Below are 70133 nucleotides of genomic sequence, written 5' to 3'. Positions count from 1 at the left end.
GCCTAAACATTTTGAAAGAAGAGTTTTAATGATTTTTTTATAATAAAAAAATAGATTAAGGAAGACACACCTCCTACAACTTACAAGTTTAGAGACAACCACCATTCTCATTAAGAATTTACATTGAAATTTAGGTGTAATTTATCTATTTCATAATTGTGAACTTAAGCCCAAGTCACGGCGGATATGAGCGGAAGGTTCAACCATATGTGTCAGCCACAATTGTATGTTAGTTAAATTTCATTTTTCTTTCATTTTTCAAAAGTGTAACTTTTTCTTTTATGTTACAGATGTATGTATAAATTTTAGTATATAATGACAAAATAAATTTTCATTTTCATTCTATTGTATTGCAGGTTAACACCTAATGTGCACTTCTTCACATAAAAAAATATTTTCATCTTCATACCGATGACAATATTGCATATAGGATGGGTGCAAAGAGAAATAAGTTTTGTAATGAAATTAATAAGATTCATCTAGAAGTCTATAAATTAGACTTATTTATGCTTATAAAATACTTCAAAGAATTTAGTGAAGGCTAATTTGTGAAAGAAATTCTGGCTTATTCTCAAGGACATGGTTGTAAGTTGCAACATTTTTGTATAGTATCCCCTAGACAGAAATGGTGACAATAAACTTGATAATGATAAGACATAATTTCTTCCACCTAACATCATTTTATAATAGAGACAAATCAGCAATAATATTGATTCTAGTCAAAGAAACTTCTACTAATTGCTAATCAATCCTTTATGAAGTCTTTTTCTCCAAAACAACCCTTCAACAACCTTATATTTGCATATATTACCAAGAGACCAAAATAAAAAAAATAAAAATAAAGCTTCCTGAATTTTCACTCCAAGTACCACGTCCTCAACTACACCCTACATAGAGAGAGTGTGTCATTTTCCATATAGAAGTTAATTTTATGTCATATTCCAAACTCCAAAAACTATATGCTAAAAAGCTTCATGTTGAGGCAAAGCCAAGCATAGACACACACCAAACAAACCTTAAGTTACATATATGTAATATTTTCATCTTCTATTCTTTTTTCCCTCCTTCAAAATCAAGGCAATTAATACACAAAACTTGAACCAAACAACATCTCCTCCTTCTTAGTCCAATGTCTCTTTCTCTTTAACAACCCTTCAAAAAATAAAATATATTAAAATACCTCAAACACCATTTTGACATGCCTGACCCAAATGCTAAGCAAGGTTAGGTGAAAGATAGCAACCTTGAAATAACATATATCAAAACCTTCCTTTTACAGCATAACCTTGACATGAGTTCTTGCAGTTTTAATTCCTCTATTTGTTGATCATACAGTGCTTGAATTGTGTGAAATGAAATAAAGAAGAGGAAGAATTCAAGAACCTGTTTGTTTTTCCATTTGGTTTTTTTTATATTATATTGTCCTGTCTTATATTGTGTATGTCTATTTTGGATTGGAACAATAAAATGCAGCTGCATATATCTCCAAGTTTGAGGCATGTTACTGTCCTTCCAGGCAAAGGACTTAAAGAGTTTATCAAAGTGAAAGTTGCGTCGAGGCGCCTTTCTTATAGGATGCTCTTCTATTCACTTTTGTTCTTCACTTTTCTTCTGAGGTTTGTGTTTGTTTTAACAGCTGTGGATGGCATTGATGGACAAAACAAGTGCTCTACCATAGGTACTCTCCCTCTTTTCTCTCTCACACACGCACACTTGCGCGCACACACATAGTCAGGTCGCCTTTAGTCACAATATCTCGCTTTCATCGCAGTTAGACTGTCAGAATAGTCTAATGATTCATATTTTAAACTCGGTAAATTAGATTTAAAAATTACGCATAATATGAATTCTCAAGTCACATTATGAATCATGAGATGATTACGCAGTTAGAAAGAAGGTTAGAATAGTTGAATAAATATTAGATGATTCATATTTTAAACTCGGTAAATTGAATTTTGAGACAATTCAAAATATGAATCATTTGATCTTCAATCAATGGTTCTGATTAAATAACTATAGTAATTATGTCACATTTTGGCCCTAAGGAATCTATTTCCTACATAGACAGAGTCACAAGCATGAACACATGTGTGAAGGTGGATAAGGCTTAAGTTTTCTATATATCAAAGCATGTTATTTTTTGCAAAGGCTTTGAACTTCTAATGATTTAAATAACTATTTTTGCTGCATCCAACCTCTAACAAATCAATAAAAATGTTACCAGCTTTTGATTTTAAAATCTTATCTGATACTCAGTTTGTTTATCTAATCAGAAAATGTACTACTATTTTTTTATGATTATCCTTCATCCTGCTACTGCAAGGTCCAGGTGAATCTGTAATAACAGACACATCAAACAATAATACAAATATCTAATAAAGATTCTTTATGTTATCACTTTTGTCAGAACTGTACTTTATGTATCTTGTACAATTAGAATAGTTACTGTTGGAGCAAGCTTGACCATAGAATAAAACTTTCCATTATAAAATAGATAAGGTTTTACAGCACAAATTCATAAGACCTTGCATATAATAAATTATATGCAAGTCATTTTGACAATCCAAAACTTGTCTGTATTTTTATACGGTTGACAATTTAATAATAATTTTTCATCTCTCCTATAATGGAACTAAGACTTAATTTAGATCTATTTTCATATGGTATCGCAAACGTCGTCACATTTTGGTTGTTCAAATATCACTCATATTGTTATATCGGTTTATATATGACATTTTGATTAACTTCTAATTATATTTGCAGGTTGTCTAGGAAAAAAATTAGGGCCAAGGATTTTGGGTAGACGACCTGAATCAACTGTAATCTCTTAACTCTTCTGATAAGCTGAAAAATATTACCATTTTATTAAAAAATTTAATTATTTTACTTTGATTTTCTATTGGTGGCTGAAAATGACATGACTTTTTCATAGGTCCCAGAAGTGATATACCAAACTTTAGATGAACCAATTGGCAGTGATGAACTAAAGGGAAGGTTTGATATTCCACAAACTTTAGAAGAGTTCATGGTTAAAATGAAGGAAGGTGGATATGATGCCAAAACATTTGCAGTTAAACTTAGAGAAATGGTACAAAAATGTCCTCTTCTTTTCCCCTGCGGTCACTGTTTGCACGCATTAACGCAATCAGCACATTTGTGACCGTTGGATTGAAATTGGACAGTTCTCAATCCAACGGTCACCGATGTACTGACTGCTTGAATTCGTGTTATTGGTGACTGCATGGAATCCAAATTTGAAATAATTTTAATGATTTTCTTACACTTTTTCAAGTTGAAGTCTCAAATAATGATAAATGAACTGTTATTAGGTAACCCTTATGGAACAAAGGACTAGGTTGGCCAAAATCCAAGAGTATCTATATCGCCATGTAGCATCAAGCAGCATACCGAAACAACTTCATTGTCTTGACTTGAGATTAGCACATGAGCATACCAACAACGCAGCAGCACGCCTTCAGCTACCGTCTGCGGAACTAGTTCCTGCCCTTGTTGACAATTCCTATTACCATTTTGTTTTAGCCTCAGATAATGTGCTTGCTGCCTCGGTTGTTGCAACATCACTCGTTCGTAACTGTCTACGACCTAACAAGGTTGTTATACACATAATTACAGACCGAAAGACTTATTATCCCATGCAGGCTTGGTTCTCATTGCATCCTTTATCACCTGCTGTGATTGAGGTCAAGGCATTGCACCATTTTGATTGGTTTTCAAAGGGGAAGGTGCCTGTTTTAGAAGCAATGGAGAAAGATCAGAAGGTGCGGTCGCAGTTTAGGGGAGGTTCATCGGCTATAGTTGCGAATACATCTGAGAAGCCAAATGTTATTGCAGCAAAACTACAGGCACTTAGTCCCAAGTATAATTCAGTGATGAACCACATTCGGATACATCTACCCGAGGTAAAAGGGATAGCTAGCATAGCAAGTAAATCATTTTTGTTTTTTGATAGCTTATAACCAAATAAATGTTTTTGTGCCTGTGATGCTTATAACAATGACAATTTTTCATAACAGCTGTTTCCAAGTCTTAACAAGGTGGTCTTCCTCGACGATGACATTGTGATACAAACTGATCTTACACCTCTGTGGGACATTGACATGAATGGAAAAGTGAATGGAGCAGTGGAAACATGCAATGGAGAAGACAAGTTTGTGATGTCAAAAAGGTTGAAAAGTTATTTGAACTTTTCTCACCCTCTAATATCTAAAAATTTCAATCCCAACGAATGTGCTTGGGCCTACGGCATGAACATTTTTGATTTGGAGGCTTGGAGGAGGACCAATATAAGCAATACATATCATCATTGGGTTGCGCAGGTATGTTTGTATTACATTCTAAGGAAAATGGAATATGCATTGTGAGTATAATTTGATACTGACAGTGCATCTCCAAAGCCTTTTGTTTGAAAGAGCTTGGTTGTGCGACTCGAGCCTGTGAGGTCCAGTCACATGGCAGCAACTTCAATTGTTGCGCCAAGGCTCCCCTTCTACCATAATACAATAAAGACAAATGATAAAGAAAAGAGTCAAACAACATTTTCTATACTTCAAATATGTATTATAAATTTATAATTGAGTTTTCATAAAAGTGATAGCTATAGCATTGATATTTTCATTTTGATTTATGCAGAATATTAAATCAGACCTGAGTTTGTGGCAGCTAGGGACATTACCTCCTGGATTGATAGCATTTCATGGTCATGTCCACGTTATAGATCCTTTCTGGCATATGCTTGGATTGGGATATCAGGAAAATACAAATGTTGATGATGTTGAGAATGCTGGTGTCATCCATTTCAATGGCAGGGCAAAGCCATGGCTAGACATAGCTTTTCCAGAACTAAGATCATTGTGGACGAAATATGTCGACTTCTCAGATAAGTTCATTAAAAGCTGCAACATTAGAGCATGATAGGGAAAAGGCCATGACTTCTCAACTACGAGTTACAAAAATGGTATTTGTAATCGAAGGGAAAAAGAAAATGAGATAGTTCTTCTTCCACTCATTAGGCCTTCCATGATAACACAGACAACAATGATATGGCATCATGGTCCTTTCTTTGCTTTAAAATTTTACTTTTGACTCACTTTCTTCTGTTGAAATTCTCATATTCTTTTTCTCTTAAATCAATATTGTAAGTATGAGTATTTGTAGATTATATATGTATGTATGTATTAATACATCACAGCTTTTTTGTAAAAAAACCTGCGTCCTCAAGGTTTCACAATTAGCTTTTATAAAATGATGAAATAAAAGAGAGACCAAAGGACCATTTCATTGAATTTTGTTTCTGTTTTATCTTGCAATTACATGGCATCAAATGTTATATAATTACATAGATATTAATTATACTTATCACTGTATTGTAGAATATATAGTCCTTGAAAGTAATTTGATTTCTCATTCAAAATTGGTCAGAGAACAACTTCATACAATGGTCATAAACTCATAGCATTGCCCTACATTCATTGTGACATATACACAGACATGTTAATACCTTGAAGATCAGTTCATCAGTTGAATCAGTTCCAATTACTTTTTGCCTGTCACATTCGACACCAATCCCTTGATGAACTTCGCAGACTTCGTTATCGGCGAATTAACAGCCATCAAATTATACAAAACAATCTCAACTTCGCCAATAGTTGGCCTAACCTTGAATGAAGAAACCACCTTCATTTCCTCACCTTCTTCAACAAGAACATTCCATTTCTCTGCACTCACAACCCCATCTCTCACACACTTAAAAATCACTCCTTTTCTTTTGCTCAATATCCCTCTCACCTCCAATCCCATAAAAGAATAAACCACTTCAAAAGAACTCACAAAACCACTTAGATCACCAAAGTTTTTCTCTTCCTCAAATGCCCATTTTGGATTCAACATTACCACTGGCTTTGGATTAAAAGCATCACTCACCATTTTCACCACTGACAATTTAGAACTCTCTGGCACCAAAAACACTGCCACATCAGAAGAATTCAAGATTCTTGGGTCAGTTTTATCAACTGAAACAATGTCAATGTGTTCAACTTGGTTCCTTGAATGAGACTCAAAAGCAACAATTGCAGCTTTTTTTAAGCTAGGATTAGGCCAAATGATTAAGATCTTAATTGGAGAACCTTTTCTTTTGATTGGTATGTCCCCAAAAATATCAAGAGCCAGTTTACAAACTGAATCCGGCGAGTCATCGATGACCGGGATTTCAACCCGAAATCTTGGTTGTTTCAGTTTCTTGATTTTGCCTATTAGTTTAGGGTTATTGAGAGGCTTCTCTAAGGTTGTTGAAAGGGATGTTTTGGCTTGAAGTATGGCATCTTCCTTTGAGATGGGTGGGTTAGGGGAAGGGAGTGAGGACTGGATGGATGTGGATGTAGCTTTGAGGGGAACAGTAGGGTTTTGAGGGATGCATGATATATGGTAGTGTTTGCATTGATAATGAGTATGAAATGGTATTGATGTAAATTTGGTATTGGAATGTGCATGTATGCATGATGATGGATTGGAAATTTTGGTAGATTGTGAATGAATTGTGTGAAGATAGAATGATGATGCCATTTAAGGTTTTAAACAGAGGAGCAATGTGTGTGTGATAGTTTTGATATGAAACAGTTGTCCCAATGTTCTATCAAGATAAGATATCAAGATGTGCTGCTTGTTCACAGCCTCACATTAGTTGAACCAGTTGTGGAGAATACTGTCATTGAAAAAGCAGAATAAACAAAGATATAATGAAGAACAAAAATATGAAATAATAAACAATTACATGTTACTTACTGTCACTTAAAAAACATTTATTTTAAAAAAATTATGAAATGCAAAATAAATACATATTACTATCCTATTAAATTACTACTACCAAGTTCTTCCACTGATCAGATATCTTTATTAATCTGTATTTAATTAGAATTTAACTCATTTAAAATGAAAAGTTCACTTTAAACTTATAAGGATAAAATAAGTAACATCAATACTTGATAAATAAATCAATAATTATCATTTTTTTAATGTATAAGTTACTTATCAACATTTGATAATGAAGTAACCTTAACTGGACAAATAAATCAGTGATTGAAATTACTTAACTTCACTCTCTACATGAATTGTCCACTTTAGAGAAACCAATCCATCTCGTCAAAACATACATAAAGAAACTTTCATTAGGATGATTTTAGTCAATATTTTTCAACTGATAAAAAGAATGTTTTTTACAAACTTAAAACAATAGCAGTTTGCAAGAATGCATTCTTTAGTTTTTGTGAACTAAACCAAAGTAACATGTTACTGTACTTCAACCAGCAACAAATATTAAAGCCGGAAGAAGACAGCCAAACAAGCTTATTAACTTTTACATGCAAATGACAACATTACTTCATAATAGTATTAGACTTTCACAATATCAAATACAGTTAGAATACATAGTAAATAACTAAAAGGAAAGAGTGTATGGGTAAAGGAATACAACTTTTAGGCCATAATGGAATCCCAAAAAATTGTACGGTTGCCAATTTAGGCAACTGGTGGACGGAGTACATGATCTTGTGAGGTATCCACGGCGGCTGGTGGCATGAATTGCCACATGGCAACTCCTGGATAACTCATGAAAGGCATTAACTTGTTTGGGGCTTGGCCTTGATGAGCAAATGCAGCAGGGATTGCAGGAGGGTGTGTCAAGAAACTGGGTTGGGTGTTCATTGATTTCACCTGCTGCTCCAACTTCTCCTTCTCAGCCTTAAGCCTCTGCTTCTCATCACGAAGTTCATTCTTCTCAACCTGCATAGTAGATAGAATTCAATATTCAGTGTTATATAAGGTCAATCAGATATTGAAGTCACTGATATGACAAAGTACTACAGTTAAAAGTATAAAAATGAAGGGAAATGAAATGATTTAGAATATGGACCTTCTATCTCTCAAAGAAAATTGCTCTAAATCAATTGAGGCCTTACCTTTAACTCTTTAATCTTCTCTTGAAGACCTGAATTTGAGTCTTTCAACTTTTGGGCTTCACCCCGCAACTGTGTCACCATTCGGACAGCATCAATCAGAATTGCTGCCTTGTCTGTTTTAGGTGGCCTTCCAGGCTCCAAGATGGAGCCTAATTCAACAAACCTATCAATGTCAATCATATTAGTTGCATACCCCAAATACACAGTCTACACCCACCGAGTAAAAGAGGAGAGGAATAATAAAAGGCAAGATAGTGGGGATTACTTGTCGTTCAGCCTATCCCTCCGCAACTTCTCTCGACATGCCTTAGAGCTGGAAGGAGCACATGAATCCGATCTACCTCTGCAACAAGAAAAAATACAAAAATATGGGATAACTTTTTCTTATAGTATACAAGCAATAGGATTTGACAGGGAATTTTTTTATTGATGCCACTGAACGGAGCCTGCTATCGCTAATTATCTTCACTTTAGAAACCATGTTAAATTGCCAATTTGACTCAATTATATTACCTCAAAGCTGTAAGTTAGTTGACGCTAAGTCGCTACACTACTCATGTCGATCATGTGTTGATTTTATTAACATTGACTAATTTGTTTAATGAGAAATGAAAGGTAAAACAAAATAGTTACCTCTTCTTCGAACCAGGTTCTTTGATACCATCAGAATCCACTAGAGAGCTATCATCCATTTCAATACTAGGAGCAGAGAGATAACACAGAAGCATAACTTAGTAAATTAATACTATGGGATGGGAGATATGTATTTATAGAAGAAAAAAATTCTAATTCTCAAACCAAAACCTAAAATCCAAGGTAAAGGAATTGCCACAGTAATTGGGGTCTCTACAACTACATCATCGCTGTTGTAATTAAACTACGATTGCATCAGTCACAATTAGTTCCTAGTTTTCCATAATACAAGGGATGCAGGTTGTCAATTTGCACGAGCAGCTTAAGGCATCTATGTAGCAATGACACTTCAAATTGAAAGTGTGTCCAGTGTTCAACGCATATCAATTCCCAACACCGACACAACACTCACACATGTGTCATTTAATTATTCAATTTTCTCAAATTGTTTACTAGTGTCAGTACCGTGTCTTGTGTTCGTGTATGTGTCGGTGCTTCATCAACAGCTATTGAAACAAGGCAGCACAGACAATCAAACCCACCAACGTATCCAGAACAGAAGATTCAAGAACATCATCATTAACCAATTCAAAAATTACACTTGTCTACTACAAATCCACCATAACCATAAGTACACAAAACATAACAAATAACTGAAGACCAAATGAAAACCACAACAATTTATAAAAACTACAATTTTACAACAAAATTTTACAAACCCAAGTTTAAAAATTCAAACTTTACAAAAAGCACAACAATTATCCACAAATTTGAAAAAAGGGGCAAAAACTTGAAACCCTAAATTAAGAAAAGGGGCAAAATCAGATACCCGCCATTGGAGAGTTGAGGTGGGGGCCACGTGAAGGCGAAGGAGCCATCGACAGAAACAGGAATTTCATCAATCAAAGGGTAATCGAAAAGCCAATTGGTGTTTTCCGGGGAAACCATAGTTGGGTTGAATTTTCCCGGAAAATTGTGAATTTTCCCGGCGGTGAAGAAATGAGATTTTCTTTTTCTTTTTCTTTTATTTTCTTTTAATTTTCCATTTTTTTTTTTATCAAATGAAGTGAGAGAGTGATGATTGAAGAAGGACTTGTTTGTTTGGTTGAAAAAAATGAAAACCACGTTTGAGGGTAGAGAAAAAAAGAGCGGTTTTTGAAGATTTTTTTAATAATTTCTTTTTATGGTAATAAAATGGGAATCTAATGCTTATGCGTTTGAGAGTGAGTGATGTGACAAGATACGAAGAAAATGGGAAATTTTTGTTACATAAACAATTCCAAGTGCTCTTTAGATTCTTTTTCAAGTAAACGTTACCTGGGCTTTGGACTTAAAATTACAAATCAAATATGAGGATTTATAACTAAATCAAATTTGAGAGCTTATTAGATATAATTATTTTTTAGACTTAATATTGACTAATAAAAGATAATAAATGAATACATGAAATGTTCTATATATAGTAGTGAATCATAGGATCAAAGATTGAATACTCATATGATGATAGCATCAAGGACTGAAGAGTGAAGATTTATTTCATAAGAAAAATGAGTTTGAGATACCGTTGCTATAATGTCAATTTTGCCCTTCATTTTTGTTGAAATACCGTTGCTTCCAAAAAAGGGATCCGTAAGAAATCGAACCGAGTATCACATGACAACACTTCACAACTTTTATCATTAGATCACTCCTGCTTTTTTTAAAATAAATGTATCAAACAAATTGATGATGACTGATGATTTCTTCATGAAATTTAAATTATTGATGTCATTTATTATAAAAAAAATAAAAACCAACATCTGTGTTCTCGCATGGTCAAATATATGTTGTAATTTCAAGAATTATCTCAAGAAAAGGCTTGAACATAGTGTAAACTAATGAGATGGTGAAGATATTTAATTTAACTTCTTATGTTTCTAATGAAATATTTATTTATTTTAACACAAATTAAACCGTAAGACCCGTGCGTTGCACGAGTCGGCTGACTAGTGTGTGTGCGCCCGCGCACACTACAAGTATATGAGATGCTCTATATATAAAGCTAATAGAAAATCAAATGAGTCTGAAAATGAATTTATGTACAAATATATCTCTCATTTTACAAGTTAGTTTTATAAAAATTGTGTTAAAGAGTTTCACATTGAATAAAAGATAGTATTAGCATGTGTTTATAAGTGAGAACAAACGGCTTAGACTTAAGCTTAGTAAAAAAATCTAAGATTGTTGTATATGTACACTATATGTTGAATTGATAACTTTTTCTAATAAACCTTCTCTCAAAAAAAAAAAACTTTTTCTAATAAACCTCTTTTACTTATACAAATTAATATTAACTTACATCATGTTTAAAATGCAGTGAAAGGATATTAAAAAGCGTTTTCATTATATATTATACTTTTATTCATTGCTACCTTAAGTGAAATAATTGGGATGAGTGATTATAGCATGTTTGTGGGATAAGGATGTGAGGGAACAACAGTTGAGTCAGTTTTATTCAAATTTGTTATCCAATCTTTTAATTAAATTTCATCAATTTAAATTGGGCCAAAAACTTTTTTTTCCAAAGAAAAACGAAGTCGATGCATGACTTCAATCAAATAGGTCATCGGATCATACAGTATCAAATATTTTAAAATTTTCAAAAAGAAGTATATAATTATATAAATATTTTATTTGATGAAAAATATTTCATTTTGATGAATTATTTATTACTCTTGATGTTCTTTTTAAATGCCATAGTTGACAACTTTACACATGATAAAGTACAACTTTGACCACTAATATTTTAAATTGTGTATTATCAAAAATTATAAAAAAAATGATATTTTGATAATTTTTTTTGAGATTAATTGAACATTTTATACATTAAATCTGTGTTTATATATTAATAAAAAAATATGGTAAAAATAGGTCATAATGTATGATGATCAATATATAACACTTATATTTTGGAAGGAGGAAAAACAAAGTCATGCACAACCATCCATGAACATCTAAAATACGTGTGAACTTGTATTAGGTAAAGGAAGTTTGGAAATTAATTAATTAGCAAAATTTGGCAAGGGTTAAAACGTGCAGAACTAGTTTTTGAAACATTATTTTCTTTTCCGCGTAGTGGCAGCTAAAATGTCAACATCTCCACCACTATCTAGGTGGAGCTTTGCTTGGTCAAAATCAAAGAAACTTGTTTCACATGTTCGATATCCCCACAGGCAATGTTTGTGCAAAAATATCAGAACACGTTGAACAATCAAACAACATATATAAAAAAGCTTCTTTTGATGCAAGAAGAAGTGTTCACAGCTGAATTCAAAAAAACAACAATCAAACTTTATCCCACTGTACGAAATCTACAAAACGATTTCATAATGTTTTATCATACATTATGTATCTATATGTAGCTGTGTGATTTTGACCCCTGTAATAATATTTTAACTGTTAAATATTGTGATTATGCGATTTTGACCCATATGTAATGATATTTTTAGCCCTTGAATGTTGTGATTGTGTGATTTTGTCCCCAACAATTATTCTGAGCAATTTTAACCGCTAAGATTTTTCTCCTTTATCATTTTGAGTGTCCCATTCAATTTACACCATTTGGTACATATGTGGCCAAGTTAAATGATGTGGCAATGACATACTGCCCAATAAAAAAGAGTGTCATCTTCGTCAATTTTCAATTCAATTTCTGCCAACTCTAAAACACATCGTCAACATCTCACTTTGAAAATGCATGAAATTCATTCCATTGGAGATGAGAATCTTATCAACATTGGCGGAGATAAAACGATGAGATCCCACCAAAACCAGAATCATCATAATATGTCTCTGAAATGTCTTCATTGAGACTCCTACGGTACAAAAGTTTGCAACTACCTCCCTTAAAAAAAGTTTGCAATTACGAAAATTACAATCTCTATGTCTTGTCATTTCTCTAAAATTGTTGTCACTACTTAAACAAAGGTGGTGTCGTCAACAAGTCATAGCTCAACTGAAGAAAAAAAAAAGTGTCAAAATTGTTAGACCGATGTTCGAACTCGAACACTTCCGCTTATGTGAATTTACAATGTCTTTGTTGTTTAGTCTATCTACCCAAAAAAATGGTGTCCTTCGTATCGTCCCCATCGGTGACGACTCTTTCAAATCAAAACAATCCAACAAATCAAAGGTGGCATCATCTTTTTTTTTTGAAGAAGAAAGGTGGCATCATCTTAATTCATTGAATGATACATTGAAATTACAACACTGCCTCCACCAGAGCACAAGAATGATTCTCACTCCAACCGTGAAAGCTCCGCAGTTATAAAGGAGATGTCAGAGACTCCGATATCAAAAGATACATTGAAATTAATTGTGTTTTCCATTAATCTATTTTGAAAAATGCACAAGTTGATAGCTTCCACAGATTTCTTTTTTCTTTCTCTATTTAATTCCCTCTACTTATTGTTAATTTATGATAGAAATATACATGATTAGATTATTATTGGAACCCATTAATGTGATCCACATATTAATATGATTCTCACTATTCTTTCACATGTAGATGATAAATAGACATTAGATGATAAATAGACATTAGATGATGAAACAAACCCGAACTCCAAAACAACTTCATGAAATGGAAAAGAAAAAAAAATCCAAGGATGTTTCTTGGTCAAATTGCAAGGAAGGGGTTTTAGGGATTTCTAAATGAGATTAGTTTTTATACACTGTTAGTGATTGTACCTGATCAGAAGGTGGCCGCCGGCGCTTTCTTTAATGCGGTGGTTCACAGTGGTGAGAATACTTCAGTGAGTGTTGGACCGAATGGGGGGGGGGGGGGGGGGGGGGGGGGTGTACCAGCAGACACTCCGACGCAGTAGAGGTTCAGAATGGAGGTTTGAGAGTGAAAGAGATTCTCCGTTGCAGGCTACGGGGAGCCTCCTATTTATGGAGGTGGGTGAATGCAGAGTTGTTGTAATGGCACGCGTGTGTCCGGCGGTTACGAAATCGTAAGAAGTGTAACCATCGGAGAGATATTCGCGGGAACGTGGGAAAAGAGACGTAACTGTTCGTTTGAACAGGTCTGAGTTGCTCTGAGCACCCCCTCGTGGGGAAGGGGTGTGTTGCGAGTAAATTAGCAAATGCAGCATTTGGGCTTGGTTTGTTAATTGGGCCTAAGTGATTAAGCCCATGTCTTTGACCGGTCGAGAATAGTTAGGTTTAAAATTTTTTACACCGTCAACCAATCAAGTCATCTTTTAGATGACTTTTAAGTTACATTTGACTAAAGTCAAATGATTATCATGATTGAACGATTATGATTTATTGGCAATTTTATAAACATTACGATTATGATTATGCGTCCAATGGTGTAAAATTGAAGGTGATACCGTAAAATTAGAAATGGGTTAAACTTTGGGGGTTAAAACTTAAAATCACTCAAATAACACTATAGGACCAAAATTGCATTATCACAACATTTGGAGGGACAAAAGTGCAATTAAATTTATATTCTAATAATATCATAAAAGTGGAATTGAACAGAACAATTCAATCAATTGAATCGAGAATCGGCTTCGTCATCTATGGTTTAAATATCTGAACGATTTAATTGTAACTTCATCCATGTTTAAACGTTTTAAAACAATTGAAGTTGAATCATGACTTAAAAATCTCATAAGTTCGACGCTCAATCCGATTTTTTTTTGTGATGGCCGGGGTTTGAACCCTGAACCTTGCGTATATTATGCATTAGTCCTTACCAACTGAGTTAAGTTCACGAGTACTCAATCCGATTTTAAAAACATTGCATGTTATTGAGAACCAATAATTAATGTAACAAAAAAACCAATAATTAATGTGAAAGCTGATTGATTTTAGGGAATATAATATACTCCTGCGTCTTATTTTAATAGTCGTATTAAAGTTGTGTAAAGTTGTGTACGTGTTTAAGTTGTGTTGATTTTCCTTCAAAAAAAAAAGTTGAGTTGATTTTATTGGTAAAATTAGTGTCATTTACTAAAACATATTTCTTAATTGTAGTTAGTGGAGTAGTTAAGTTGGATGAAATTCAATAAATAAAGATATATTATTAAAAAATAATAATAAAAGTTGTATTTGTATTTTAAAGTATCAATTATTTTAAGACTTCAAAAAATAGTGACAATTAGAATAAGACGTATGGAATATCTTATCAAAAAAACATATTGAAAGTACACGTTTAACTTTGATTTTATGAAATGAACCTCTCGAAAAAACTTTGATTTTATGAAATTAAATCAGCCAGAGAGGCAAGCTGTTTGTTAGGCATTTATAGTTTTGAAAAACGTGATCAGACTAACGATATTTTTTTAAGGGCAGACTAACGATATTATGAGAGCAATCCTAAAGATAAGTTTTTGAAAGAAACCCTAAAGATAAGTTATATATAGACGTGAATAGACTTGGTTTCAAACAAAATATATTTGTGAATAGACTTGATTAAAATAGACTAACGATATTGTTACAGCAGTCATTGTCCTTGTGAGTTTAACTAAGTTAGTATGGACAATACATAAAATATACAAAATCCGAAGTTTGAATCCCGGCCATCACCAAAAAAAGAATAGTCCTTCAAAAAAAAAATACTTCTTTTGAGTAATTAAAAAAATATTGTTTTTTTTAGGGAAAAACATATATATGGTCAAAACATATGGAATTTTTTTATTCCTACTACATCTATAAAAAAAAAAAAAAAAAATTACTGGCACAAAGACGGGCATGTGTTCTTTTCAGTTGCACATTGTATATAAAAAAGTGAATAAAATGTTTTTAACAATTAAGATTGTTTCTAGGGACCAATACATGATTCAGCCAATCCCCTAAAAAAATACATGATTCAATCGACTATTTTCTGTTGTTAACAATATCAATATATCAAATATTTTTTAAGAGTTTAATTTATATGCAATGTAATTATAAAACAACTTCATATACAATCAAATAACACCATGATATCACATATGATTATTTAGTTTTTATAATATCTCCACAAATATTTACACAAAGAAATGCACATACAAACAAATTTACATCAATAGTACAAACAAATTAAATTCATCTCTCCATCTATATACACTAACATCATACAGTACATAAGTAGTTTTTTTTTTTTTTTAAGGAACATCATACATAAATATAATAGTTATAACCCACCAAATAAAAACATGATATAGTTCCCTAAAAAAAAACTTGATAAAGTTATAAAAGATAGGGAGTATTAAATGAGAAATACTGGATGACAAAGAAATCAAAATAAATACACACTAAAATACACATTCCCAAACACACACAACAACCAGTAGGTCCAAAACAATAGTTCTAGGCTATAGTTACAACTTTAGTAAACTCCTTGTTCATTTCATTGTTTCCATAATAGATCTTTAGGAAGGAGTTGATTGAATAAAATGATCAAACCTTTTCCTTATTTCATCAGGATTTGCACCCACAATTTTGTCCACAAGAGTTCCTCCATTCAAAAAAAGAAAGGTAGGTATGGCTTTAATTTCCATCTTGGAGGCAATTTCCTGAATGTAGCCACATATATATTAATGTACACAATAATAGAAAAAGTGGTTCAAACATACAATTTTCAATTCTTCTTTCAGTTAAAAATATCTTGATCGTATAATTAATTTATGATTTATGATATAGGTAAAGTTGCTTTATATTATTTTCCCTAACGTTATAATAAGGTTCACTTCTTCTTTTGACATTCTGTTAAAAAAATGTCTAATTAACATTATGAAATTTATTTAAAGAATCAACTCGTAAGAAAAATCCAAAAATGAATAATTTATTATAATAAATTTTTTTGGTACAATATAATTAAATAATTTAAAAGATGAAGAAGCAATTTTACCGATAATTTATTATCCTACAAAATACCAATAGTTGGAAGCATGAACTCATTTAATTTGGAGTAAAAAATAAAAGGTGATAATAGATCTAGAAACTGAAATTGCAGGTTTGTTCACAATGCATATATAAGACAAAAAAAATAAATAAACATAATCTCAAAAAGAGTTTAATTGCATATACTATAAAGAAAAATTCCATTGTTAAAAGTTAAGCACATATGAATTTCTTTATTCAAGATCAGATTAGAGATAAGCTTAAGTAATATTCTACTAGCATATAGTATAAGCAAACAAGGAGCATATGATACATAGTGGTGTTTGGAATCCGAATACAAACACTTTAGATGGATTTGTATGGACACTTTTTTCTTGATTTCCTTTAGATACCATTTGCATGTCTTAGCAAATGGAAAATCATAGAAATAGTACAAAATCAAACATAGTTAATTTTAACAAATAAATGTGAGTTTGTGTGTGAATAAAATTACCTTAACCTCATCCACATCCAATGTGAGAAAGAGAACATCTTGATAGTTTGATGCCAATTCTTGAAAGAAAGGATTCATTTGTATAGAAGGAACACACCAAAAAGCAGAGAAATGAACCACAACCTGCAGTATTTTAGACCAATTTTAGTAATATTTAAAAGCAGCTAATGTAAGTGCGCGTTTGAATTGACAATAAATTCAGCAGATATAAGTTTAGCAGAATCATAGAGTGCCACTGTGATTTTGACAAAACTTATCGTCTAGAGATTAGAGTTGCAACAAAACTACGATGTCATCGTGATTTTGTCAAACTCACTGTAATTTTAATATGCGGTATGCTAAATGATTTTTCATAAAGGAAAGGAGACTTACTGGGTAACTTTGATTGGTAGCATAAGAGATGTAATGTTCCCATGATTTTTTTGAGTCTATTTTGATAACCTTAGAATTTTTGAGATATTTTTGGCCCTCCATTTCTTTCTTTTGTTGTTGTCGCATCTTCAAAAGGGTGCTAATCCTATAATATATATAAATAGATAAAAAGTCTATGAGGAAATATGATTAGCTATGTGAGCAAGATTGCACGAGAAAAATGTTAATTTTCTTTATTATTGATTAAGATGTTTTTTGAAGATTGATGTATACATGAACAACAAAATGCAACTGGGGCCTCTGCTTTAGCCAATTCAATTCAACGATAATAATAACGTGATTCATGCAATGAATTAAAAAATAATTTAAAGCCAACTTTCATTGTTTTACGAAAACTTATATGAATAAATAACAAAATTAACAATATTTCCACATTAATGAAAATGGTATTCGTTGCTAGTTGTCACTTGTCAGTTTATCTCATGTGATATTCAATGATTTTTTTTTTTTTTATTCTTATGAGATATTCAATGATTTTTTTTTATTTTTATTGGACTAGTCAGTGGCGGATCTTGACTTAAATATTTGGGGGTGCCAAACTTCTATGAAATATATATTAAATGGTTTCAACCAATAACAATAATTAACAACTAGCCTAGTGGTATGACTTGTTTGAAAGTATCAATTGTTTGAAATCTCTCTTATGTTTGAAAGTAGCAGGAGAATGTGGGTTCAAATCCCAGTTTGAAAGTAGCAGGAGTTTGTAAAAGTAAAAGATAAATATGTGATGAAAAAGAAGCCATGCAAGTGTCGAACCTGCGACCTTTACAACATTGTGGCACCCCTCAGCCACTGCAGCGGATAGAATTTGTTAGTCAAATTACATCTAATATACTATATAAGCAAAATCTGGGGGATGCCGTGGCCCCCGCCGGCCACTGAAGAGATCCGCCACTGGGACTAGTGGCTAACACATACTCAAATAAACCCGACATTTCACATAAAGTATCTTTACAACCAAACTACTAAGCTAAAACAACAAGGAATGAGTTTGGTTTTAAGCGTAGTAGTGTTAACAACATCTAATATTAGTCGTTTTGGTCTATGATTACATGTAGTTAAAAATTTGTAGCATAACTGAATTTGTCGATGATTAATTTTTGTCGAAGAACTTCATTGACCACCTTTAGAAGGATACTCCCTCCCAACCAAGTTTTATCATCCTCAAGACTCTAGAGACCTTATTTAATGGTCTGAGTCAAAATTGATTTAAAGAATTGATTTAAAAAACTGCAGAAGAGTTGGAGGAATTAAACAAGCTCTTAGTTAATTTACATTCTCTATCTCGTATTAATACTTGTATTTGTTGGCAGCAATCTCAGTTAAACTGGCTTCGAAAAGGTGATGCAAATTCCAAATTCTTTCATGGTATCATGTCAATCCATCAGCGAACAAATGCCATCTCTATAATTCTTGTTGATGGCACCGATGTTGAAGTTCTCCACACCAGGTCTATCTACTGAAGGAGCTTTAAAATGTTTAAAAGTGAATGAGAGTGTAGATTTTAACATAATAGGGAAGAGTGATGTAATTCAACATTCTCTAGGGTTGTAAATTTCTATAACAAGTTTTGCATAAGAGAGTATTGTATATTTTAACATATAAGATGTGAGAGTAGTGTAACTTAAATACCTCTCAAGGGATTATATACTATAATTTACTCAACAAATAATAACCCCTTGACTTATTCAAAAAAAAAAAAGACACCTTGATTATTGAATTTATATAGTTAGGAAAGAAAAAAAAACACCTTGATTATTGAATTTAAATGTCTAAGAATGTGCATTTAGCTTCTTAGTTTTCATTTGGACCAATAGCCCTCTACTGTACCAAAAAAAATAATAATCATAGAACAAAATTGAATGCATACAGTTTATAAATTATGCAAGTTAAGGCAATAAAAAGCGAGTAGACGAACAAATGAGTGTCAGGTGAACGCTAATAAATAAAATTTGTGGGTGTATATGAGATCAATCGACACCATGGTGTTAAAGTTTAGTTTAACATTTTAATCTAAAGATCTAAAACAATCATTAAAATAATTATTGTGATAAAATATTACCTAATTTGTGTCACAATTTTTCCTTAAATAGCTGATTTTGCACTCTAGGTTCATCATCTAAATAGAATAAATCATTTATTCCTTAAACATAATAAATCCTGTCTCATAACAATGAATTTTTCCGGGTATCTTTTTGTTTGGCAAAAGGAATAATACATCAATTAGTTTTTCATCTACCAATTCAAAAAGTACATTTTTTTCTACTCTAAATTTTGTCATCATTTTTAAACGATCAACGGTCATGAACTCGTTAAACCATATTATTTTATTTCATCTTTATGTAATTTATTGAAGAGTGTATATCGACGAGTTTGTTTTGAATGTATTATAATTGTTAATTTAATACTTAAATTAACAATCACAATATATTCAAAACAAAGAACCTCATAAATACGCTTTCAGATAAATTGTATAGGTATGAAAAAAAAAAAACAAAATTTAAAAAGCTCGTAAACCGCTGAATGTACAAAAGTGGTTGCAAATTTAAAGTAACAAATTAGTACAGTAAATGGATCAAAAGTTGAAAACAAGACATCGTGCAAAGTTGATTTGTAGCAGACACAATGTTCCTTTTTAATAACACAATTTTTTTATTAGACTTTTCTCTATATGTTTATGGATGAATTTGTTAATAGTTTATCTTTCATTGTCAATGGATTGGTATTCACTAATAATAGTATGTCGATCGGTTGAGTTTCAAACAAATGAGATAATACCCATTGGTGTTGTAAGAGGGGATTTATTCTTTTTCAGTTATAAAAGATTTACTCTGAGAATGGAAAACTAGCTAGAATGCAAAATCAGCCAATAAAGAAAAGATTGTGAGACAAGTTAGAAAATATTTTATCACCGATAATTATTTTAGTGATTGTTTTAGACCTTTATATTAAAAAATACGAAGGATTGAGATTTTGTGTCAAACTAAATTTTGACATTGTAGTGTCAATCGATCTTATTTCTGTATCTATAACAATAGTTAGAGAGATATGATTTTATATTCATTTTTCATTCTTTCAATTTTATTCTCGTTATTTTTTTTTTAAATCCTTTATTATACAATTGTGTTTTTGAAGATATATATAATTTGGAACTAAAGTATATACAAGACAATAGACATATATACTCCCTCCATTTCGAGAAACAAAGAGAGTTCCAAAGAGAAAGGAGGGGTGACCGTGAGATGAGAGGCCGGAGGAGGGAGGGAGAGATAGATGCACCAGAGAGGAATTTCGTCCTCATGGCAGCGGCGAAGGTGGTGGTCGCCGGAAGAAAGAAAGAGTTGCTCTCCCTTCCTAGTTCTCTATTTTTCAATCCTATTTATTGACAAAATCCCCTTGCTCTTATTGCATTGGATGCCTATGTGTTGTTAACTCATGATGCAAAAGAAACCAAAAACGGTTTTGCAAGTACTCTTCACCTATTTTGTTGAACCAAACTCTTGGCAACTGAAAGTCACTTTAGCTTTGGACTCAAAAATAGAACATTTTGGTTTACTTTTTGTACTTTTGGATTTTAATTATTTTGAAATACATTCTTTTTTATTTTGAAGATTTTATTATAATCAAATAGGCTATAATGAGGAAAAAGAACGACCAATATGAAGAAGATCAATTTTAAAAATTTTAATTTTCTATTTTGATAACACATGGTATGTATAAATAAACTGTGAGGTTTATTTATTTCAAAAATTACGAATTTGCCGGATAGAAAAGTTGTTGTAGGATACATATGTGTGTCATGTCTAATTGCATTGAGGATTTTGAAATCTTGAAGACTTTTGGTACTATGATAATTAATGACATAGTGTGTCTTTTTTTTTTTTGTTACAAGGATAAAAGAAACAATAAAAGAAAAAAGAAAAAACTACTCTCTCAAAAAATAGGTTTCAGTCGCGTCCGCCTTCAGAGGGTTCAAGAGACCTTCTGGAGGAGAATGATGAAGAGAAAGATCAATACTAAGCTTATGTATTGAGAGATTACTTGACATAGTTTTTAGTTAAAACGTAGTTTATAACTGTCATTGTGCATGCTTTTGCAAGCCAAATTTCGCTTTAGACAAACCAAACGGATTTTGTTTATGTTTTTTTCTCAGTTGTTATAGATGGTAATTTCTTTATAGGCCTCATAAATCGCTCAACTTATCAAAACGTATCTTTCAATAGGGTTTATTTTGTTTATAGAACCAGAAACTATTTTCTCAGATGCATTTTCACTGAATTTTGAGCAATTCAGGAGGCCTATGAAACAATTTTTAAGAACCCACCCAAAAGAAATACTCTAAGCCCACTATGTAAATTAAGTCCACATACACTATTGACCCAAGAAAAAAAAACACACACATCAAAACTAAAATTACAAAACCACCCTTAATAATGATATCCTTTCTAGTGGCACTCAGTGGACACCATAGCACTAGCACTTCCCAAATGGATATGTCACAAAAAATTTATTTCCAAAAATTTAATGAATTATCTATTTAAATTTCTCAAAATCTCACTCATTTGAGTAGCTTCTTCACCATTATGGCTCCTCTAACAAATTTGCATGGAGTCTCCAAAACTTTAACTCCAATTACATGCCTTGTTCCAATTGCACAAAGAACCTTTAAGACAGGACAAGTAGTAGTTGGATTTCTTGGAAGCAAAACAAAGAAATCATCAGAATGTGAATCAGTTAACACTACAAGAAGAGCAGCTGCAATAAGCCTTGTTTCTCTAGTTCTTACAGGACAATTCAGTGAGAAGATTTCACTAGCTAAGGATAATGGATTTTGGATTGATGGACCTATTCCAGAACCAACTGTCACTAATAGTAAGATTAATTTCTTGTATAGCTAATTAATTTACATAGGACAAAATGAATTGTATATAGTTCTTGCTTGCAATACATGCATTTCATTGCTCTTATGTTTGTTTGATCTTTATGTTTCAATTGACATTTGGAACAATTATGATTGGTTTTTTGTTCTTTTTTTTTACTATGTTCTTTTATAGTTATGATTGAAATTTAGCATGGTGAACTTAAAAATATTAATTGTACTATCATGGTGAAGTTAAAAAATAACAATTGATTTATTAATAAACAAATGCAATGGTGAAGATTTGATATGAGTTACCTATTAGTGAAGTACAATGGCAAGAAATATATTAAATCTTGACCATTACATTTGTTTATTATTAAATCGATGGTTATAATTAACTTCATCATGATGGTTCAATCTTTTAAATTCACTATACTAATTGTCACCTTACTGATAAGTGCACAAGTCGCTTGAGCTGACTAGACCATACTAAGTGGCTTAGGGGTAATCCTGTAAATTGGACTATAACATATAAAGTAAATTTGCAAAAGTAATCCTAAGTTTGAATAATAGAATATCAATGTAGTCAGAGACGTAGACACAATTGGCCGAACTCTGTGATAAAATATTGTGTTTTCTTTGTTTGTGTTTTTCGTATCTGTTTACTTTTGAACTAGGGTTCTTGTTCTAACAATGTAAATGATGATTATATGGTTAGATATTGCAAATGAGAAAACGGGGACACGTTCTTTTATCAAGAAGAAACTCTACATGGCAAATATTGGAGCCAAAGGAAGTGTTTTAAGGATCAAGAAATATGCATTTGATCTTCTTGCAATGGCGGATTTGATTGCACAAGACACACTCAACTATGTTAGGAGGTACCTAAGACTCAAGTCTACTTTCATGTACTTTGATTTTGACAAGGTTATCTCTGCTGTCCCAGCTGAAGATAAGCAGCAATTAACTGATGTGGCAAACAAATTGTTTGATAATTTTGAAAAGGTATGCTCTTTTTTAAATTGCGGTTACGTAGAGTCGCATTTTAGTCCTTGATATTGCAGGAAAAAGTGGTCGATGCGACTGTAGTCCAAAATATTGCAGACAAATGTGGCTGATGCGACCACAATTGCGGTCATGATTATGTTGTGGTACTTGATGTTGCATAAAGTTGCAAACAAATGTGGCTAATGCGGCCGCAATTGTGGTCCATCGACATTTGTGCCGCAATTGCAGTTGTTGACCACAATTTAATATTATGTGAATAGATGTTGGATTAATGAATTGAACTTTTTATGCAATGACAGCTTGAAGAAGCTTCAAGGAACAAAAATCTACTTGAAACACAAGCATGCTATAAAGAAACTGAAGTTATGCTTAAAGATGTCATGGACAGGATGACTATAATGTATAAAACAATTTGACATGATTTTAATTAAGCTGTATTCTTACTCTTGTCAAAACAATTTTGTGTTTTTGATTGTGTTGATTCAAGATAAGGACGTATTTACCTTGTAGATAGATAAATGCTATAATTTCAGCAAAATTTTCAAATGTATAATAGTGTTCTTTCTTCTTTTTTTTTTATAAATTCTTTTGGTTTTAATTACAATGTTGCCAATTCTATCTATAATAAATATAATAATCATTAACAAGACTTTATTTATTGTCTGATCAAATGTTACAAAATTGCCGGTTATAAATTGATATGAACAGTTATTTTGTTTGGAAAAAAATACTTCATCCAAATCATCTAAGAAACAAAATTAGATGCTATGAAAAATGTAATTTTGCTAAAGAACTTAATGAACTTCAATTAAGAATAAAGAACAAATAGTTAGGGAGAATTCGATTGAGTCATAACCGGAGCAATTATTAGTCAGACTTACTTATCTTTCGATATGAATTATTGATTACCACAATCCATTCCCCTCAGAATTAGAGGTTTAATCCAAACAATAAAAAGATATTATGCTTTTATATATACACACACACACACAATGCTCACATCGCCACATTGACACATGTAATGGAATTTGGAGGAGTTAGGAGGTCCAATAAATTTTACTTGGATTATACAACAAGTTTTTTAATATGGCTCAGGAATTGACTCTCTACCATAAGGTACGACTTAATTAATTGACAAGTTAAATACTGTATTAATATTTAACTTGCTTTGCAAGAACTCAAGCTTAGATTGAGACTTATCACCATCAAGCTTACCTATGCTACATGTTAATCCGTCAACAACCATATGGCAGATGATACGTCATTGCACTCCCCTTCTTTTTCTTCTTAAGTTAGTATATTTATTATCTATGATTACTCATTAAAAAACAAGTAATCATATTTTTAATATACTCACTTGTTTTAGAAAGAATGCTTTAAAAAAACAATCTTGAATTTATTAATGTACATTACAATCTCTCTTTCTCTCTTCCTCTCTACATCACAAGATAACAACCATCAATTTGATTGTTGAGTTTTATAACAAGTTTAACAGAACTTCAATATTTAAAAAAAAAAAAAAAAAATTAGACTAAGAAACATGTCTAGTTGTTTACTGATAATATAATGTAGGGTAAGTGGAATGAAATTATAATTATACAACATTAAACAGAATTGCAAATGAAACTAACAGAACAAGAATCTTTTTAACTAAATGCATAGTACTTGGTAACTTCATCACTATACAAGCTATATGTATGATGTTAGAGATGTAGAATTAAAGCTAATTTTGGTTATTGCAGTGGTCACATAGGCCAGGCAAATTGACTCCTCCAAGCAGGTTAAACATATATTCATGATTTCATTTGAGGTAAGATTAGAAATAGCTCAAGCGAGATTCTGTAGGGCGACCGTTGGTGGTGCGGCGAGGTGTCCCGATTTCACAAGCATTTACTCTTGAAGCAAACCGAAGCGAGCATAGTGACTCTCCAGATGAAGCTTGGTCAGGAGCGATGTTTACAAACATTAATGTCTTTGAGTCTCCACCTAGACAAGGCTGTTCAACATAGTAGTCGACAAATTAGATCATCTCAAAGTTATTAAAAACACCAACAGCTAGGACTGTTCATGCTTCGGTTCGGGAAAGAAAATCGAAATGATTTATTTAAACAGTTCAGTAAAACTGAACCGTTCGTCCCAAACCAAGTTGGTATAAAGGTCTGGTGCGCCGGTTCAGTGATTCCAAATCGAAACTACCTTTACAAAAAAACTAAACTGTACTTTTTCTAACTAAACCGATTCTTTGTGAACCCCATTGTATCAAATTGCTAATGCTGTTATTAACTGATTGTTAGGACAGATGAAAAAAACCAAAAACTGGACCAAGTTGAACTATAAGATTGTTTTAAAGAAGCAAAAACCAACTGAACCACACCGCACTGTAATGTGACAAATAGTTTACAAACAGAACTGAATCGAACTGGTTAATTTAATTCTTGAACTGTCGGTCACAGTTTAGTTTTTTTCAGTGAAGTTTGTTTCGGTTTAACGCTTTGGTTTGGATTTGGGAATTTTTTAACAGTCGTACCTATTGCAGTTTACTACACTTATAACTATAAGTAGCACTGAAAGAACTTTATGTGCATTCAAATAACTGATTTAAAGTACTACAATAAAACATAAGTTTTGTTTTATGACTATTAGTATTTAGAGATACTAATCATTTTTCAAGGTTAAGAAAATTGCAGCATTATTAGTGTATCAACTAAAATGAAAGAAAAATCACCTGAAGTAGGTATGTAAGCTTTGAGTTCCTGAATGGAATATGATCCTCCTTCTTGGCCAACGCAAATATAACATCACTTAATGATGATAGACTTTTATTTATTGCCTAATTACAAGTGAAAGAAGTTTAGATTATTATAAATCAAAGAAGCAAAACTATATGAAATAGAAAACATCATATGGTTTTTTCTTCAAAAAAAAAAAAAAAAAACATCATATGGTTTTACACACTTGAGTTTCTTTCAATCGGTCTCCAGTTGAGCCACTCCTTGAAAGACGCTCACTCCCAGCAAGATCAATGAGATTTAGAACACCTTGTACTTGTTGGTCCGTGCTCTAGCAGAACAAAGAGATAAGTGCTTATGTATAAGTTGTTTCTATAACAAAAAGTCAAATTATTTTCATAAGCTATCTTGGAGAGCTTATGGAAATAAGTTGAAAACAGCTTATGGACATGTCATAAGTTGTTTCTATAAGCTTTCTCCAACCGTCCCACAAGTAATTAAGCAAGCAGACAAGTTCAAATAAGTCAATCCATACAAGCTCTAGGATAGCAACCGAGTCATGAACAAGAAACATGGCTTCAATTATTAATAGAGGAGAAACATTCATACCTCATTTACACCGTATATTCGAAGAGTGAATACGAAATGACTTCTTGAAGATTGTTCGTTCATCTGAGTTTTTCCCACAGATCTAAATAGAAATAAACAGAAACATATATAGTCAAAATTGCCATCCAAAAGCAAAGTATGTTAGCTTGTAGGAGAACAATAAATCAAAATATTTTGATGCACTAAAATTATGTTAACTTTTGTTTTTGTTGATTTCATATAAAGCAATAAAAAGACACTGAACACATTGAGAAGCCTATAAAGGAAAAAGTAATAACCTGCTGCTTGCTGCTTGATTTAAAAGAAACGCGACCTCTTTTACACTCTCAACATCTACCACGGTAAGATCAGAAACAAGAGTATTTCCACTGGCATCATGCTTGATTGAGTATTGCTTCCCAGGAGTACCATTTTCTGCACGGGTTGCGTCTGATGGGGACTTATTTGTTGTAGCCAACAAATCACGAATCGTTTCATTGTATATTTCCAACATTGACACCTGTAAATTTTTATGAAGAAAAAACCTTATTAGATCTCAACATCATATTTAATGTAACCGTTGTAATGATGGGACTGAGGGAAAAAATTAAAAACTCATTATCACCTGCATTTCATATTTCCAGCCTTGCGGTTGCTGAGACTGTCTTGTTTGAAATATTTGTTCAAGTGAACGAGGTATCAAACCCTTTTCTCCGGGATGTCCAGGCCTGCCCATCATTGTATAGGTTTTCCCTGAACCTGTCTGACCATACGCGAAAATGCAAACCTGGAAAAGAAAATGTCTCAAATTTCAAGAATCCTTGGTGCTAAACATTCATACAACTTGATAAACATGCATATTATAAGGCCCTATTTGGATAAACAACTTAATTGAGCGTTTATAGCTTAAGCACTTGACATATAAAGTACTGCATAAATTGTTTATAAGCTCTCCCAAACAGTCTTTCATGTGCATTAGTAGATAAGATAAGTTCAAATAAGCTAACCCAAAGATAACCTAAAACTAAAGCCTTTTAACTCTATTACCGACTAGCAATTGAACAATGGCATGCAGCTAAGAGTATAATATAATATGAAATGATATACAAATAATAAAAGCTAAACTTTAGAAATTACCTTATAACCATCAAGAGCACTTTGCACAAGCTGTGAAATTTCTGTAAATACTTCTTCTTGTAATGCATCAGGTGCAAAAACTCTATCAAATGTGAAAGAATGTTTTTGGCCTAAAAATAGCAACACAAGTATCAGCATAATTAAATAAATAAACTAAAACAAGCATACATCAATAAAAAGAAGCCAGCATCATGAGATATACCGTTTTGTGTCAATTCAATGCCTCGTCCAGAAGCTTCCATGGAGGTAGGATAAGATATAATCTTGCCTTCTGAGCTGCAACTTTCATCAGGTAACAAAGGCCGCACTCTACAGAACACACGAATGTTCCCTTTCAGTTCCTGTCAAAATGAAGATAAGTACTTAGTAAGGAGTTGATTTTATTTCAATATTTTTGTTTATCAACAAATTTCGTCTCAGGGAGTTACCAAAATTGTATTATGTAATTCTTTCCTCAGCTTCTCCCCTTCTATAAGTTTGTATTCCGCGTCTGCCAATCGTTTTTGTAACTCATTTACGAGTTTTTGTTGTCCTTCGAATTCTGTTCTTGTCTCAATTGCGGATATATCACAAACCTGAATGAAGAACCAAAATAATTATATCACAAATTCAATGAGACAATCTTTTCTTCAAAATTTATGCCACATTGTCATCACCTCAAGTTTGTTCTCTGCAATCGTTAGCTTCTCTTGTAATTCCTTTATATGACTATCTTGCAAAGTACATTTTGTCTGCACAGGAAAATCATAGTTTCATGTCTACATAAATAGCAAAAAGGATGTCGAATTTACCGAAAAAAAACATGATATAAACCAACCTCCAACTCATTTGTTTTAATGGTCAAGTTGTTCACTTCGGAACCAGACTTTTCTGAAGAATCTTTAAACTTCACTATTTCAGTACTTAAAGTTTGCACTTGAGAAATTTGGCGGTCTCGATCATCCCTCACTTGGTGCAACTCGCTTCGAAGGGACGTAACTTCACTAGCAAAAGCATCCTTCTGTTTTGTAGCTTCTTCTTGAGAAGCCTGAGGAAAACAACCAATGAAACTCTGTAAGACTTCCAAGTTGCATACTAACAGAAAGGTTTACTGAAAAATCACAATGTATACTAACCATAGACAGAGCAAGTTGGCCCTTCAACATTGTAAGATTTTCCACTACGGTCGCTTTCTCTTTCTCTACACGCTTTAGATCACCTTCCACTGTAGAAAGCTCAGAATGAAGTTTTCCATTGTACTGCTGCAAGCTTGTTATATACTCTTGTAATCGCTTATACATGTCATTGAGTGATACTATCTGCAAAAATGCATTGATGTATTATACATTTGTATAAAAATATTTCCTGACACTGACATGACTATCAATATTGGATAAGCTATCCTGGATATTTAATGGAGATAAGGTGAAAACAGCTTATTGACATATATAAGTTGTTTTCATAAGCTATCATAGACAGCTTATTGAATTCATATTATGCTTATCATACCTTCTGATTTGCAGTTTCAAGCTCACGTTGAGCTCTACCAAGATCTTCTGATAGCGTCGTCTGCGACCTTTCAAAGTCAAGCCTAGCCTCTCTTTCTTTAACAAGAGATTCCATTGCAGCCTAGTGTTTCAAAAGATAATAAAAATGATAAATTTTGCATCAACCTTTCCATGGCATTTTGCACAAAATTGAAAACCTTACTCACCGCCTTTTCTGTTTCTTCCTTCACTAATTTCTCTTGCAAAGAAGTGCAATTCCTTCTCATTTCTGTAATAATTGAATTCAGCTCTTCCTCCTTGATTTTGAGAAGCAACTCTGCAATTGAAATGAATTACACCACATTACTACACAAACATAATGCGGATTTTCCAAAAACAAAAAAGGCAAAAAATATAAAAAAATAATCTTTACCTATTTCCACACATTTTTGTTGGGACAATTCCAATGAACTCTTCAACTTCTCTTGCTCTAATGAGTAGCTCAACTCAAGATCTTGGAACCATCTAATGCAAACCTTGAGCCTTTTTATATAATCAATCATATTTTCACATCTTTCCTAAAAACACAAATTATGATGTTAATTACTTAATTAATTTAATATAAGTTAAAAGATAAAACATTGCACCCATTTGATCTAAAATCCCAAACAACCAAAACAAACAATTAAAAAGCATAAATCATACAGCCGTCCTTGAGGGGATTTAAAATCTGTCTTCGAGATTACAAGATCAAACTATGGACACAGACACCAGACACGACACGGACACTGATACGCCAACACTGCTAATAACTTTATAAAATCACATAATCCAGTGTAATTATATGTATCAGTGTCGTGTCGGTGTCAGACATGACACATATCCGACACCGGGACACGCCTAATCCGAGGAGTGTATGTGCTTCATAATTTACCACCGACCTAACACCTCAAACAACTAAAGGCACAACAAAATTTAACCAACCTTGTAATTAAATCTGTCTTTCCTTTTGGATTTCTCATTCAACAAAGCCTCAACATCTTCTCTTGTGAAATCTATATAGCTTCCATAATCAGAACCAGCATTGCTTGGTGGAGTACTACTTGGACCAAGATCATGTCCACCATTTCCTAAACCAAAAGAAAGCCTTCTTCCATTCATTGGAGTTCCCACCATTTTTCTTCTTCAATCTATGAAAAGTTCATTCATCACCAACAACACAACCTTGCAAAACCACAAAAAAATTACTTTTTTACCCTTGAAATTTCACATCCATTAAACAAATGTGAAAACCATAAACAACCCACTTCTCAAAATGGAAAATAAATGATGGGAAAAGAAAAAAGTTTGTACCTTTGAACAATTTGAAGGTGTTGAAGGTGTGAATGTGAGTGATATTATGAGATAAAGAACTAGTTTTTGAAGCTTAACAACACTTCACTACAGAGTGAGTGAGGAGAGAGAAAGTGAAAGAGAGAGAGAGAAACTAGTATTGTGGGGCCATGGATTGTCTTCAAAGCTATGAAGCTATCAAAGTCAGTTGCTTTAGCTAGAAGAGAACAGATTGGTATTTGGTGGTGATGATCCACACAAACACTCTGAAAATTTTCAAGAGAAAGATGAGAATGTGAAAGGTTTAACTTAAAAAGTAGAAAATAGATGACATTTTTCCAAAAAGTGTTATTAATATTATTACTCCCTCAGTGTCGCTTTAGCTAAAAAAATTTGTTTTAAAATGAGTGTCGCTTTCAGTTTCCAATGCAATAATAACTTTTTCTTTTCAATTGTATCCTCCAATTAATATTCTGCACACTACTTCCAAAGTATTGCTTTTAAAGCTAACCAATAGTTAATAAGGATAATTTATTAAAATAAGCATTCTTTTTCTCTTAATCATTGCATTTCTTAATATGTGTGTAAACATCTAAAACGACACTCATTTTGAAACGGAGGGAGTATTATTTAAATGACGCAGACTTGAGACTTTGAAGTGTTTCTTTTTAGATCTTAGATTCGAATTCTCCTGATACAAAGGATTTATGTATTGAATCGGTCCATGTTTTAATTGAAGAAGTTTACTCTTTTGACCTTCTACATTGTTCGACCTTTTGGTTCGTATCCCTCAAATATTGTTTTTCTCGTTAAAAAATGTTTTGGTAGATAATTACCGAATGTTTTTAATTGAATCTTTGTTAATGGACGGTGAGATTGGTCTTTTAAATTAATCACTCATTTGGTCAGATATAAAGTTTTAAAAAATATATATTGTGATTAATTAACATTATCTTGTAGTTATGTTGGTAAGTGGAGTTCAAATAGATTTTTACTATTGTAGATCTATATGTGGTTTGTTTGGCACTGTTTGTCAGTGAGGACTTAGTTTAGATTTTTACTGCCTTTCATTTTGAACTTCTAAATTCAGCTCTTGACCATCACGTGTAAGATTCGTTCTCCCATGCAATTCATTAATTATTAGTACATCCCAAAAAATAGTAACCCTTTATCATTATAAAAAGATGTTTATTACACCCTCCATTTCAAAATGAGTGTCGCTTTAGCCAAAAAAATTTGTTTCAAAATGAGTGTCGCTTTCAATTTCCAATGCAATAATAACTTTTTCTTTTCAATTGTACCCTCCAATTAATACTCTGCACACTACTTCCAAAGTATTACTTTTAAAACTAACCAATAGTTAATAAGGATAATTTGGTAAAATAACCATTTTCTTTCTCTTAATCATTGCATTTCTTAATATGTGTGTAAACACCTAAAACGACACTCATTTTGAAACGGATGGAGTATTTTTTTTATCAGAAACACAGTCTATTTTTGTGAAATTATAAATTGAATTGTTGAATTATAAAAAATAAACTTATGATAATGTTATTTCACCTTAAGAAATGTTATTTATATATAGTATGTATGCAAGAAAGAAGATATACATAAAAGTTAGCTCTCTGCAACCTATGAAGTGACAAGTGTATGGACAGATTTGGATTCATTGCAGTTTGCCTGAACGTCAACGTATCTCGATCATCTGATTATGATTTGACGATTTAGATTTTAAGTTTGGATTTAAATTATTTTTTAAATCTTAATTTTGTTGTTAAAATTTAGATTGCTTGATCAATATCAGACGATCTAAATGTGTGTGACTATAGTATAATAAAAGTAGGGAAATGTTAACTTGTGCCCTTGAGGCATAAGTTAAGAAACCAAATGTGGAAAAAAAAAAATTGAAAATTGTGCATTCAATACCTTAAAAGTTTAAAAAGTTATCTTCTCAATATAAAATTTATTATTTAATTCTATTTTAAGTTTCTTATCCTGTGCCCTAAGGGCACAAGTATATTGAGTGTAAACAAATTCAGTCATGTATTGAGAAAAAATCATTTCTTTAAAAAGATATACGGTGTAAAAAAATTATAAAGAGCAACACTTCCCATTTTACACTATCATATATCCTAGTTTGAAAAATATGAACCGAAAAAAGCTGATAAATAAGGACAATCATCACTTTATAAGTTGGTTTTGTAAGAATGAGTTAAATCAAATGTAAAATTGTATTTACCGTTAAATTTCTAAACTTCCATGTGGACCCCTGTAATTTCAATTTTTTATTTGCTGTGATTTTAGAAAGATAGCAATGATATAGATAAAGCGTTGAAGCGATAATGAGTTGGTCTAAGTGATAGGAAATTTGAAACCCTTAAACATGTGGTCGAGATTTGATTTCGAGAATCAATTTTATGTGTCCAGCATGTACTTGAGACTAGTTACTGTATGATGATGAAAATTTCATATAAATTCGTAAAATGTTGTGAAAGTTATATCCAATAAACAATGATTGATGAGATCATCTATGTTTGTTTAGCTTACAACATGGTCTTGAATTTGAATTTAGTCTTAAAATTTTAATACGATGACTAAATTAAATACTTGTGTGAATCTAGATACATCTCTCTGTACTGTATGATTTTGTGTGAACAACCATTATCTTTGAAAAATAGCAAAACAAGTTGGACCCCAAATTTAATTTCATTCCCAAATCTGCAGGAATCTGTGACACAAATAAAAGAAGATAAATTAACTGCTGTTTAGCTTTAAAAAGGAATAAATTAATTACAATTATTCCCCTCACAAACTCCTGTGCCAGGATCCAACATCCTTCTTCCATAATCCAAATCTAAACTTTGCCAACCTGCTTAATAATAAAGAACTATTTTTTTTTTCTTCAGTTGCTTAAGATGAGAGTAAAGAATTTTCCTTCATTTCCCAAAAAAGATTGTATAACAAAATGGGAACACTGAAAGCAAGTACCATACCATACCATGACACATCAATTAGTTAGTGTTTCCATTCACTTCTTGGTACTCAGCTGCATTTCTTGTCCTTATCATATGACCTCTTTTTAAGGCTTCTTCCTCAACAATGCTTATGAAAAAATTGACTTATCGTCCTCTAATTTGCACCTATAAGAAAAAGGTTTTGTTCCATGCATTCTCACAATCAACATAGCGATGTTCGCTTAATCGACATCAGATGGTTCAATTTTAATTTTAATATTTTTACAGGTTTAAACAAATCAAAATCCATGTTAAAATATTATTCGTCTAATCTGAATTCAACGATCATTGATGTGTTGATTACGTAAATGAAGAGATTATTGATTGGAAGCCATATGAATTTCTCTAGTAGTGGACATCATTATCTATGTTAAAAGTGGAATAAAGGTTAAAATTCCTTGAGTCATAATCTTGCTCTAGAAGTTCGGATCTTGCCCTTAAGCACCAATGGACTGTCGGCAAAAGTTCCAAGGCACTAACACCAATCATACACCATTTAATTAGTCTTTGCTAATTGGCAAGTGACATAGTACTATAATATTGGAGGTCATTCAACTATAATATGTTAATTTCAACTGTAATAATAGGTGAATATGGGTGGGGTTGATTTTTGCCACAATTATTGATATAATTAGAAAGAAGCAGACTGTGTAATCACTTTTGCTAGATTGTCAAGCAAATTAGGTGTGACAAAGTCCCTTTTCAAAAGTCTTCTGCATGTACATTTTTAGATTTATTGAATAATTAATGTATATAATTTATAATATATATCAGATATATTAGTTATTCAATAAATCTAAAAAAAATTGTTTACATATAATTAAAGATATGTTTTTATCAAAATCACATTGAGACTTTGATTTTGCCAAACTAACCATCAAATTAAATATAATGTACATGCATTGAAACTTTAGTGGCCTCATCTAATGGGTGGCCCTAATGAGTTGCTGCTTTACAAATTACACAAAATTGATGACATTGTAATCATCATTTGGGTGTATTAAACAAAGCTATTAAAAACAAATAAGTGCTTACATGATTAAAGATAGTTCTTTTCAATTTGTTGGTTTGTGAATGATGGAGGCATGGAGCATTATTTGTTTGATGTGGCCTGTATGCACTTCCAAATTGCACCCTTATAGTTTAACGAATCCAATGTAGTATGAGACAAAATGAGTAGAATAATAATTCAATATATATGGTCAAGCACAATTATTTGTTTATATTTAGGCCTTCAAACATGTGCACAGTAGTGGTTTCTCCACGTATTATGTCTTGAATGAACAAATATTCTGAAATCTAGTACCTTGGTATTACAATTAAAATTAAAATAAAAGTTGGAACAAATGATCCTTGGTCAGTGTTTTAGCCTGCTTAGTTTAGAGAATGGTCTAGAAAACCTGCAGGATAATATTAATAGTGTACTCTACTAGTATTATGAAATTCTATGTTTATAGTAATTGTTTTTTCACTTTCATTCCATTCTGCCATTTAATGATTGGCTATATATGACATTTCTCAATTTTAACTTTTAGAAAGGAAAAAAAACTGTAAAAAGAAGACTTTTAGAAAGAAAGAAAAAGGCATTCTAATTTTTTAGTTTAATTTAACCGTCCACTCTCTCATAATGTATTATTACAAATTAATTAATAGTAATATCTTCACATCTCCTATGAGCCAATGTTGGATAATATTAATCTAGCTGATAAAAATTCAACTAAAGGACACAAGCATTTGAATTTAAATTATACATGAGTTTGAAGATCTCTTGTTGGTGGATAGTTTATAATATCACTCTCTTGAACTTTATTTGGTCATAGTGAAACTCCAAACATCAAATTCATCAAATCATTTTTTCATATTCAAAAAAGGAGAGAATTATGTGCTTTTTTTAGGTGTTTTTCGTGTGGTTCTTCACATAAAATTCACTTTTTATGTTTATAACCAACTTCAAAAAATCGTGGATTTGAGAAATCACTAATAGTTAGGAGTATTTTATATGAAGAACCTCATAAAAACACCTACAAAAATGCATCTAAATTTTATCCTTTAAAAAATTACTGCTTTGATAACTTTCACCCAAAAATCTAAAATTAACCACGAACTGTTATTCTAATTAACGACTACGAATGAATATACACATCACATTAATTCACCCACAACCAAGAACTAAATTAAATATAGATATATATGTTGTAGAGAAATTTCAACATGGGGATGTAGCTCAGATGGTAGAGCGCTCGCTTAGCATGCGAGAGGTACGGGGATCGATACCCCGCATCTCCATTTTTGTTCTATTTTTCAACCTTTTTTTCACTTACATCAGTTACGTGCATTTTCTCCAGTTTTACACGAAACGGTTGAGTTGTCTATGTCACGGTAATTAATACACCAAAGTTGACTCTTACACGAAACTATATACGTCCAGTTATATTTTCATGTATAAATCAATTTTTTGTTTATTTTATAGATGTATAAATCAAATTTGACTTGCTTATTTTTGGGTCTAAAAGCTTTTACGACTAGGAGCATAGGCCACATATCATTAAATGTTTTAATTGTTTTTTGGCTCAAGAATTGCAACATTGGTCTTCCTTCCATTTCTGATTTCTTGAACAAGTGTCTATCTATATATATGTATAAGATAAGACCAAGCTTTATTCTCATTTTAGCTTTTAGGTGGGATGTGTTGATGTGAGTAGAACGTAATGTTAGAATGTGGTCAGGTAATAAACCATCATTGAAAAATTTGATACCATAGTTGGTTCGACCTGTTGAATCGAGAACTCATTAGGGTGAATCACATCAAACTAGGGTTGAATGGTTTGTATTGCGGTTCAACGGGTTTGTTTGGTTCATCATATAGATCCGCACCATTTTTTAGAACATTGATTCTAATACTTATTTTATTCCTAACTAATTCTTGACAAACTTATCTTAGTAGAATAGCTAGCTGTGTAATCATGTTTCCCTTAAATGTTACGAGACTCACATTTAGCAAACAATAAATATTTACAACCACCCAAACATGAATATCATCTGAAAAATGTATCAAAATTGAGCATTCTTGGCTAACATGTTATTGGACTTTAAGAATAAGAAGCGCAAACACTTCTTCATCTATTTTATCTCCTTTTCATTATGTAAACAATTGTTCACGTAACATCCATTGCAACATTAAATTTTTTGTCCACTCATAGCATGGGACCAACCTATATATTTATGTCTCCAAATCTTACCAGAAGTTAGTGTTATTAATTAAATGTAACCATTCAATTTCAGTTTCCAGAGAAAGAAACAAAACCCACTTAATTTCTAGTGAATTTATAGATATAGGTTTTAAATTGTGGTTGCAATCATTGTTTCGTCGCGATCTTTCAAAAGTTACAGTCAAATACGGTTGATACAATTATGTTCATATTGTAGTCGCAGAAACAAAAAAAAAAATACTTTGATTTCATGGTCCAGTTGTCACCGTGGACCTTTTTTAAGTGACATGTTGAACTTCTTTAATTTCCATAAAATCTCTCAAACTTAAACTTTCAATAGACTTTTATGCTTTGCTAGAAAAGGACGGAGGTCAAGATTTTATACATGATGTTTGCATATATCTTTGTATTTGGATTTAGTACCTTTGTCGCATCACAAAGTTTTTAATATCACGGATCTCAAATACATGTTTGAGATCATTTAAAGTTGATTTTGTTATTGTGTAATTTGAGTTGTCCGAACTCATATTAATAATCGAGATTGTTTACCGCATGTAAACACTTTTTTTCAGCAGATAATTTAGATCAATCTATCTCCTCATTAGAGGTGTAGTCCACAATAGTCCTTTGCTTTCTTCTTTGATAATCACTATAATCAAAATAACAATTGCTAAACAGCTCTTCTTTTAAAAAAAATTTTGCATTAGGTAATTTTATACAGAATAGTTTTGTTTTTATTACCTTCTTCACAAGGCATCTATATATTATTACATCATCACAAGGCATGCTCATAATTACTGATATTAGATTGATACTTGAGAGTTATAACTAACTTAAATGTTTGGTATCAATTTGCATAGATGGTTACAAACTCACTTTTCAATTTTAAACCGTTTCTTCTGCATAATTGAATCTCAAGCCACATCTTACCCTTTTGCATATTTGGCATTTGAATTTCTAAGAATATGTCATTATGTATGAATGCTTGTATATTCTTCCAATCTGCATCCTCCTGGCATCTCAAGCCTTTGCACATATCCATTTTCCCACCAATGACCACACCTCCAATCATTTGTCTTTGAGTCTCTTTGTTGCTTCCATTGTCCACTTATTTTCACCACCTTCCCTTTATTAATGTGGACTTGAATGTTGTACATTTCCTAGTTTTTAATATCACATTCCCTATGAATCTTGTATTTCCACTAATTAATAACTTTATACTCCCTCCGGTCCTATTTATTAGTGAAATTTGGGTCAACAAAAATGAATGTATCTGGTTAAAAATTCAGTCCAGATACATGAATTTTTGTTGACTCAACTTTCTCTTATAAATATGACCGGAGGGAGTACTACTTATGTATTTAAATTTAAAAGTGTGTTTAGATGAAGTAATTAAAAAGTTTATGAAATTTAGAATTCTAAGCAAAATCATAGGGATCAATCTGCAATATTTGAAAAATTAACAACAATTTTGCTTTTCAAAAAGCCTGAAAAATAAAATTTAGCCTGAAAAATAAAATTTATATAATTTTTTTAAGAAATATTAATTTTAAAAGGTTCATTTAAAGAGTTTGGTTTAAGCCTCAATATTGATTGAGACGACCATGTTGAAAGCAAGTCGAAGATATATGGCAGCAAGCAAGTGAATAATATTGTATACAAACTTTTAGTTTGATACGCTCATTTCCAATTTCTTTCAACCAAAATAAAAAGTCTTCATAACTAACTAGATAGATATGCAGTTATAAAACAATGATTAGATATATTGTATTTTTTTTTTATGGTGGCCGGCTTCGAACCCCGGACTTTGCATATATTATGCATTATCCATACCAACTGAGCTAAGCTCATATGGACATGTATATTGTATCGAACATATTGAGTATATATCCTAATTAAGTCATACACAAAAAACACATAGTATTGAATATCCAAATGCAACTTTTGGTTGACGAAGTATGACTGCATGATTAGTTGATTACTCTTTTACTTTTTGGTTTGTGGCATTGGGATTCATAAATAAATTGTAACTCGCATTTAATATGTTTACCTTGGCTCTGTTTGGTAAACCCAAAAAAAGAGCTTTTAGCTCTTAGCTTTTAGCTTATAAGCTTATTTGACAAAAAAAAACTCTGTTTGGTAACACAAAAGCTCTGTTTGGTACAACGAGCTTATAGCTTATTTCAGGAGCTTATAAGCTATTTTTCAGAAGCTACTTCAAGTAGCTTTTAGCTTCTCATTTTTTCTTCCATATTTACCTTTATTATTCAAAGCAAAAGCTATCAGCTAATTTTACCAAACACTTCAACTAGTCTATCAGCTAAAAGCTATCAGCTAGCTTATCAGCTATCAGCTAATTTTACCAAACAGAGCCCTTGTGTGGGACACATAGATAGGGTTCATGCTGCTGCTTACAAAACTAACAAGTTTTCACATAAGTTATTAGTAATAATGAAAGCAGTGAAAAAGTAAACATTCCATGTGCCCAAATTCAAGGAAAAACTATCCTTATTTATGCATCTATTGTTTATCCTGCTTCATGCAATGGTTGAAAGATAGATGTTTCCATTTGACTGTTCACAATAGCTCTCAATTAATTAATGTACACTCCTTGATCACTGATATAAACAAAACAAAAAAAAAACACTTTTTTATGAATAACAAATGTATCTGGTCTATAATATATATAAGATACATCGATTATTTAATAAATTTAAAAGTTATTTTTCGTTATAATAATTGCCAGATGATATATATACAAGAAACAAGATAACATCTTTATAGCACACCCCTTGTCTACATGTATTTTTAGAAGGCATCTATTTAAATCTTTTATTACTTGCCCAGCATTTGGAAATTAACTAAGCTTATTAGTTTGAGTTAAGAGACAAGAAGTTTGAGGTTTATATATTCAAAACTTAAACGAAAAAGTAAATATTAATCTAATAACTAACTACTAATATTTGTCATTAAAAAAAAAACTAAGGTGTCGTATACTATATAATACTACCTCTGTCCCGGTGTTGCTGTATGGTGCGAATAAATATTCGCGTGACAGGCACGAAGAGGTTATTTAATGCCCAATATACTAAGCTATGATCTTTCGCGTTGGTTCTTTTTTATTCTTTTGGTAAAATACTTCTTTGTTTTTTGAAAAGTGACAATAGAACGATAGGTCTCATGACTATCAACTCCGAGCTTAGCAAGATAGTCGGTGCATACATTCCCCTCTCGAAGAGTGTGATGTATGTGAACGTGTCAGTCCTTAGAAAGGAACTTCTTTATATTATAAATATTTGTTGCGTAGTGATTTCAAGCATTGACAGATTCAGATATCAACTTCATTGCGGTCTTTGAGTCAGAATAACACCACAACTCTAGAATACCAAACTCCCAGGTCATACGTAACCCATGATAAACTGTCAATAACTCTCAATGGAGGATGTCAGAGAAACCTATATTTCGACCAAAGTCATGGATCCAAGCATCATCCTCATTCCTAAGAAACCCCCAAAACCAAAGACATCGGGATTGTCAAGGCTACTGCCATCAACATTCAAAATCATGTCATTAGACTTGCTAGCATAACACTAAAAATAAAGGAACAAAATTACAATTTTAACAAAATAAGTGGATCAAAAGGACAATTAAACCTATATTTTTTTAAAAAAGATATAAGAGATTTTTTTTTATTATTTTAATCAAAATGAACAGTAAACTAAACATCTATATCTTCTTAAAATGCCTATATTTTCTTGACGTAATAGTCATTTTGGTCACTAATTATATAAGGAGTAGTCATAATAATACCTCAATGTATCAAAATTTGAAAATAGTTTTTGATTGTGCACTTCGTTAGTCAGTTCTTGACATTAAAATACTTTGTTAATATTGTTATATCAGTCCTTATAAATACTTATTTATTGTCATTTTAGTCCTTATATGAAAAGAGTTATTGTGAGTATTGAAGAATTATTTTATTGTCAACGACTATTTTGACTAACAAAGTGCATATCCATTGAGGAATTATTATTACTACTTCATACACATTTAGAGAACACAATAATTATTATTCCTATTTTCTTAAAAAAAAAAAAAAGCTTAAACGCAGCGATTTTGAACCCGTTTAAAAAAAATGGCAAAAGTGACCCATGTTTACCCCTTTTGCAAAATCTCAATTTTGACTTAGTCAAACCCATGTGTCACGCCACCTAAGACCATGTACAATGGTTCAACACTCTCAACACCCATTTTTTCTTTTCCCAACACTCCACATCATTTTTTCTCTCTTCCATCTAATAATTCAACACTCATTCAACTTTTACCCTCTCCAATGATTTTTCATTCAACACTCTACCCCACCACTTTTTATTTCATATTCTTATTTAATTTTATATTTTTGTTTTTTTATTACATAAAATTACAATTATCGATTATAATTAAATTAAAATAATAAACACTTAACAATTTATATTTTAGTTTTTTGTAAAAGCAAAATTTATTTAAATAATTTATTTTTATTTTCTTAACTTAAAATGCAATACAATAAACTAAGCACGCGACACACAAATAACTTAAAATGCAAGACAACAAACTAAGCACACAACACACAAGTAACTAGAAGAATTCTGAATGTTGAAATGATTATTATTTGGATCCATTTCAGTAAAGAGAAGATTAAAACTTCAAAATAAAAGCTAATAACACACAAGTAACTAAAAGAATTCTGAATGTTGAAATGATTATTATATGGATCCATTTCAGTAAAGAGAAGATTAAAACTTCAAAATAAAAGCTAATAGAAAGATAATAATAATATTAAGATAGTGAAAAACTTGGTTTTTTTTTCTGTATCCAAATCAAATGAACCAAGTCTCTATTTATAGACAAATATAAAATCATGAATTTTGATAAAAAAATAAAAAAAAAAATAATTTCGAATGAAATAATTGAGTTCAAATTATTAAGATGAGAAAAATTCACACAGCCAATCAGGAACAAACATGTGGCAACACTTATCCTCTCAACCATTTCTCTCTCCACGCCTGCTGCTTCACTTCCCACTGTCGGCGCGTGTGCCACACGCGCCTGTTTCAGCAAACCGAAACTTGCCACGTCGCCCTTTGTCTGCAGCTTCAATAGACATGGCAACGGGGCAGATCGGGGACGGATTTAAGTATCCCCGTCCCCGCCCCCAAACTATATTGGGGATAAAAATTGAACACCCAACCTCGCCCTCAATGGGGACGGGTCTCCCGGCCCCGCCCCTACCCCCACCTGCGAAAACTCTATTTTTTATAAAATATTTAAAAAATGCATATTTTTTCATTTTTTTCTTAGCAACAAAAAACAATAATTATATTAATAATTAAATACCTAATAAGCTTTTTTTCAAGAGAGTAAAATAATTATAATAAATGTTTATAAAGAGTAATAATATATTAAAATAAGTTGGTGCTTATGGAAATAAGATTATAAAATTTAATAAAGTAAATTTCAAAAAGCGGGTGCGGGGCGGGTGTAAGCATCCCCCGTTCCCGGCCCCGTCCCCGTACTAAAAATCTAAATTTCCCCCACACCCGCATCCAATTAAATCGGCTTTTCCCCGTTAAATTCAGGGCAGAGGCGACCTGGTGTGGCGGGGGCGGGTTATGTTGCCATGTCTAAGCTTCAACATATTTAAACCATTCAACATCTCTTTCCTCCATATCATCTCTCAACAAAACTCAACACACCATTGCACATTCACCACATGTTGAAAGTGGAATTGTCATTGCACATGGTCTAACTTCCAAAGATGCGTGTGTAATTTTTTAATTTTAAATAAAATGCAAAATTCAAGACATCATTAATTAAAATAAAATAATTTAAAAAAGAAAATTAAAAGCAAATTTATCTCTCTCATTGCCACCAAACCCAGAAGAACTTCAATCTTCTTCCTCTGCTTCATCAAATACAACTAAAAACCCACAATCCTTTGAACAAATTCCAAATCTGTCATCTAGACATAACTCAAATCGAAGCATATCAAACAACACTCACAAATGCCTATATCGATCCACCATGGCATTTAGTGGGTTTTGCTTTTGCACGATATATGATTCGCAAAACACAGCATTTTTCATTCAAACAACACAAGTTTTTGAAAACGTATTTCCCTTCAAAGATACACATTGAATCAGATATCTTCATCATTCCAGTGAAGCAATGGTGTCTCCATCTCTCTCCACCAACCTCCCTTCTCATCTCAGTCTTAAACTCCTCAAGGAAGCCTTGGACGTGCGAAATTTCAAGCGTGCCCGCCAACTGTTTGATAATATTCCTCAACCAGACAACACTGCTTCTTCAACTCTTATTTCAGCTTTAACCACTCATGGTCTTCCAAATGAAGCCATTAACATCTATACTTCGTTGCGGGCACGTGGGATCAAACCCAACGTACCTGTGTTTATGGCTGTAGCCAAGGCTTGTGCTGCTTCTCGTGATGCTTTGAAAGTCAAGGAACTTCACAATGATGCAACTCGGTGTGGGGCGATGTTTAATGTTTTTTTGGGCAATGCATTGATTCATGCTTACGGTAAATGTAAATGCGTTAAGGGTGCACAACGTGTTTTTGATGATATGGTTGTTACAGATGTGGTTACATGGAACTCGTTGACCGCGTGTTATGTGAATTGTGGATTTCCAAAGAAAGGTCTTAATGTTTTTCGTGAAATGGGATGGAATGGGGTGAAACCGGATACAGTGGCTGTGTCTAGCATTTTGTCTGCGTGCTCAAAATTGCAAGATTTGAAATCAGGTAAAGAAATCCATGGATTTGCAGTGAGACATGGTATGGGAGAAAATTTGTCTGTTTGCAATGCCCTTGTGAACCTGTATGCAAAATGTCTATGTGTAAGCGAAGCTCAAGCGGTGTTTGATTTGATGCCTCATCAAGAAGTTGCGTCTTCTAATGGAGTTTTAACGACATTCTTCACAAACAAAGATGTGGTTTCTTGGACCTCATTGTCCTCGTGCTATGTCGAATGTGGATTTCCTCAAAAGGGTCTAAATGTTTTTCGTGAAATGGTATGGAATGGGGTGAAACCGGATCCAGTGACTGTGTCTAGCATTTTGCCTGCGTGCTCAAATTTGCAAGATTTGAAATCAGGTAAAGAAATCCATGGATTTGCAGTGAGACATGGTGTGGTAGAAAATTTGTTTGTTTGCAATGCCCTTGTGAACCTGTATGCAAAATGTCTATGTGTAAGAGAAGCTCAAGCGGTATTTGATTTGATGTCTCATCAAGAAGTTGTGTCTTCGAATGGAGTTTTAACGACATACTTCACAAACAAAGATGTGGTTTCTTGGACCTCATTGTCCGCGTGCTATATCAATTGCGGATTTCCTCAAAAGGGTCTAAATGTTTTTCGTGAAATGGGATGGAATGGGGTGAAACCAGATTCAGTGACTGTGTGTAAAATCTTGCCTGCGTGCTCCGATTTGAAAGATTTGAAATCAGGTAAAGCTATTCATGGATTTGCGGTGAGACACAGGATGGTGGAAAGTGTGTTTGTTTGTAGTGCCCTTATGAGCTTGTACAGAAAATGTCTACGTGTAAGAGAAGCTCAAGCTGTATTTAATTTGATGCCTCATCGAGAAGTTGAGACTTGGACCTTGTTGTCCTCGTGCTATGTCAATTGTGGATTTCCTCAAAAGGGTCTAAATGTTTTGCGCGAAATGGGATGGCATGGGGTGAAACCGAATGCAATGACTGTGTCTAGCATCTTGCCTGTGTGCTCGGATTTGAAAGATTTGAATTCAGGTAAAGAAATTCATGGATTTGCGGTGAGACACGGGATGGTAGAAAATCTGTTTGTTTGTAGTGCCCTTGTAAACTTGTACGGAAAATGTCTACGTGTAAGAGAAGCTCAAGCTGTAGTTAATTTGATGCATCATCGAGAAGCTGTTTCTTCGAATGGAAATGTGGTTACTTGGAACTCATTGTCCTCGTGCTATGTCAATTGTGGATTTCCTCAAAAGGGTCTAAATGTTATTCGCGAAATGGGATTGAATGGGGTGAAACCGAATCCAGTGACTTTGTCTAGCATCTTGCCTGCATGCTCAGAACTGAAAGATTTGAAATTAGGTAAAACAATTCATGGATTTGCAATGAGACATGCTATGGTAGATGATTTGTCTGTTTGCAATGCCCTTGTGAACCTGTATGCAAAATGTCTATGTGTAAGCGAAGCTCAAGCGGTGTTTGATTTGATGCCTCATCAAGTTGTGTCTTCGAATGGAGTTTTAACGACACACTTCACAAACAGAAATGTGGTTTCTTGGACCTCGTTGTCCTCATGCTACGTCGAATGTGGATTTCCTCAAAAGGGTCTAAATGTTTTTCGTGAAATGGTATGGAATAGGGTGAAACCGGATCCAGTGACTGTGTCTAGCATTTTGCCTGCGTGCTCAAATTTGCCAGATTTGAAATCAGGTAAAGAAATCCATGGATTTGCAGTGAGACATGGTATGGTAGAAAATTTGTTTGTTTGCAATGCCCTTGTGAACCTGTATGCAAAATGTCTACGTGTAAGAGAAGCTCAAGCGGTGTTTGATTTGATGCCTCATGAAGAAGTTGTGTCTTCGAATGGAGTTTTAACGACATACTTCACAAACAGTGATGTGGTTTCTTGGACCTCGTTGTCCTCGTGCTATGTCGAATGTGGATTTCCTCAAAAGGGTCTAAATGTTTTTCGTGAAATGGTATGGAATGGGGTGAAACCGGATTCAGTGACTGTGTCTAGCATTTTGCCTGCGTGCTCAAATTTGCAAGATTTGAAATCAGGTAAAGAAATCCATGGATTTGCAGTGAGACATGGTATGGTAGAAAATTTGTCTGTTTGCAATGCCCTTGTGAACCTGTATGCAAAATGTCTATGTGTCAGAGAAGCTCAAACAATATTTGATTTGATGCCTCATTGAGATGTTTTGTCATGGAGTGGAGTTTTAACGGCATATTTTACAAACAAAGAATACAAGAAGGTAATCCGAATCCAAATAGACGGAAGTGGCAGCGCATCAACATTGATGTGCATTTCTTGATTCTGTATTCGTAGATGCACATGCTGCACGGCATACCTTTATAAGGTATATTAATGACTGAAATCATTTACTACATGTAAACACATGCTTTTTTTTCCAGCAGGTTATCCGAATCCATATATCTCCTCACTACAAGTGTAGTTCACAATAGTCCTTTGCTTTGTTCTTTGATAATCACTGTCAATGAAAATATCAATTGATAAACAACTCTATTTTTAAAAAAGCAATTGCGCATTAGGTAATTTTATACACAATAATTTTGTTTTTATTACCTTCTTGCGTCTTTATATTACATCATTACAAGGCATGCTCATAATTACTGATATTAGATTGATATTTGAGAGTTATAACTTTCTTAAGTGTTTAGTATCAATTTGCATAGATGGTTACAAACTCACGTTTCAATTTTAATCTGTTTCTGCATAATTGAATCTTATGCCACGTCTTATCCTTGAGCATGATCAGAACCCTTTTTGATCTTTGGCATTTTAATTTCTAAGAATATATCATTATATATGAATGCTTGTATATTCTTCCAATCTGCATCCTCTGGCATCTCAAGCCTTCTTACATATCCATTTTCCCACCAATGACTGCACCTCCCAATCATTTGTCTGAATCTACTTTGCTGCTTCCATTGTCCACTGATTTTCACCACCTTCCCTTTATCGACATGGTATTGAATGTTGTTTTTCTCAGTGCCTGTTTTGACGAACCACTAGTGTCACAGAAATTTCCACTAGTTAAGCACTATATACCAAAGAAAACTAACTAGATAGATCCCTAAAAAAAAAAACTAACTAGATATATTGTTTTTTTTTTGGTAGTGACTAACTAGATATATTGTATTGAACATATTGAGTATCCAAATTTAGTTGCATAAAAAAAAACATATTGAGTATCTTGATGTAACTTTTGGTTGATGAAGTATGACCACAGGATTACTCCTTTACTTTTTGGTTTGTAAAATAGTTTAGCTTTTTTTTTTTTTTTTTGACGAGAATAGTTTAGCATTATTATTTATAAATAAATTGAAGGTCACGTTTAAAATGTATACCTTGTATATGACACATAGGGTTCATGCTACTGCTTACAAGACTAGAGGTTTACATATTGTCATGTTTGTTCTTTGTATGGAGAAGAGCTCTCTTTGTATTCAAAAGAAAGTCCTAAGTGAGATATGGAAACCTATCTAGGTATATAAGGATGACCCATAAGAACAGAAAGTCATAAGTCGAATATGGAAACCTATCTAGGTAAATAAGAATGACCCACAACTATCTTATATTCTTTTTGATGATGATGTTATGCTATTTTGTGAAGTTAGTATTGAACAGGTTGAAGTTGTTATGGATACCTTGTTCGATTTTTCTACTGTTTTGGGATTAAGGATAAATGTCATTAGGTGTTGGTGTTGTTGTGCGCAACGACGATAGAGATTGGATAGTTGATTTTTTTCTCACTATGAAGTTGGAGATGATGTGTTGTTGACCGAGTTGCGTGCTATCTAAACGAGTCTTGGTTTATGTCGCAACAAATGCTATAACATTATTTGTGAGAGTGATTGTTTGGAAGTGGTTGAGTTAGTTGTTGTTGGTCATAATCATACCTTGCACACTTATGCTATTGACATCCTTCATATTAGAGATGATTTACATGAGAATGGTAACACTACATTGATGCATGTTATTAAGGAACAAAATATGTGTGCAAATTTTATGGTTAAGGAGGGATCGCATTCAAAGTGCTCTTCTCACTGAGACTGCCCCTCCACCTCCCGAGAGATAAGCTTGAAACTTCGTTTCTGCTTTCTTTTTTTTTCTTTTTGTTTTGCCTCGTTACTTTTTTTTAGATGGCTATGCCTTGTTAATTTGTAACACTAAAAAAATGCCTTTTTTGAGAAGCTTGAACTCAATCATTTAGTTTTTTTTTGTTTTGTTTGTAAATGATAGAAAATAAATTATTATTTTTCAAATAACAACTCATTTAGCTATTAATTTAAGGTTAAATTACATCAGCTGTCCTTTAAGTTTGGAGTTTGTAACACATATGTCTTTAATTTATTTTTGTTTCACATCAATCCTTTAAGTATATAAATGTTTGCATTGTTACCTTGTCAACTTTACGTTGCAAAAAAGTCGACTTGGTCGTTAAGTTGGTGACATGAAAGTTATAGTGTTGATGTGGCGATACAAATCAGTAAATAAAAAAAGGTCAAATTACATCATAGGTCCTTTAAGTTTTTGATTTCTAACATATGGTTCCTCTAAGTTATTTTTTCTCCCATAATTATCCTTTAACTATTAAACCATTTGCAAAGTTAACCTTTCATTTACATTCCTTTAAAAAAAAAGCAGAGTTGACAGATAAATGTATGACATGGTTGTTTTTTTTTTTGGTAGGGGTATGACATGGTTGTTTAACATGTGACGTGGCAATTCAATTCCAAGTAATTTAGCCTTAATTTAAATATCGGGTGTATGAGTAGTACGTTCGAATTTTCTACTCTGTCTTTGATTATAAGATCATTTACAAAAAAAATGTTTTTTATAAATAAAAGACTATCTACAAATTTCTAAATGCATTCATTATTCTTTTTCCAACTATACCCCTTATCAATATTATCAGTTGTCTTTGAATATTAAAAATCAGCATCGAATGTATTTATACGACAGTTTAGTAATAATTACATGCATTTGTTTCCGTTTGTCGAGCCATTTGATTTTAGCATGGTTGTTTATTTTATGCTAACTAACTGAATTGAATTCATCTTTAAAAAAAAAAAAAACTGAATTCAATTGAATTCAGTGTGTTTTCAAATAACTATTTCACATAGTAACACAAGTTAACGTATTTCCCTTCAAAAATCTACCTTGAATCAATTATCTCCATCCCCCAAAGCAATGGTGTCTCCATCTCTCTCTACCAACATCCCTTCTCACCTTGGTCTTAGGCTCCTAAGGGTAGCTTTGAACGTGCGAGATTTCAAGCGTGCTCGCCAACTGTTTGATAATATTCCTCAACCAGACTCCACTACTTCTTCAACTCTTATTTCAGCTTTAACCACTCATGGTATTCCAAATGAGGCCATAACATCTATACTTCGTTGCGGGCACGTGGGATCAAACCCGACATGCCTGTGTTTATGGCTGTAGCCAAGGCTTGTGCTGCTTCTCGTGATGCCTTGAAAGTCAAGGAAGTTCATAATGATGCAACTCGGTGTGGGGTGATGTCTGATGTTTTCGTTGGCAATGCATTGATTCATGCATATGGTAAATGCAAATGCATTGAGGGTGCACGACGTGTTTTTGACAATTTGGTTGTTAGAGGAAGGAGTCCAGATATTCAATTCAATGAGTAAGGATCATCGTGTTGAACCTAATGCTATACATTATTCATGTGTGGTCGATATCTATAGCCGTGCTGGTCGCCTCGATGAAGCGTACGGTATGAGTTTATACAAATAATGCCTATGGAACCAACTGCTGGTGCTTGGAAATCACTCCTTGCTGGTTGTAGGGTTTATAAGAATGAGGAGTTGGCGAAAATTTCAGCTAAGAAACTATTTGAGATTGAGCCAAGCAGATCTGACAACTATGTTGCTTTATGCAACATTCTTGTTACTGCCAAATTATGGAGTGAAGCTTCAAAAATCAGAATGTTGATGAAAGAGAGTGGAATTACAAAAACTCCAGGATGTAGTTGGCTTCATGTGGGAAATAGAGTTCACACCTTTGTTGCTGGAGACAAAAGTAATATGGAGAATGATAAAATCTATAACTTTTTGGATGAGTTGGTTGAGAAAATAAAAGCGGCTGGATATAAGCCTGACACTGATTATGTTCTGCATGATATCGATCAAGAGGAAAAAGTTGAGAATCTTTGTAAGCATAGTGAGAAGCTTGCCGTTGCATTTGGGATACTTAATTTGAATGGACAGTCGACAATACGAGTTTTTAAGAATTTGAGAATATGTGGTGATTGTCACAATGCCATTAAGTATATGGCTAAGGTTGTTGGTGTGATGATTGTTGTCAGAGACTCCTTCAGGTTTCATCATTTCAAAAATGGAGATTGTTCTTGTAATGATTTCAAAAATGGAGATTGTTCTTGTAACTATTTGACTCAGATTATTGGGAATAAGGGGTCACAATGATCCTATCTGAGCCTTTCCAACTCAAATTTTATTAGACTGTTTTACTATGTGTACAGTAGGAAAATACAATTCTTGTGATTTCAAAGAGTTGTATACATTATCAACTACACATACAATTTCTTCTTGATTCTCAACTTCCACTATCTCTCTCAGTCGGTCGTAAAAAAAATGGTTATAGTTACAACTTTATTATGATTCATTTGACGGCAAATTCGACAAGAGAAAAAGAAAACGATTGGCGCATGAGTTCGCATATCCTCACCCTACATCTCCATCTTTGCTACGCCTTAAACCTTGGCACCAGGTTTCTCTCTTCCTCTCCCCCCTAATTCATTCTTTTATTTATTTCCTCTATTCAATCATGCCTTTTTCTTTGCATCACATCCCTTTTCTGTAGGTTGTTCCTGCATTTATTTTGTTTTTTTTTTTTGTAAATTTTGACAGACGTTTTGATGAGAAGACAAATAGACGGAAGTGGCAGTGCATCAACATTGATGTGCAGAAAAATGTACTACGATCAATTAGTGCATTTCTTGATTCTGTATTCGTAGATGCACATGCTGCACGGCATACCTTTATAAGGTATATTTATGACTGAAATCGTTTACTACATGTAAACACATGCTTTTTTTTTTCCAGCAGGTAATCCGAATCCATCTATCTTCTCACTACAAGTGTAGTTCACAATAGTCCTTTGATTTGTTCTTTGATGATCACTGTCAATGAAAAAAACAATTGATAAAGAACTCTATTTTTAAAAAGGCAATTGCGCATTAGGTAATTTTATACACAATAATTTTGTTTTTATTACCTTCTTGCGTCTTTATATTACATCATCACAAGGCATGCTCATAACTACTGATATTAGATTGATACTTGAGAGTTATAACTTTCTTAAGTTTTTAGTATCAATTTGCATAGATGGTTACAAACTCACTTTTCAATTTTAATCTGTTTCTGCATAATTGAATCTCAAGCCACATCTTATCCTTGAGCATGATCAGAACCCTTTTTGATCTTTGGCATTTTAATTTCTAAGAATATGTCATTATATGTGAATGCTTGTATATTCTTCCAATCTGCATCCTCTGGCATCTCAAGCCTTCTTACATATCCATTTTCCCACCAATGACCACACCTCCAATCATTTGTCTTTGAGTCTCTTTGCTGCTTCCATTGTCCACTGATTTCCACCACCTTCCCTTTATCAACATGGACTTGAATGTTGTTTTTCCCAGTTCCTGTTTTGAAAAATAACTGGTGTCACAGAAATTTCCACTAAGAGTGTGTTTGGATGAGGCAATTGAAAATACTAGGAAATTGAGAATTCTAAGCAAAATTATAGGGATCATCAATCTGTAAAATTTGAAAAATTAAATAGGGACATGTGTGCAAGTTTTTAAATATGGAAAGGGCACTTGTTAAGGACTAATTTTTGTTAGCATGACCCTTTAAATATATATAAGGACTAATCTACAAAATTTTATAAAAAAAAACAAGTACTAATTTGAGATTCACATTCACATTTTATATGATACGGAAGGTGATAAGTATCCAAGAACTTGGGGAACCCTCCCTTAGAAGCTAGTTATCAACGGGGAAGAACCAAGCTACTTTCACCGAACATCCCATACTACTTGATGTGGGACTTTGACACCCCATAATACTGAAGTCCCTATCCTAGCAACGTCTCTGAGAGGCAACATCCCGACGGCTGATACTCTACGGTGCTATACTTGGGCTTTTTTAGTCAGCCCCTTCGTAGGTATTGCCATTTTTGAGTCATCGACATGGGGAATACTCCTTTAAAAACTAGCTATTAAGGGGGAAGAACCAAGCTACTTCCAGCAAATATCTTATACTATTCCATGTGGGATTTGGGCACCCCATACTACCAAATCCCTATGGTAAGGAAATTCAAATTCTTAGGTTTTAGGTAGTATTTGAAATTCTCTAAATTTCGTGTTCACAAAACCTCATAAAATCTCTTTATTTTGAAAATTCTCCAAATTTATTATCAAAACAAAGTAATAATCCATATTAAAACATATGAATTATCCTCTGAAATTACATTACCTCATAAAATTTCCTTATCCAAACACACTAGCTAAATTTTGCCTCATGCACTTCTATGGTTCTATTGAAAGATTCACTATATAACAAGGTACCTGTTTATATGTAATAATAACAGCTAGTAAAGAAAACTTGATGTCTTCTCCCTTGTTTCAAATAATTTTGTGCCTGCAAATTTAATAAATAGTTCCTCCAATTTTGAGATATATTTTACTTACTCTTTTTTTTTCCAGGATTTAAAAATGATGATGCAATTTGATCATTTCAGTTTTGTTTAGCACAAGTTCAGTTTACATAGAGTATGTGAAGTGAGAAATTGACAATGTAAAGTTAAGGGCTTGTTTACTTTCTGAAAACATTTTCAATTTTCATAAAGCCTTCATCTGTGTGATGATTAACATTTAACATCATACAGATGAATGGTTTCAACTTTTATTTCTCTTTCCCTAAAAAAAAACTTTAATTTCTCTTATTTTATTAGGTTAAGTGAAAATTAAATCAGAAAATATGAAAAATAAATGCATTGTAATATTTGTTACCTGGTATTTCAGCTTTTAACATATAGCCCTCATCTGTGTGATGCCAATCCACAGTGGTTTGGTTGGAACTTCTTAGATGAGATAACAAAACATCTGACTCAAACTCCCATAGAGGAAATGCATCAGAAGGATCAAAGAATTTCCCAAACAACATTGGACTAAAAAGTGATCCATCACCAAAAACCTTGTGAACTGTTGGATTAGTCATGCTGAAGAATCTTTTGAAAGTTTCATCTCCTAATGAAACACACCATTTATTTGGAGTTTGATCATCTAAAATCACCTCAACCTTCTTGTTAGAACCAGCCATTGATTTCTTCTCAACAAAATTGTGAGGCTTTTTTGGTATAGAGAGAGAGTTTTGAGGTCTTTTCTCTTATAGTGAAAGAGAAGCTATTCTGATAATAAAACATATAGAATAAATTCCTTTGGAATTTTTGAAGGCTGTAAAGATATAAAGGAATATTTTCTTTTCATGACTTTTCTTCTCTCTAAAGAGAAAAGAAAACATGTCATGCCTATTGCGTATGGTTAACACATGATATGAAGAAAATGGAAAGTGATACTAATCAAAGTTAAAGCCTTGTAACACAAGTAATTGATGCTCTACATAATGAAGGAATTTTTTTAGGAATGTTAAATTGTAATTATGTGTATTATAATAAGCAACATTTATGCAATTCTATTTCTAGTAGCTGCTAAATTATATTCTGATTACTTAGATTTGGTGAATCATAATATTTTAGTCATGACATTGAAGTATGTTATAGTTTTCTGTTAGAAATGGATTTGGATTTCCTGTTATGATACAGTTATAGATCTTCACCGTCCGATCTCGAATCAATGACTTATGTTGTTTAACTTTAACTTATATTGTTTACAGAACATTCTGTGAAAACAGGCTTTGTTCTATTCAATGAATGTTCTGTAAAACTCTAGTTAAGGATAACTGTTTTCACAGAATTAGCACATATCCCTCAAGATGCTTTTTTAGCTGTTTGTCACGTGCAAGACATGACAATTGATGCTTACCTCTGTTAGATATATTGCTTGCACATGATAAATTAATGAATATAATTAAGGAATTTGCCATGGTGATTACTTTTAACAAGATCATCAAATTGTTGGAATCAGATAAGGAAGTAGCAGGTTTGCTAGGAACAACAGTGCACAAAAACGTTTTAACTTTTCCAAAACTCACTATTACGAAAATAATTAAATGAGGGATTGAAATTTTAGTGAAAATGAATTGAATCCTAGCTCCCGATCGCACAAAATCTATCAAGAGTTACCACCCGATCGTTGTATTTTTTTTTATCGATCTGCCACAGAATGTTTTTCTTCCATGCATAATCTTTTGAGATTCTTTAAAACAAGTAATTAGTGAATTTTTTTTGACACAAGTAATTACAGTAGAAACTCTATAAATTAATAATGTCAGGTCCGGAAAAATTTATTAATTTAGAGAGTTATTAATTTATCGATAAATTAATAATTTAAAGAGTTTTTAAGTAATTATACCGTACATACCAAACAAAAAGGCAAATTAGTCTATGCCTCTTAGAATTACGTTGCAGCGAACCTTGGGATTCAACGTAAATTAGTAACTACTGTGTTCATATGCATTGGAAATCAATAATGACTTTTGAAGTACAGTAACTACTGTGTTCATATTTCAATAGAGTGTAATATATTTTTTTCAGTTTCTATGAATTATTAATTTATGATTTTCTTGGGACCGAAAATTATAAAGGGATCTCCCGAAAAATTATTATCTTATTATTTTATCGAGTTTTTCAATTTTTTACATTGGCCCAAGTCGGGACCGGACAAATTTATTATTTTAGAGAGTTTATTAATTTACCGAGTATTAATTTAAAGAGTTTAGACCATCCACAATGCAGCACTCCATTTGGGTGCTTAAATGGGTCCCGACTGTACACGTCGTTCGTTTTATAATTAATACGTAATAAGCACCCAATCTCTCCAACCCAGCACCTCAAAATAATTATTAATTGGGTCCCAGCAATAACTATATATCATTACATTTTAACAATAATTTTTATACTCATTCATAATTATATAATTTTAAAATATTGAAATAATTTAATTATAAATTATTAAAAAAAAACAAACAAATTCAAAGAAGGAAAAAATAAAGTAATTAAGTACAGATTTTTTTTTAAGGAGTAATTGAATACAAGAAATGTCAACTAAAATTTCCAGCGGCTATGCTACAAGCAAATTCAAATTCAACTATTTTTTTTAGGGAATCAAATTCAACTATTATTTACAACTATTATATAATTATTTTTTAATATCAAAATAATACAATAATTAAATATATAAAAAAATAGAATTAAATGTACATGCGGAGCCCATGAGTAATAGGAGAGAGAGGGTGTCTATACAAGCACCCACCTTCATAAGCACCATATTCATTGGTGTCACAAAGGGGGTGCTTATTTACAATGGTGCTTAATAGGGGAAGGACTCCCCATTGTAGATGGTCTTATTATACTGTAGTGAAATATTTATGGTTTTTCTTACAGTGACAAGTAATGAGTCCTTTCCAATAGTTTTAGTCGCTTTACATTTGTGAAATATTATCACCAAATTCCATTAACTTCAAGATTCTTCATGATGTGTCTCTCCACAAAGCAAAGTTGTGAGAAAAGAATATTGCATGTCTTGGAACGAATATGGATGACTTTTGTCACGATGGACATTGCATATTTTTCTCCCTATATATATATAAATTAAACTATATCTTTTGTGGTAAGGACCGTCAGCTTTTGATCTATGGCAATGAGCTTAATAGGCATTGATAATTTTTAAGTATGGGGCATCTTAAGAGACTAGAAATTTTGTGGCAAAATGAGGCTTTGGAATCTACTCGATGGACGTTAGAATTTCTACACCATCGAATATTATCGACACATTGGATGATGGGAGCGGTTATGGTGCATAAGGAAATCCTTATGCACCGTGCATAAATCCCATTTGAAATATAATTGCTTCCCTACACCCCCAAGCGAAACCAAACGAAACAAAACGAAACAACACTACAACCGTGGAAATCATCATTTTAGTTCAATGATGATTTCAGAGTGTTGATTTGGTTTAATGACAGTCACAAATGTCCTTATTATAGTATTTTTGTATAAAATTATGCCAAAACCATTTTGCTGTAGAAATGGTTTCTGTGAGTTGTACTCCAAAACCATTAGATGTACTTAATGGTTTCCAGCAGGTGAAAAAAACTAAGGACCTAGAGTCATTGCCATCATTCAGTTTTGTTTTGACACAATTGGAGGAGGAGGAAAGAAATGGTTTCTGTGAGTTGTACTCCAAAACCATTTTGTTGTGGAAATGGTTTCTGTGTGTTGTACTCCAAAACCATTTTGATGTGGGAATGGTTTCCAGAAATTTTTGCTGTGGGAATGGTTTCCAGCAATTCATTTTTTGAGCTTTCACTACAAATCCATCAAACACTTTTCCAGCAAACAATCATCAGAATCACAAACACACTACAAATTTCGAATTCTTCTCTTCTCTTCTATCAATTTAGAATTCTTCTCTTCCGTGTCCTTTTTTTTTTTCGAATCTTTGAAGCTAGATCTAGGCATATGTGTTTGGTTTTCGAAAATTTTAAAGGTGGATTTGAGTTTAGAAAGAAAATGGATGTCGGATTCTTGAAATTTTTTTTTGAAAACGGAGGTTTTTGCTATCTCCGGCGCGGCGGCGCCGTCCTGTTGGGCCGACAGCCACCGCGCCGGCACTTGAAGAGGAGGTCGGAGAAGAAACTCTTTTGCAGAGCATCTCTCTCTATGTTTCAGACTTAGAGAGAGAAAGAGTGTTGGTTTATGACTTTTTTTTGTTTGAAGTTGTTTTTATACTGCCTTTTCTTATGTGAATCCAATGGTTGTGAAGTGTTTATACATGGTGTATAAGGAAATGGCTTATGCACCATAACTTTTGCCTTGGATGATGGATCATATACCAATAGTTTCTTCATTTATCTTTTATTTATTTATTATATATTAAAAAGCTCTTTCGCTTAACAGGTTGAGGCTTTGAAGAACCATGAGGTTGCTTTGTCTACACTAATTTTTTTTTTTTTAATTTATAAGTACATTTTTATATTTGTCAAGTAGCATGCGACTACATTCACACACTTTAAATGTATAGAAATAAGAAATTTGAGTTTGGACCATATGATCTCTACATATAATATCTGATAGCTACTTATTAAACTACACTTACAAGACAATATGATTAGGGACAAGTGTAATGTAATTATCATTCTTAATAATATGTTGACCCTAATAATATGTAGAGAATCTATCTTCTACTATTAAATTTCCATTCTTATACTATAAATTCTTTCACAAATAAAGATTAAATATGTAATGGACAAATGTAAGAGATAAAAATGATTGAAAAATTTAATGAAGGATTGTTCAGTTGATAAGGAGTTGACTCACGTATAAAGTTATTGGTTCAACTTTTGTTAGTGATGCGAAGACCTCTTTGATGGACAATCTATAAGTACCTTTATAAATGTTCTTTAAGCCGTGAGGTTTGCTCTGACCTTTATGATCTCCGGTTTCATAGTCCAAACTAAACTAAACTAAACTTTCGTATTCCAAAAAAGAAACTATAGGAAAAAAAACAAGAGAGGAAGGTAAGAGAGACAAGTATGATTTAATAGAGTGGAGAGAAATGATGATTTAATAGAGTGGAGAGAAATGGAAGGAGAGGATACAATCCCAATTAAATGTTGATCAATTTCAACAAAACTTTTCTTTTTGTGGTGGCCGGGTTTGAACTCTGGACCTTGCATATTTTTATGCATTGTCCATACCAACTGAGCTATGCTCACGAGGACCAATTTCAACAAAACTAAAGTATGAAAACTGACTTTTAAGAGAAATTAATATTAGTAATTTAGAGTTCCATTAAAATATAAATTATTGTTCCCTGATTCAATTGCTAGACTGATTTTTATTTTTTTTAAAATCTCAAATTAATATGTTTTCATTATTTTTGTGTTATGAGTACCATAGACAAAGATAGCATTATTAGCAACAAAAAGAAAAACATAGCCATAGATAGAGAGGTGATAATAATAATAATAATAATAATTTTTTTTTTTTGAAGGAATAATAATAATAATAAATAAAAGAACCTTTCAAGTAAAAAATAAAATAAAAACGATGTAGTAGTAATAATGAATCTCTAATTTTACAATGCTACGGTTCATGAATTTTAAAGTAAAATTAGAAAATTTTGAGGAAAAAAAAAAAAGATTTGCAGGAAAAAGAAAATAGCAAAAAGAAAATGAGAGAAAGAGAAAGAAAGGGTTAAAAGGAAAAATCTGTGTTTCTGAGTAGGTGCCAATGTCCTATTATCCAGAACAATTCATAGGACGGCCCTGTGCGTGAAAGGGTTCTCGCGCCAAACAATTTTCCCATCATCATCATCATCACAATTCACCAACTTCATCATCATCACTACAATATATGAAACTTGTTGTTACATTACAACCTTAAAAAAAGAAAAACAACAACATCATTGCTACATTTTCCAACATTATCTCATAATCAACAATATTGTCACACATTGTCTTTTTTTTCATTGATCCAACATCACGTGTGTTTTATGTTCCTTTCCTTGGATTGGTGGATCCTTGTAACATACCAAAAATATATACACAAAAAAATACCACTTTTGTGAATCTTTGCATTCACATTTGGAATTTCAGGTTGGTTTTAATTTATTATTATCTGTAACAATTATTAGTTTTTATTGAATGTGTAATACTTTGGCAATTTATTAGTTTTTTTTTTTTTTTTTGCATGTGATTTCAGAATTTTGATTCTTCTTCCTACATCCTTGGTGGGAATTGGTGGTGAATTTGTGCATATGCCTTCATGAAAGTGATATATATAGCTGTAATGAAAAATGATAGATTTTTGGATGATGAAGGCAATTTAGACATTTTATGGGCCTCGATGTTACAAGAAGCATATGAAGCACGATGGTAATAATTCAACAGTATATGGGTGTCATAAAGTGTACTTTTTGCATTGTTTTGGTTCTCAACATTGTAGCAGCTATAAGCATTGAAGAACACAAGGAAACAGATGAAGAATTCATTACCCAACTATTTGATCCTGCATCTGGACTATTGGATGAGGATACGGTGAGACTCACTTCACTAGTTATTTCCATTTACATAGCCTTTTAAGTTCCAATACTTTCATTATTTTAACACCCTCAAACAAATATTTGAGGAAAATTTAAGTGAACATGACGTAGTAGCATACATGTGATACTAAACTTGCACGATACCGTCTTGTTTGACACTCTTTCTCTTAGAAGTTATGTCAAGTCTAACTCAGCCCTACAAAATCAGCTTGTAAGATGAAGGGAATCTCTCATATCCCATCATACACCCCCTCACACCTATAACATAATATTTGGAGTGCAACCCGTGTGGTCTCATAATAGGTGCCCAAATGGATCTTAGTTAGGTTCCAATAATATCTTAAAATTTGGGTTGGACTTAATCCAACCATACAAAACCAGTTTGTCATGTGAGAGATGCCTCTTACATCTCATCACACACACCATCACGTCCAGGACTAGACAATTGAAGTGTGATATGTGTGATATGATATTAGGTGGTCCAATATATTTTGAATAGGCTCTGTACCATCTTAAAATTCGGATGATCCTTAGCACAACCCTAAAAAATCAACTTGTAAGGTGAGAGATGTCTCTTATATAATGTGGGAATATAACACTTTATATGGCTGGCTAGGGTTTGTGCTCTTTTCCATTAGTTTCAAAATCTATTCTTCCAAGTGTCTTGAGGATCGGCAGAGGTCATATAATTGCATATGGCTTGGTTTTGTTATGTACTTTCTGTTCTGCTCTGTCAAATTAAGCACTTAATTGATCAAGAAAGATTTTGTGATTTAAGAATATATTTATGCTTCTACTTCAACCAGATTTCAAATGTGAAGTTCAATAAACTTCCACATGTAATTATTGTTAAAGTGACTTATTACCAACCATTTCTTAGATGAGTGGACTCTAAAACGGGTTATAGTTTTATGACTTCAGGCAGAGATGCTATGGATTACTTGCAAGGAAGATTTGATTCATTTAAGGAAAGATATTGGAGATCTTGGCTTATGCATACCAAAGGAATCACCTAGTAGCACCAATGAAATTAGCTCAGAAATCAGATCAATATCAAGAAAAGACATACAAAAATTGATTAGTACTTGCAATCCACATTTGAAACAAAACTTTCTTAACTGTTTGAGAAAAAACGATGCTTATGTGGGATCGGTTTCATCCAGAAGATATCTACGTCATGTTTCGCCTCGACACTTGGGAGAAAAAAAAGACAAGAAAAAGAAGAAGTCGAAAAAAGACAAGAGTAGTGATCACAAGAAAAATGTTACGCATGCCATAGCTATAACTGCATTGGTGACATTTATATTTGCAGCATTTCTCTTTTTATGTTGTTGTAGATGTTGTGGAAGTGGTAGAGTTAGACAAACTGATGAAAGGCCACTTCTCAGCATGAGCAAGAGTGATTACTCTGTTGGTACATAACAAAAAAATTCATTCTCTCACAAGTAACACCTTTTTAATGCTATGTTATAGGGTTAAATGCAATTTCAGTCTCTTCGATTTTTCGCATTCACAATTTCGGTTCCCTGTTTCTAAATCCACGATTTTAGTCCCTCGATTTTAAAAGTGATTGACTTTTCCCCCAGTTATACATTTTGAGACTGAATTTCGATGGTGACGAGTGAGATACTTATGTGGCTACATGGTTGATGGTGCAACACTCTCTAGGGAGGTTCTTCAAATAGGGTGACCAAAACCAACCATGTATGCCACATAAGTTACTCACTTGCAATGTAATAAAAAATCAGCCGTAAATGCAAAGGTCGGGAAAATGTCACATATTTTAAAATTTGAGGAATCAAATTTGTGGATTTAAAAATTGAGGGATCAGAAAAATAGGGCGACTGAAATTGCAATTAAGCCTATGATGATGATGATGATGATGATATACTAGTCTTAACATGATGTACTTGAATCTTAATTACAGGTTCTTCTTCAAATAATAACCCTTCGAAAAATTCACTAAATGAGGAGAAACATGGTGTTCAATCAATAAGTAATGCTTTTGTTGATGAAAAAAAGAATGTAATGCAAGAAGATGCTCCAAGACCTTCATTTGACCTGAAACCTCCACCTGGTAGGGCAGGAAATGGTATTCCACCTTTGAAACCTCCTCCTGGAAGATCTGATCCTCTTTCAAATGAACCACAGTCAGTTAAGACTTCTGATTTTTCCGTTAATCCTCCTCCGCCTCCTCCACCTCCTGGAATAGAAACGCCTAGCAGTGGTGTCATTCCTCCCGCACTGAAGCCTAGTGGTGGCGGTCCTCCTCCACCTCCACCACCGAAACCTGGAAATGGTGGTCCTAAGCCTCCTCCACCACCACCAGCGAAACCGGGTGGTCCTCGTCCACCACCGCCTCCTAAGAGTGGTGTAAGAGCTCCTCCGCCATTTGGCCAAAAGGGTCCTAGACCTTTAGCTGGTGGATCAAAAGTTCAAGAAAAGGCTGTTGTTGGTTCAGAAGGTGAAGGTGATAGTCATAAAACTAAGTTAAAGCCTTTTTTTTGGGACAAGGTTCAAGCAAACTCAGATCAAACTATGGTTTGGAATCAACTCAAAGCAGGATCGTTCCAGTGAGTGATCGATCTTCTTCTTCCTTTTTAATTAAAATAGTACTAATGATCATTTTCAACTGTTTACGAGGAAATTTCAACTCTACCCCTTGATATTATAATGCCGAACTCTTACCACTGAGCTGACCTATCATAGACTCGTCCTTCTTTTGATGCAGATGAATAATAATTTACCATGGCTAGGTGTTACATAGCTAATTTTGTTGTTGATGATGAATATGTGACAGGTTTAATGAGGAAATGATGGAATCTCTTTTTGGATACACTCAACAGAATGATAAAATCAAAGGTGGACAGAAGAAAGAGTCTTCCTTACGTGATACACCTCAGTATATCCAAATCATTGACTCAAAGAAAGCACAAAATTTATCAATTCTCTTGCGAGCACTAAATGTGACACTAGAAGAAGTTCGTGATGCACTACTTGAAGGTTTTTTTCTGTTCCATCAATTTTCTTCTAGAAATGCATATAGCTACAAGAAGAAAATAATAGTATCGTCAGATTCTCTGGTGTGACACTAATAAGTAATTAGGGCTTTAATATGCGAACTTTATGTATCAATAGCCTAGAATTAATTTTATGTACTTGCAGTACCAATCAAACTATTTGAAACTAGCATATTTTTCATGCACTTGGGGAGGATTTAGTATGCTAGATTAGTTCTAACTTTTGATCAGTATGTAGCATTGACCCTTCACATTAAAGGCATGTCCGGTGTCCGATATGTGTCAGTATCTGACACGGACACATGGTTATATTCAACTGTTCCATTAAATTATTATCAATGACGACTTGTCAGTGTCTAGTGATTGGGTTTGTGCCAATACTTCATACGGATACATTCACTGAGGCACACAGAGCTCCTTTTGGATATTGGTCAAAATAGCTCCTTACATAGAAATGCAAAACAAATATAGTTTATTGTCACTAGTTCCACTTGTATGATACCTTTGATATGTTTTTGGTTGATCAGGAAATGAGCTCCCACCAGAATTCCTTCAAACCCTGATGAAGATGGCACCAACATCAGAGGAAGAACTAAAGCTTAGACTTTTCAGTGGTGGTCTTGCTCAACTTGGTCCGGCTGATCGGTTCCTGAAATCTCTGGTTGAGATTCCATTTGCTTTTAAACGAATGGAAGCATTGCTTTACATGACTACTCTTCAAGAGGAACTCGCTACAACCCGAGAGTCTTTTGCAACTTTAGAGGTAGGATCTCTAAATTTCATCACTCATTTGATACATTGCTTATACTCTATAGTCTTAATCTTACATGATAGTCATGACTGCTAAGCACCAACACTTCAGATTGTAACGTGTCTCCTGTGCTTGTTGTCTAACGTCAACACGACATCCTCACGTCGATGTGGTTACATTCAATAAAGACCACTTTTTTACATTATGACCGATGTTTACATGTCAATGTTAGACTACCAATGTTAATGTCAGGTTTATGTGTCTGTGTCCGTGCTTAACTCTTTTTATTTATCAAAATGAAAACCAATTGGATTCATTCCTTCATCTCGTTCCAGGTTGCTAGTAAGGAACTAAGAAACAGTAGACTATTCCTCAAGCTTCTTGAAGCTGTTCTTAAAACAGGAAACCGAATGAACGATGGAACATTTCGAGGAGGTGCACTTGCATTCAAACTTGATACACTACTAAAACTATCTGATGTAAAAGGAGTAGATGGAAAAATCACACTCTTACACTTTGTTGTTCAAGAGATAATCCGAACCGAAGGATTAAGAGCAGCCCGAGTGATAAAAGAGAGTAGTAGTTTCTCTAGTATAAAAACCGAGGACCTTCTTGAAGACATTAATCTTGAATCAGAAGATCATTACCGCGAACTCGGTCTTCAAGTTGTTTCGCGTTTGAGCAGTGAGCTTGAGAATGTGAAGAAAGCAGCAGCATTAGATGCTGATGGTTTAACAGGAACAACAGCTAGATTAGGCCATGGTCTTATAAAAACAAGAGATTTCATAAACAAAGAGATGGCGAACAATTTAGACGGTGATAAGGGGTTTTACGAGACCGTTAAGGGTTTTGTCGAGCATGCTGAGGCTGATGTCACAAATTTGTTAGAAGAAGAGAAGAAAATCATGGCTCTTGTGAAGAGTACTGGTGATTATTTTCATGGGAGTGCAGGAAGAGATGAAGGGTTAAGATTGTTTGTAATAGTACGTGATTTCTTAATAATGTTGGATAAGGTGTGCAAAGAGATTCAAAAAGCACCAAAGAAACCAACACCAAAGAATGTGAAACAAGATAAAGATACTGCTAGTTCTAGAGGTTCATCAAAGTCCGAAACTCATCGTCCACCGCCGTCAGATTTTCGCGAGCGATTGTTTCCAGCAGTGGTAGATAGGAGAGTGGATGATTTTAGTTCAGACGATGACAGTCCATAGGTTCAATTCAAGTTGAAAGTTGTACTGTAATATTTTTTTTTTTTTCATCAAATAGTTATGTCATTACTTACTATAGCATTGTTACATAGACATGACTATTTGATTGCTTACTTGTCTAATCTAATGCTTACTTGTCTAATCTAATCTTTGAAAAGGGTGATTGGGTTGTTGATCATTGATACTTTGAATGTATGTAGTAGAGTCATTGTTGGGTTTCCTTTTGTAGAAAGATGGTTAAATTGTGTATCTTCTTCAATGGTTTAAGTTGCATAGCATTAATGCTTCTCTAACTAAAATATTCAAATGTAGATAGACTTGGAATGCATATCATTAATGCTCCTCAAACTAAAATTTTCAAATTGACATAGACTTGGAAGGAGCTGACATCATTATTGTTGGTCGGTTGGGATTAGATTCATAATTTACTCGTGAAAAAACCACTTCTAGATAAGTAGTGATGTAAGTTTTCACTATAGTTTGTTTATTTGATTTTCCTAACTGGCAGACAAGTACTGCTTCATTTATATATGAATATGGTATATTTTTTTAACTTCATTCATTTTTTTGACAAATTAAAATCTAATGACCCCTTTTATATGTAAAATAGAGATAATGATGTGAGTTCATTTAAAGATAATTAAGAGGGGTCAATTCATTTTCTCAATAAAGTAAAAAGCATTTATTCAAAAGTAGTGCATGCAATTTTCCTACTTCAAAACAGCCCTATAATATTTGATGTTAGGATAGATTTCAACATTTCTATCAAAAAAAAAAAAAAAGAGATTTCAAGAGCATTATCTTCAAATGTTGTATTATGTAAAACAATAGAAACAAACAACCCAAGTAATCAAATAAAACATCATCCAAAGGTTATAAGAAAATCATCTTCACCAGATGCTGAGAATTTATGACACAATCTAGAGTGTACAAACTCTATAACTCCTAATGTGTTCAAAACCACAAATCAAATTACTCCAATTGCATTGAAATTCCAAATATAAACCTTTCAACAGTACACCAACAGCAAAATCATGATGAACATATAAACATCAGATAACAGCAAAATTCAAGCCCAAAATCCAAATTTACGATTTCTTATCCCTGGTTTAACAATCATAAGTCATCACTTCAAAAATGGTCATGATGATAATAACAGTCAATATATAAATTAAAACAAAATCAGAACTATAAGTATCACAAACATATAACCAAAGAACTGCGAAAAGATTGAAATACTAAAAAGGCCAAATTCATGAATTTTTTTCATTAATCTCTTCAAAAGGACCAAGCTTAGATAAATATATCCACATAAACATCATTAACTAAACCTCTAACTAGAACTACAATGCCCAAGACCCATTTAACACAATTAATAAACTAAATTTAACGATGATTCTTCAAAACTCAAGTTTTTTCATCTAAGATCTAAGAATCATTCATTCATCTTCAGTAGTACCCTTGGAGGGACCAGCCTTCTTTGGAAGCAACAAGTTGTGAATATTTGGCATAACACCACCATTAGCAATAGTAACATCACCAAGAAGCTTGCTCAATTCTTCATCGTTCCTCACAGCCAATTGAATGTGCCTTGGCACAATTCTTGTCTTCTTGTTGTCCCTTGCCGCATTTCCAGCCAGTTCCAAAACCTAATCACAAATTCAATTCAAAACCCTAATCAATCCAAATTAACCCAAAACACTTCAAATTCAACAAAAATAATCAATTTAAGTTGAAGTTAATCAAAAATTATGATAAATTACTAAAATTGGGGGAAAACCTAGTTGAACTATGAAACCCTAGATCTAGCGATGCGTGTGTGAAATTGAAGGTGAAAGGTGGCGGTGGAAATTACCTCAGCGGCGAGATATTCAAGAACAGCAGCGAGGTAAACAGGAGCACCAGCACCAACACGTTCAGCGTATTTTCCGGCCTTGAGGAATCTTGCGATTCTTCCGACGGGAAATTGAAGACCAGCTTTGCTGCTTCTTGAGGTGGCTTTCTTAGCAGCACCGGAACCTAGGGTTTTGCCTCTACCAGCCATTGATGAAGAGATTGAAATAACGAAATCGAAAAGAGAGATAGATTTGAAGAAAATTGAAGTATTTGAATCGGTGAGAGAAAATAGATGAATGAATGAATATTCAGAGTGATGAATTGAGGATGGTAACAAGGCTTTTATATTGTGAGATGGGGATGGATGGACCAATGAGAATGAATGACGCGGATCGATGCTTTCTGCCGTTGATTGTGTTTCATATGGACGGTTCAGATTAGTTTGTGGTGTGTGTATGACCGAAACAAGCCATTTTGAACACGAGTCTTCTTATATCTGTTTTTATTTGAATTTTTTTTTGGATTAAATATATGTTTTTTTTTTTTTTTAAAATTCGTAGATCAAATTTTCCTTAAAAATCCCTCCAAAAAAATTTCTTTAAATAAAAGACTCGGATTAATTTTTTTCTCCTACGAGTATTTTAAATATTCACTATGTCCCTTTTTATATGATCATTTTATAAAAACCTTGGATATTAATAAAAGTTGTCAAAGTAATGAATTTAAATCACGTGATTAGATGATACCAGCTTCTACACATATCTTTTGCTTTTCCTACATTCAAATAACACATGCCAATTGTTCTCACAATTATGCTAACAAAAGACGCATTCATCCTTTCAATTTGGTTCAATAAGGTCCGAGACATACATTATTTACAAGGTTAGATTCATTAGACTCATTAACTTAGAATTGTCCTGCTCCTTTATAGAAGCATCCTTCTATACACTAATCTTCCTCATGTTGCCTACACATCATGACTAAAAAATAGGGGTCAAAAGTGGTGAAGAAAGGAGACTAAAACGAAAAGTTTATATATTTATAGGGGCAAAAATCCATATTTAACACATAGTAATAAATATTGTATTGGTATTACAAAGGGATAAATAACTTGTGACAATATAATTTCTTTTCAAAAGAGACACTTAATTTGAGATAGAAGAAGTAGTTGTCATGTGTTCGTATAACATGTAATTAGGAAACATTGCATATAACCGAACAATCAAAGTTACTATCATCGCTCAAAAATATCATTCATAAATGTAAGAGTTAAATTTCATCCACTTTCGAGAACATCATCAATATCGATATTATTCTCTCAATCTAGATCTCTATTTGCATCCATTCACAACTCAAACATTAATGATATTGTTTTTTTTGTTATGACGAGTGCAATGTAAATCTAGAGGGGGTGAATAGATTCCCTTTAAAATTTTGCACGCGGAAACAAATTTTCAAAAAGGTTTTACATCATCAAGGTTTGTTATCTTTAAAATTAATTAGGGATTTTGCCTCAACACTCTAGACCTTCCTTCATTGCCTATTAAGTCCATTCCGCTTTTGACTCTCTGCATTTCTGTGTCATTAATGCAACACCTTCTGAAATTCTTGGATTGCCTCGACACGTGGTGATTTCAAAGCGTGACATGAAGAGTTTACGCTTGTCAGATTCTCTTTCTGATGTCTATAAATCCTTTACCAACTTTGTTCACTTTTCTTCACTACTCCCTTCTATTCCTTTGCATGCCTTTCTCATAAAAAGAAAAATACGAAATGAAACACATTTTAGATGATGACTTGCTCAAGATCCTTAAGAGAGTAGCATCCTCTGGTGTTAAGAATTTCCTTCGTTTCAGGGAAACATCTTCTCGCCATTGGAGACTTGCTAAAACTCACGAAGTCTTAAGGGCTATACCAAGGAATTGTTTATCATACCTTATGGATTATAATCCTTGCGTCGGAAAGCGAATCCTCATCCAGCGTCTTTCTGACAGTGGGCATCCAGAATTTTGCGTAGCACGAGCAGCTTAATTATTTCATGAGAGATACTTCAACCTAGAGGAAGTTAAACGAATTCTTCTGAGAGCAATTTCACACGGCTCCGTAGAAGCAAAATATTTTTTTATGATTCTCGACGCTCTAGCCAGTGACGAGTTTTCTTCATAAAATGTTTTCTCTATTTTCGGAACTCTCTTCGAGCGCAAGACACTTTCCAATTGCAGGAAGGCCTTGATGTGGTGTCCAGGTTATTACTCGTCAAGGCCTCTCCCTCATGAGTTGGATTATCGGTTTATGTGTTGTTCCTATAGAGCCTTTAAAGGTTCTGGCAGGAAACCAAATGTCTTCTCGCCACCTCCAGGTTCCGAAGACGATTACTTCATGACTGACATTTGCCTTCTTTGCCGTTTCATTGCCGAAATTTTATGGTTTCTAAATCACTTCCGTTTCCGGGACATTTTTGATTATGTTCAAGGCCACAAAGCCTTTTGGTGGGTTGAGCTGGAAATAGGTTAGAAACTGATTTCGACACATATTTTGTAATTTTGCCCGTTAGATGGCCTTTGGATTCTAAAAGATAATCAACAATGACTATTTCTTGCAATTCCATTGTTGTTTGATACAGTTCGAATCAAATACTTCCTAGCGATTTCTATCACCACTTTTTATTTCTGTCGAAAGCTTTTAACTAGAAATCTTTTTCCAGTTTCTTCAACTAGTAACAGTTTCCGTCAATCATCCCCATAACAAAAATCAACAAAGGTTCATACAACCACAATTCAAACATGTAAATTCAACAACAACAACAACAACAACAACAACAACAACAACAACATGTGTAGCATCAATTTCACATACCCAAACTTAGTATCAAAGTAGGAACACAAAATTCATCATTTAAATTCACAAAAAGCACAAATCATAAAATAATCACTTATGGAATTAAGTAGAAAAAGAGATTATAGGTTAAATTATGAATGAACATTATCCCCCTTACCTCATTTGAGCACAATCCTAGCTTGAGCTTCACTTTTGCTCCTCAAATCTCTACCCTCTTCTTCCTCTCCAAGCTCTTCTTCTCCCAAAACCCTTTTCTCCTTTCTCTAGCTCTTTCTCTCTCTACCTCTCTCAATATTTGTGAAAATGAGTGCAAAGACCTAATTTCTCTTTAAGGCTAAAGTTTATATAGGCTCTACATAAATGGGTTCAACCTTCAATTGTCTTAATGGGCTTAAGATTTTCTCTAACTAATTCACAAAGTTTCGACTCACTTAACGGATAAAAATAACGAATAGTTACCGGCTCTTAATTAATTACCCCAACTGACTAGTAACTTAGTAAAAATATTTATTGCCACCCAAACTACTAAAAATAACTCTCGTAACCAAAAGACTATTTTACCCTTCTCATCAAATGATCAAATTACCTTTGAGTCCGAAATGATTAAAATACCCTTCTTAAGCCAAACTCTACTAATCCCGAACAAAATACACACATAGACAATTAATCACATACAAGCACATATAAACACACATAATAAACAAATAAAATAATTCTAGCGAAAATCGGGATGTTACAATGCGCGCGTGCACCCATGAACACGCGTGTGCGCATACACATGTGTGCGTACACACATGCGCGCGTGCACACAAGTTTTTTTTAACTAGAAATAATTTAGTTCTCGTAATTAGAAATAATTTAGAGAACTAAATTATTTTCAATTAAAATAAATTAAACACTAGTTAATAAAATATATAAGCAAACACAGGTTTTTTTTTTTGACAAAAATAAACAATATTTATTTATTTAATTTGATAAAGTAAATTGATACAACACAAATTAAAAGTCGCTAAAAATAAAAATGATGAATTTGTGAACAAATTCACAACATACATAATAAAACAACAAATTACATAAGCCTACAAACATGGATTAATCTGATTCAAGGAAAAATGTAACACTCATACTAAATTTATTTAGAATATTTAGCATAAGCATTAAATATAGTATTCGATACATTACAACAAAATTTCGGCTGAATGAAAATAACATCAATACAAGTCCGCACACTCGATAACTCATAACATCCGTCAAATACATATATATGATACATATATGAAAGTATAAAGAATTATCTAAACGAGTACGACACGTGAATAGGAAGGTAAGTCATTCAGGTTCATGTCTGTCTTCCTTTGGCTTGAACAACCTGCTGATCTGAAATAAAATAAAGGGATTGGGGTGAGATAGGATGTTTTAGTGAGTTCCACCTATCCTAGGCTATAGGCAATCTTGGGGAACCTATGATCGTCATCTGTTTGTACATAATCCTAATTTGGAAATTACTATTATGTCATGCTTATCGTAGCGATATGGGGAAATACTAGGATCGCTGACCGTATTCTATCCTAAGTCTTGTCATACTGCCATATTCGTATCATATTTTTATGTTAGTTGTCATTCTTATTGGTTAGTAATGTTAGCGTGTAACACACATTATTATTT

The 70133-nt window shown here is 33.0% G+C and overlaps 9 protein-coding genes, 1 non-coding gene and 1 pseudogene across 12 annotated transcripts; 5 read left to right on the top strand and 6 right to left on the bottom strand.

The window, feature by feature from the left end:
• Positions 1-1289: 1289 nt before the first annotated feature.
• On the top strand, positions 1290-5303 carry GAUT12 (galacturonosyltransferase 12). The gene is made up of 6 exons (XM_085745956.1): positions 1290-1678; positions 2764-2819; positions 2933-3088; positions 3330-3920; positions 4035-4337; positions 4651-5303. The coding sequence occupies exons 1-6, from the start codon at positions 1441-1443 to the stop codon at positions 4930-4932; spliced, it is 1626 nt and encodes a 541-aa protein (XP_085602082.1). The 5' UTR covers positions 1290-1440; the 3' UTR covers positions 4933-5303.
• LOC146949984 (plant/protein (DUF1995)) lies at positions 5294-6593 on the bottom strand. The gene has a single exon (XM_085745957.1). It carries the CDS (start codon positions 6577-6579, stop codon positions 5554-5556), a length of 1026 nt encoding a protein of 341 aa, XP_085602083.1. The 5' UTR covers positions 6580-6593; the 3' UTR covers positions 5294-5553.
• Positions 6594-7252: 659 nt separating this feature from the next.
• On the bottom strand, positions 7253-9752 carry LOC146949983 (transcription factor ILR3-like). The gene is made up of 5 exons (XM_085745958.1): positions 9433-9752; positions 8604-8669; positions 8236-8313; positions 7971-8133; positions 7253-7794 (listed from the first exon to the last, which is right to left on the bottom strand). The coding sequence occupies exons 1-5, from the start codon at positions 9549-9551 to the stop codon at positions 7531-7533; spliced, it is 690 nt and encodes a 229-aa protein (XP_085602084.1). The 5' UTR covers positions 9552-9752; the 3' UTR covers positions 7253-7530.
• A 5810-nt stretch (positions 9753-15562) lies between these two features.
• Positions 15563-17470, bottom strand: LOC146949982 (thioredoxin-like protein CXXS1). Its single transcript, XM_085745966.1, has 3 exons — positions 17347-17470; positions 16975-17097; positions 15563-16153 (listed from the first exon to the last, which is right to left on the bottom strand). Exons 1-3 carry the CDS (start codon positions 17446-17448, stop codon positions 16010-16012), a joined length of 369 nt encoding a protein of 122 aa, XP_085602092.1. The 5' UTR covers positions 17449-17470; the 3' UTR covers positions 15563-16009.
• Positions 17471-21974: 4504 nt separating this feature from the next.
• Positions 21975-23784, top strand: PNSL3 (PsbQ-like 1). Its single transcript, XM_085745965.1, has 3 exons — positions 21975-22278; positions 22986-23272; positions 23575-23784. Exons 1-3 carry the CDS (start codon positions 21990-21992, stop codon positions 23689-23691), a joined length of 693 nt encoding a protein of 230 aa, XP_085602091.1. The 5' UTR covers positions 21975-21989; the 3' UTR covers positions 23692-23784.
• A 1017-nt stretch (positions 23785-24801) lies between these two features.
• On the bottom strand, positions 24802-30810 carry LOC146949980 (kinesin-like protein KIN-14N). Its single transcript, XM_085745964.1, has 17 exons — positions 30549-30810; positions 30180-30419; positions 29629-29773; positions 29423-29532; positions 29218-29337; positions 28845-29027; positions 28547-28756; positions 28386-28460; positions 28158-28304; positions 27932-28070; positions 27730-27839; positions 27218-27379; positions 26892-27112; positions 26614-26695; positions 26231-26335; positions 26001-26105; positions 24802-25271 (listed from the first exon to the last, which is right to left on the bottom strand). The coding sequence occupies exons 2-17, from the start codon at positions 30369-30371 to the stop codon at positions 25092-25094; spliced, it is 2286 nt and encodes a 761-aa protein (XP_085602090.1). The 5' UTR covers positions 30372-30419; positions 30549-30810; the 3' UTR covers positions 24802-25091.
• A 4944-nt stretch (positions 30811-35754) lies between these two features.
• On the top strand, positions 35755-35827 carry TRNAA-AGC (transfer RNA alanine (anticodon AGC)). The gene has a single exon. It is a non-coding gene; the product is annotated as a tRNA-Ala (tRNA).
• Positions 35828-42820: 6993 nt separating this feature from the next.
• Positions 42821-50130, top strand: LOC146949978 (putative pentatricopeptide repeat-containing protein At3g23330; annotated as a pseudogene).
• A 269-nt stretch (positions 50131-50399) lies between these two features.
• LOC146949977 (HSP20-like chaperones superfamily protein) lies at positions 50400-52951 on the bottom strand. 2 transcript variants are annotated; one of them, XR_015027410.1, is made up of 3 exons: positions 52603-52951; positions 50802-51231; positions 50400-50706 (listed from the first exon to the last, which is right to left on the bottom strand). XR_015027410.1 is itself a non-coding variant. In XM_085745963.1 (2 exons), the coding sequence occupies exons 1-2, from the start codon at positions 52910-52912 to the stop codon at positions 50975-50977; spliced, it is 567 nt and encodes a 188-aa protein (XP_085602089.1). In that variant the 5' UTR covers positions 52913-52951; the 3' UTR covers positions 50772-50974. The 2 variants fall into 2 exon arrangements, 1 of the variants encoding a protein (XP_085602089.1); XM_085745963.1 differs by lacking the exon at positions 50400-50706 and having other exon boundaries at positions 50772-51231.
• A 5001-nt stretch (positions 52952-57952) lies between these two features.
• LOC146949976 (formin-like protein 5) lies at positions 57953-64026 on the top strand. Of its 2 annotated transcripts, none has more exons than XM_085745961.1 (7): positions 57953-58369; positions 58476-58810; positions 59737-60229; positions 60743-61388; positions 61616-61818; positions 62363-62598; positions 62922-64026. In XM_085745961.1, exons 2-7 carry the CDS (start codon positions 58646-58648, stop codon positions 63795-63797), a joined length of 2619 nt encoding a protein of 872 aa, XP_085602087.1. In that variant the 5' UTR covers positions 57953-58369; positions 58476-58645; the 3' UTR covers positions 63798-64026. The 2 variants fall into 2 exon arrangements, with proteins under 2 accessions (XP_085602087.1, XP_085602088.1); XM_085745962.1 differs by having other exon boundaries at positions 58001-58369; positions 59723-60229.
• A 998-nt stretch (positions 64027-65024) lies between these two features.
• Positions 65025-65945, bottom strand: LOC146949975 (putative histone H2A.3). Its single transcript, XM_085745959.1, has 2 exons — positions 65650-65945; positions 65025-65443 (listed from the first exon to the last, which is right to left on the bottom strand). Exons 1-2 carry the CDS (start codon positions 65836-65838, stop codon positions 65234-65236), a joined length of 399 nt encoding a protein of 132 aa, XP_085602085.1. The 5' UTR covers positions 65839-65945; the 3' UTR covers positions 65025-65233.
• Between the last annotated feature and the right edge of the window lie 4188 nt (positions 65946-70133).

The sequence above is a fragment of the Medicago sativa genome, chromosome 2 (genome assembly GCF_051527215.1).
Source record: "Medicago sativa cultivar Bolivia chromosome 2, Bolivia_mono, whole genome shotgun sequence".
NCBI lineage: Eukaryota > Viridiplantae > Streptophyta > Magnoliopsida > Fabales > Fabaceae > Medicago > Medicago sativa.
Note: the sequence above shows the minus strand (reverse complement) of the source record. Positions and strands in the feature narration are given on the sequence as shown.

What these genes read in the sequence shown, in the direction of transcription:
- LOC146949984 (XM_085745957.1), bottom strand. Translation starts at nt 6,579, where the DNA reads ATGGCATCATCATTCTATCTTCACACAATTCATTCACAATCTACCAAA.
- PNSL3 (XM_085745965.1), top strand. Translation starts at nt 21,990, where the DNA reads ATGGCTCCTCTAACAAATTTGCATGGAGTCTCCAAAACTTTAACTCCA. An exon ending in AGAACCAACTGTCACTAATA is followed by an intron (nt 22,279 to 22,985) that starts GTAAGATTAATT and finishes TTATATGGTTAG; the next exon opens with ATATTGCAAATGAGAAAACG. An exon ending in TGTTTGATAATTTTGAAAAG is followed by an intron (nt 23,273 to 23,574) that starts GTATGCTCTTTT and finishes ATGCAATGACAG; the next exon opens with CTTGAAGAAGCTTCAAGGAA.
- LOC146949976 (XM_085745961.1), top strand. Translation starts at nt 58,646, where the DNA reads ATGGTAATAATTCAACAGTATATGGGTGTCATAAAGTGTACTTTTTGC. An exon ending in CTCAAAGCAGGATCGTTCCA is followed by an intron (nt 61,389 to 61,615) that starts GTGAGTGATCGA and finishes AATATGTGACAG; the next exon opens with GTTTAATGAGGAAATGATGG. An exon ending in TCGTGATGCACTACTTGAAG is followed by an intron (nt 61,819 to 62,362) that starts GTTTTTTTCTGT and finishes TTGGTTGATCAG; the next exon opens with GAAATGAGCTCCCACCAGAA.
- LOC146949977 (XM_085745963.1), bottom strand. Translation starts at nt 52,912, where the DNA reads ATGGCTGGTTCTAACAAGAAGGTTGAGGTGATTTTAGATGATCAAACT. An exon ending in GTTAAAAGCTGAAATACCAG is followed by an intron (nt 51,232 to 52,602) that starts GTAACAAATATT and finishes TTTTCAAAACAG; the next exon opens with GAACTGGGAAAAACAACATT.
- GAUT12 (XM_085745956.1), top strand. Translation starts at nt 1,441, where the DNA reads ATGTCTATTTTGGATTGGAACAATAAAATGCAGCTGCATATATCTCCA. An exon ending in TTCGGATACATCTACCCGAG is followed by an intron (nt 3,921 to 4,034) that starts GTAAAAGGGATA and finishes TTTTCATAACAG; the next exon opens with CTGTTTCCAAGTCTTAACAA. An exon ending in ATCATCATTGGGTTGCGCAG is followed by an intron (nt 4,338 to 4,650) that starts GTATGTTTGTAT and finishes TGATTTATGCAG; the next exon opens with AATATTAAATCAGACCTGAG.
- LOC146949975 (XM_085745959.1), bottom strand. Translation starts at nt 65,838, where the DNA reads ATGGCTGGTAGAGGCAAAACCCTAGGTTCCGGTGCTGCTAAGAAAGCC. An exon ending in TTGAATATCTCGCCGCTGAG is followed by an intron (nt 65,444 to 65,649) that starts GTAATTTCCACC and finishes ATTTGTGATTAG; the next exon opens with GTTTTGGAACTGGCTGGAAA.
- LOC146949982 (XM_085745966.1), bottom strand. Translation starts at nt 17,448, where the DNA reads ATGGAGGGCCAAAAATATCTCAAAAATTCTAAGGTTATCAAAATAGAC. An exon ending in CTACCAATCAAAGTTACCCA is followed by an intron (nt 17,098 to 17,346) that starts GTAAGTCTCCTT and finishes AAAATACTGCAG; the next exon opens with GTTGTGGTTCATTTCTCTGC. An exon ending in TGGATGTGGATGAGGTTAAG is followed by an intron (nt 16,154 to 16,974) that starts GTAATTTTATTC and finishes GGCTACATTCAG; the next exon opens with GAAATTGCCTCCAAGATGGA.
- LOC146949980 (XM_085745964.1), bottom strand. Translation starts at nt 30,371, where the DNA reads ATGGTGGGAACTCCAATGAATGGAAGAAGGCTTTCTTTTGGTTTAGGA. An exon ending in AATTACATAATACAATTTTG is followed by an intron (nt 28,071 to 28,157) that starts GTAACTCCCTGA and finishes TCATTTTGACAG; the next exon opens with GAACTGAAAGGGAACATTCG. An exon ending in GAATATACGGTGTAAATGAG is followed by an intron (nt 26,336 to 26,613) that starts GTATGAATGTTT and finishes TTGTTCTGCTAG; the next exon opens with AGCACGGACCAACAAGTACA.
- LOC146949983 (XM_085745958.1), bottom strand. Translation starts at nt 9,551, where the DNA reads ATGGTTTCCCCGGAAAACACCAATTGGCTTTTCGATTACCCTTTGATT. An exon ending in CCTCAACTCTCCAATGGCGG is followed by an intron (nt 8,670 to 9,432) that starts GTATCTGATTTT and finishes CTCTGCTCCTAG; the next exon opens with TATTGAAATGGATGATAGCT. An exon ending in AGGGATAGGCTGAACGACAA is followed by an intron (nt 8,134 to 8,235) that starts GTAATCCCCACT and finishes TGACATTGATAG; the next exon opens with GTTTGTTGAATTAGGCTCCA.